Below are 72,089 nucleotides of genomic sequence, written 5' to 3' on the forward strand. Positions count from 1 at the left end.
GAGAAGAGGGAGTTTGTGTTCAGGTCAGCTGAATGAAAGTCGTGCATGTCTTTTCAGAGTGTTTATAAAACTATTTTTAGTCTTGTCCTACATTACCTATCAAGGATCAGTGTGAATGCTGATACACATGGTCCTATCATTAAGTTCCTAAGGAAAAACGTATTCAAGGAAGTTATCACGATTTTTTCAATTATTTCTTTAGTGACTCACTATTTGCTGTAGAAGAAGAAATACTGGATTAAAAGTGGAGGAGAGACACAGTATGAGATTGGTAGAAGAGCTATTCTGAATGGATCAGTAGCATTTAAATTATTTTTAATCTATTCAATTGCCTCACTATTCTCAGTGTTATATAGTTGGGGCATTTGCGATTCATTGAAATACTTTGTTGTTACTTTGTATTTAATTTGATTTTATTCTAAGCCTAATTTTAATAGCTATGACGGTGGTGAATTCGCTAGCCTATATAGAATTAATCACATTTAGTCATAGCTCTATTTTTAAAAAGTGTGCTACAGTAAATATTTAAATGCATCTTCACAACAGTTCTAAAATAATTCTGTTTATTCTAAGTATGTGCAAAAAGGTCACTAAAGACCAATCTAAAAGAATTACTCGACGAGATTATAATATAAGTCTCTAGATGTCACTGTTGTCCACGTTAAGCAAAAATGGTCTCTGTCCAAACTGAACAAGACGTCATAAAGAAGAACGTTCGCCCGCAGACAGATCAAGTGAGTGTTGATGGTGCAAACAAAATTATTTCACTTAACAACTAATAGAGACCTGTGATTTTAAACTATGTTGTTTTAACTGATTCGATTATCCTCTCGAGAAAAGAAGGAGAATACTATTATTTTTATTCAGAGCACGAGCAGCACTAATGCAGGAGAGACAAGACAAGATGTCTGAAGCAGGATGATTTTTTTGCTGTATATTTCGTGCTACTGATTGTGGTCAATCAAGTAGATCAATAGATACGCTATCTTTGCTGATGTTTTTTTGGTAGACACGTAAACATATTGTAAGTTGGTAGAGTGTGTATTGACGAGAACACGAAGATTATCGCTTGTTCTCATAATCATTGTATAGATGAAGCACTTGAATTTAGACGTCATTGACGTTTCGAATAAGAAGGTATAGGTCATCCAGCACAAATGTATTCTAAAATAAATGGTTAGGTTTAAGCTATTTTCAGAATGCATGTAGTTTTGTATAGACGCTTTTTAAAAATTATTGGTAATGCTGTAGTAAATGATGGCCCACTAATACCTTTGGGAGCACATCACATATCAGGAATAGAGAAAAAAAAGACCTGGATTTTCATAAATTCATTAGGAGCTGTAGCTTGCATCAATATCTAAGGAAGTCGTGTTCGCCTTATAAGTTCCACTCTTTCAAAGCAAACTACCAAAATTAGCAGATGGATGGATATACCGACTCCTAGAGAGAAAACTCAATTTCTGGCATTGAATGCACAATTTGGGAAGTACTATACTATCTTTTTCATCTCAGCTGTGTAAATGGTCACCCCTTCTAAAAAAAACAAAAACAAAAAACACGGCAGACACAGAAAAGCCGAAAAAGTGTAGGTGTAAGAAATGACATTTATATGAGCAAAGACTCAAAGAATGAAGGCTCTTCAGCTTGGAAAAGCGAAGACCAAGGCAAGGTATGATAGAATGGATTATGCAGAATCACTAAAGGCATGGATAAATTAAATAGTATTCATTACGGGGCAGATTTACAAAGGACCAATGCAACTGATAGGGGAAACCCAACATTCAATTAACTGGAAGAACAGAAAATTATCCTGAAAAAGCTCAGTACTTTGGTTATAATATTATGATGAAGGTGAGGACACTTAATTCTATGGATATTAATCTAAATGGGAAGTTTAGTTGTAAAATCTTGTATAATAGGGAAAATGTACTAAAGTGTCATAACTTTGGTAGTTACTGCAAGCAACTTAGCGCAATTGCATGAACAAAGACAAAAATTAACCTGATGTGATATGCCCTAAGTTAATGAGATGCAAAAATATCACCAGCTATTTTATTGCATTAACATGTAGTATCATAAGTACCAAACTAGAACATCTGCAGTAATTTGACCAAGTGCAGTAGCAACATCACCAGGGATAGGCCATCTCTGTATGACAAGAATAAAAGCTTGGTCATTAAAGAATCTTGCAAACAGTGTGACTAGAAGAAGATTGTAAAGGACTACTAGAACAAGGAGGATGTGAAGGAGATGTGGAAACAAAATAAAGGAGAGGTAAGGAAGCAGGAGGTGATAAAGGAAGGAAAGAAGCCCCCTCATCATCTTGAACTTCATGATATGGAAGTAGGATCATAGCTAGTAAGTGGCATTGATATCCAGATCCTGAATCTACAGTTTCTTTTTTCAGCATTGAGGAAAGTGAATTTCTTCTTTATCAAATCCTTAAGTACTACTTGCCACTCATCATGGAAAAGCCCAGCAACAGGTCCACACTGGTAAAGAACAAGTTGTGGAAGGTGATAGCTATAACTTTCAATAGTTTGGGTGTCCTTGCATACTACAGTTCAATGCAGAAGGAGGTGCAAAGACAACAAATGATTACTCTGACTGACCATTTCCTAATTTTAGTCCAGAAGACTGAAAGAGGAAGGCCATGTTCCACTCAGATCTGTGGCATGGAGGAAAGCTTGATGGATATCTTGATTGCTAAGGCATTCTAAAGTACTGTAGAGTGATTCATAAGAACATAAGTTAGCCATACTGGGTCAGACCAATGGTCTATGTAGCCCAGTATCCTGTTTTCCAAACAGTGGCCAAGCCAGGTCACAAATACCTGCCAGAAACCCAAATTGTGGCAACACTCCATACTACAAATCCAAGGGCAAGCAGTTGCTTCCCATGTCTGTCTCAATAGCAGACTATGGACTTTTCCTCCAGGAAGTTGGCAAACCTTTTTTGAACCCAGATATGCTAACCACTGTTACCACATCCTCTGGCAAAAAGTTCCAGAGCTTAACTATTCATTGAGTGAAAACATATTTCCTTCTATTTGTTTTAAAAGTATTTCCATGTAACTTCCTTGAGTGTCCCCTAGTCTTTGTACTTTTGGAACGAGTAAAAAATCAATTTACTTCTACTTGTTCTACACCACTAAGGATTTTGTAGACCTGAATCATATCTCCCCTCATCCATCTCTTTTCCAAGCTAAAGAGCCCTAACCTCTTTAGCCTTTCCTCATATGAGAGGAGTTCCATCCCCTTTATAATTTTGGTCACTCTTCTTTGAACGTTTTCTAATTCCGCTACATCTTTTCTGAAATATGGTGACCAGAACTGAATGCAATACTCAAGGCGTGGCTGCACCATGGAGAGATAAAAAGGCATCTAGATACAAAGGATCTAGAAAACATGGCTTTCAACTGCCTGTATGGTCTTCTGTTCTATGGTGTTTTCTAAGGATTCTCCTCTTGTTTCTCTTTCTTATCCTGGTCTTTCTTCTCTTATTTTACTTCCCCTTCTCTTACTGATTTCCTTCTTTCATGCCTTAAGTATCTTTCTCCTCTTTAACTCTTTTCTTCCTTCCTTCCTTTATTTGTGCAAATAGAGCACATATAGGAGCTCCATTTTGGAGAAACATATTTTGTGAGGTGTGGGTTTGTTGTCTTTATGCTATTTGTTCTTCACACTGACTTCCAGATGGCATGTTTTTCTGGTTTAAAATTTCTTATGTTCATTACTGCACAACTTATTGCACCATAGCACACCAAATGAAATAAAAATGAAATTAACCTGGGGAGTCATTGAAGGGCTGAAATCTGGTGCAGGACAGTTGTGTTGACATCAGCATGAGGTCTTCTTTCCATCCAGAAGTGATCTGCCCTACTGCAGAACACCCAGGAGTCATTGATGAGCTGAGATCTGGAGCAGAGTTGCAGGCACCTTTTAGGTGGCTCTGTTGATGTAATCTGAGGTCTTCTTTCTGTCTACATGCAGTCTACCTTACCATGGAAAGTGGCTATGGCTGCATAGCTGCAAGCAAATTCCCAAAGGGATGTGACCAAAGGGGCAGGTTTTGCTCCTTTGGAGCCCCTTAGAAACCACTGAGGAGTGATGAGTGATATGTTTATGTTTATTAAAACTTGATACACTGCCTTTATATTACAATAGGTCAAAGTGGGTTACTACTAAATGGTAAACATAAAATCAAAGAAAAGGAACTCCATATGATAAAGGAAAGAAACCATTCACTCAATACAATAAATTACAAAACAATTAAAATCAATACCAAATCAAAATCAAAACTGTACTTAAGAGCTAAAGTGTGTGCAGACCTGTCAGGTTCTGGCTGCGCTGTCAGTAGACAGTAAATGGAAAGGCCAGTTGAAATGATTGAGTTTTAAGTTGTTTTTAAAAATTTAGTAAGAGATAATTCTCCCTAATGGCTGCCAGCAGATTATTCCAAAGAAAGAGAGTCAGAAAATAGAATGCAGATTTTCGAGTTGGCTCGTAACGAGCTTGTTTAGGGGATGGAAACATCAGACAATTGGCATCAAGTGATCAAAGTGAACAGGATAGAGTATAAGAAGTGATTAAAGAAGAAATGTATGCAAGACTACCTGAATATAAAGTTTTAAAATTCAGTAGTAAAATTTTAAACTGGATGCGGTATGACATAGGTAGCCAGTGCAATGCATGGAATAACGGTATAACAGGATCAAAACCTTGTTTTGAACAGTAGACAAATTGTGGAATTTTTAAGAGTCTGAAGTCTTTGTAACTGAAATTGTGGAAGGCCTGCATATATAATATTACAAGAATCTAATCAAGAGATGACAAAAGCATGTAGTAATGTGTGTAGGTACACTCTGCCTCTCTACTCGGAAAATGTAAAGGAGGAAGAACTGGCAGCTTAAGAACAACTGTGATGAAGGATCCAATGGATCAACATGTTCAGCAACTTGGAGAGACTATTTCTTCAGAACCTGCAATTGCTATGTCCTCTTTTGAGGTCTTGCTATCACTGGGTGATCGTACACCACCCCCCTAACCTGTTGTATCCTGGAAGTTGACTGGCTCCTCAGTTAGAGAGGGTACTACAATCCTTATTGAAGGATAATCTTCTGGGGTTCCTCTCCCATATCTTTAGACTCTAATGTGGATACAGTTCCTCTGACTATGCTTGTTGAATTGACCAGATGTTTCTTTGACTCATGATTCTGTGACTGTTGCTTCTCCCTTCCATATTGAGGATGTTTCTTAAGTTGTGTAGGCTGTAGTATTGAGAATGAAAATATTTGTAGCAGTTGAGCAAATTTACTGAAGAGGTGTCTGCTAAATCGGCAGATCATGATAAAAGGATTATTAACATTGAACAGCACATAGATATGACTGAAACCCAGATTTCCAATTTGCAATCAGCAATTATGTCTTCTAATAGGGATAGTTTGTCTTTATATTTGCAGTTGGAAGCTATGGAAAATGTTGCCCCCTTTTAAAAGATATATTACAGGTTTCTTCAGAAACAGTGATTATTACTAATCTTTATTATTTGCTAAGAGACTCAAGGGCAATGAATCAAAAAGGAGCAATGGAGTCAACTAATTCACCAGATAGCCTGAACTTTTCTAAAAATTTAGAGTGATCACAAGATTAGAGGCCAACTGAATTTTAGTTTTGGTTTTGGCACCAAAAAATACACATTTTGGCATTTTCAGTTTTGGTCAAAGATGCCAGTGCATTTTTGGCTGAAACCAAAACTTTTTTTCTATGCCCCATGGTTCTTGTGACATGTTCAATCACACCCTAATATCTTCAGCACTGACTCTAATCCTTAGTCCATCTGACCCATCTTCTACAACTCCAGCGTGTTTTGGATCTTAATTCTTTGACAATCTTTAGATTAGATACACCATGTTCAGTTTCAACACAAATCATTTAGCAGGTTTGACATGCAAGCATGTGTTCAAATAGGCAGTCAGACAGATGGACCAAGTTCTCTGGTGCTCTGGTACTAATGTTAACAGATGTATTTCAAATCTCCCAGAAAGAAAATGAAAGATACTTTCCATGCAGAAAACCAAACAAGAGAAAAAAGGCCTCTGATAATTTTTGTCACAGTATACACAGGACAGGGATGGATGAATCCAACATAGTTGCTTTGATCAATCACTGTTGCTTCCATGTACTTCCTCTGTATCTTCTGCCCTTTCCTCTCCTTGCCGGCTTTCCTCTAAGTCCTTCTCAAGTTGAAGGATGGGTGAACAATAAATAGTACTTAAACTAGAAAGTAAAAGATTAGCCCCCCTGATATTCAAAATCATTTAACTGGCCAGAAACAGCAGTTGACCGGTTAAATGATACTTAGCCAGCTAAGCACAAATATTCAGCTGGTCAGCCTCAATATTCCTCCTTTAAAATGAACATCATCACAGCATGTATTAATAAGTAGAGATCGATTTATGTTGATGAATTGAATATCCAGGCTCAGCACCAGCTGCAGAAGGCAGCTTGGTTACCATCTGTGGTCCAAGTATCAGGCTCTATGTTTTCACTCTGACCTATTTTTCCCTCCCTCCATTTTTTCTCTGGTCCCTTTTTTCTTTTCCCACCTTCTCCCTCTGCCCATCTGGTCTTTATCATAAAATCATGAGGTATTAGGGTTTATAGTTATGGTTAATGGGGATGGGATTTGATATACTGCCTTTCTGTGGTTAGAATCAAAGTGGGCTACATATCATATACGAACACTTACTGTGTACCTGGGACAATGGCTACTGCTTCAGGGATCAGCGTTCCAATGCAGCGGTTGCATCTTTGAAATTCATCAAGCTCACCTGTTCTTTTCAAACTGATTTGTTTTCCTGCATGTTGGATTTAATATGGAAAGGGCATTTGATACTTAACTGTAGACATTTGGGAGATTTCACAGATTATTTTTCACACAGATTTATAGTTCATTTTTCGACTGAAGGACTGGGTTTCATGAGGATCCTTTGATTGACACAATGTGTTGTTCATTTGATGGTAACCAAGATCATGGATTTAGGCTCCAAGTCTGAGAATCCATCTTGTTTATTCATCCTTTAGTGGGAGAATTTAGCTAGTTTTAGATTTTAAAAATATGTTATGTTACATTTCTTTCTCAGCTGTCAGAACAGTACTAAGTGTGGTTACCTACTGCTTCACTATAGCCCCTTAAATATGCTTTCTAATATATCTGGAGTGTTTGCATTTGTACTAAACTATGGCCCTCATGCTTTTGTGTTGTACTAATAGAAATATATATTTTTTATAATGGTGTAAGCACTTTTATGTCTCACATCCATGGGAAATTTCCTTAAATTTGTGTTGATAATTTAGCAAAATGTGAGTAACCGATAACTTCATGAAAATCAGTTAATTATTATGATAGTAAAGAAAAGTTCCACACAGTGTCGCTGTTTATCCATCCACAAAACACAGTCCCTTATACCAGAGCCCTTCCCACATCAAAGGACAAAGAAACGTTGGCATTTTCCTTTTAGAAACCAGATCGCTGTAGTTTTATTTACTTTGTTTTTCTGTACGAAGCAAAATATACTAAAAAAAAGATTTATATATCGCCGCGTTTAGGGAAAAGATATATATGTATTTGCTATTTTTGAAGATTTGCTAGTAGGTCCCAATGGCGATTTCATATCGCTTGGAAACCTGGAAACACAAATTCGTCTGTTACTTGTATTTCTTTTCCTTATCGGGTACCATTTATGGACAAATACGCTATGCAGTACGAGAAGAACTGGATCGGGGATCTTTTATTGGGAACATTGCCAAAGATTTGAGAATGGATATCAACAAACTAAAATCTCGAGGACTGAGAATTGTCTCCGGGCCCAGGAAAAAGTACTTTGCGGTAAATATGGAAAATGGTTATTTATTTGTCAAAGAGAAAATCGACAGAGAGGAGCTTTGTATGCATAACTTGAAGTGCTCTTTGAATGTAGAAGCTGTAATAGATAATCCCTTAGAAATGCACAGGATTGAAGTGGAGATTTTAGATGTGAACGACCATTCTCCAGTCTTTCCAGTGAAAGACATGCTTTTTAATGTATCTGAAATGGCTTCGATCGGGACTCGCTTTCTACTGGAGAAGGCACAAGATCCCGATGTGGGTTCCAATTCCTTACAAACCTACCAACTCACTGCAAATGAATATTTTGAACTAGAGTTGCAAGTAAACAGTGATGGCAGTAAATCTGCGGAACTGGTGTTGAATAGGGCTTTAGACCGGGAGCTGCAGTGCTTACATCAGCTCCAATTAATAGCGTTTGATGGCGGAAACCCAAGGAAGTCAAGTGACCTTAACATTTTGATAAATGTATTGGATGCAAACGACAATGCTCCTGTGTTTGATCAGTCTGTCTATAGGGCTAAAATATTGGAAAATGCACCTAAAGGAAGTTTGGTAATAAAACTTAATGCAACTGATTTGGACGAGGGGCAAAATGGTGAAATAAGATATTACTTTGGTAGTATAGTTCCTCCTAACATACGGAAAAAATTTGGACTCGACATTATGAGCGGACAAATTATCACCCAGAAAATCCTAGATTTTGAAGACATTAATCTGTATGAATTTCAGGTTTCAGCCATTGACAAGGGACCACTTGGAGTGGAAGCTCATTGTAAGGTCCTAGTAGAAATCATTGATGTCAATGACAATGCTCCTGAAGTTACCATAACGTCACTGACCAGCCCTGTTCCAGAAGACACTAAGCCAGGAACTGTAATAGCTTTAATTGCAATATCAGATAAAGATTCTGGGGTGAATGGCAAAATATCGTCTAGTATACCCCAAATCCTTCCATTTACTCTTCAAAACATCAGCAATTACTACTCTTTGAGTTTGAAAGAACCATTGGATCGTGAAACTGTGGAAGAGTACAACATCTCCATCACGGCTACAGACCAAGGTTCTCCTTCACTGTCCACTACTACAGTCATCACAGTGAAAGTATCGGATGTGAACGATAACAAACCTCGATTTACTCAACCACATTACATAATATATGTGACCGAGAACAATATCCCTGGAACTTCCATATATGCAATTTCTGCTGTAGATTCTGATTTAAACGAAAATGGGTCTATAAAATATTCTACTTTGGGGAGCGAAACTCACGATAACTTTGTTTCTATAAATCCTAAGACTGGTGAAGTCTATGCTTTGAAATCTTTTGATTTTGAAGACAGAAACCATTTTCAGTTTCAAGTTCTGGCAGAGGATGGCGGTGTTCAGTCGCTGAAAAACAATGCATCTGTTGATATATTTATAGTAGATGCAAATGACAATCCTCCCGTCGTCCTACCTTCTCCTTCCAGAAAAGAGTTTGTCTATACAGAGTCAATCCCTCTTTCTGCACCAGCTGGTTATTTCGTGTCAAAAATAAGAGCGGTAGATATGGATAGTGGATACAACGCGTGGCTTTCTTATCATTTACTTCAAAATAAGAGTTCTCTGTTCCACGTGGGGCTGTATACAGGGGAGGTCAGGACAGTTCGCTCCTTTAGAGAGATTGAAGAAAAGCATCAAAAGCTGGTTATTCTTGTAAAGGATCATGGGAAGCCAGCACTGTCTTGTACATTGACTGTTAACATCATATTAAAAGAAAATAAAGAAAAGGAGTTACCCGATTTCATACAAGATTCCAACAATAAGAACAATATTTCTGATCTAAACCTTTATTTAGTTATTTCCATCGCTTTTATCTCCTTTTTGTTTCTGATAACGGTGATAATCTACACTATATTGAGAATAAGCAGAGCTAGGAGCAGTTTCACCGAGTTTACTCATCCTCCATGTCCAGGCACCGGTGGAAGCTGGTGCTACTCTCAAAACCAGCTTTGTAAGGTGAGGCTTAGTGCAGAGATGTGTAAAAGTGACTGCATGGTTTTTAATAGGCACTCTCTTAACTCTTCTGGAAATGAAGTAGAAATCAAACCTACTTCTATGGAAATAAATCAAGGAAACTTGTTAGTCTCCATCTGCACTAAGGTAAGGCATGCTTTAAAAGTTACCATTCAGTTTAAAAGTAGGACCAAATTCTTTTGTACATGCATTGTTTCTTTTCATATTTGGATATATAGAATTCTCATTACAAAAGGAAGAATACGTGGTGTAAAGTTAACTGGAAATAACCAGGGCATTGATTATATTATACGTTTATACTCATGCAGTAAAATAATCTAAAGAATACTTAATATTGTTTTGTTTGCATACAACCTCATTCACTGTGGATGGAAAATTCTTTAATTCAATACCATTTATACTAGTAGAATTTTGGTGTTTCATACATTTGATGTATATAAATTATGAAAATAAGCTCCACCTTGGGGAGTTTTCTCCACACAGACAATGACAGTATAATGTTAAAACTATTCTATGCATGCTTACAATTGCTAGAAGACTCTAGAACAGGACCAGAGAATGAGGAAGATAAAAGTGAATTCTGAATATTTTCTAAAACAAAAGTATTCCAATTTTACTCTATTGTAAATGGGGAAAATCAGTAGTTGAAAGGAGAATCCCCAAATTCTGTGGCAAGCCAGAGTGAGCAATGGGAGAACTGGTCATGGATCAATGGGTCAAATAGGTCTTAAAAATAATTGATGGGTTAGATGAGCCTTGAGCTGTCTATTTAACTAAGGCTTACCTATTCAAGTTCAGCTTCAAATTTTAGTTCAGAGTTTTCTATTACAGTGCTCATTCCCATGGTTAGTAAAGTAGCAGAATTCTTGCTAATGCATAGTCCTTGTTAAACAATTAAATAATTAGGCAGATGATGGATAGTGGATTACCTAACCAATGGGCCATGGTTCACAAGTCAGATGAGTGAAATGGGTCATGGATCAGCTTGGATGACCCACTGATTCCTCTGAGTTAGTATAAAATGCTCTGTGACAATAAAAATTCTCTACTTGAAAAGAGTCGAACCTTTAGAGACCATCAGTGGATCAGCAGATTGATAAAGAAATTGATTCTTTTGTGTTTCATCTAAAAGAATCATCCATTTAAGGGACTTTTCAGATTCTCCACTGGGCAATGATTAAACTCCAAAATAATTTTTTTGAAAATTAAAATAAAACTTTGACAGAAACAAGAGAATATAAGGTACTAAATTTGCTAAACTTTGCATATCTGAGAATTTTGAGCAATAGTAATGCATTTAGCAAAGGGATCAATACAAGTGACTTGATACTTCAAAGAGACAATCTGCGGTACTTGAATTAATCACAGTGTGAGATAGATCAATTTGGCTTTTCTTAGAAGACTTAGGGCCCTGTTTACTAAGGTGCACTAGCAATTTTAGCGTGTGCTAAAAATTAGCATGTGTTAACCATATAGATGCCCATAAGAATATTATGAGTGACTACACAGCGTATGTGCTAAAAATGTTAATGCGCCTCTAGCGTGGTTTAGTAAATGGGGCCCTAATTGAATTAGCAACATTCTTTGACATTTATAATCTATTTGGTAGAGAAAAGAAATATTCATTTATATGAGGTTTGAAAATGTCAGTTATACTTATAATGTTTTGCATGAGTGAGGTGTAGATACAGGTGATTTAATGTTTGTTGGCTGCAGGCTTTATGCAGACTGTAAGAAAGGATAAAACAATCTGAAAACACAACATGGGCAATTTTACTATCCCCTCCCTCTTTTCAACCACAAATGACTCAAAGATAAAATGTTCATGGAAACAACAATAGGGCTGCAGCTTTATTATTCACTACAAGTTTATCCAATTATAACATGTCAAATGCAGTTAATTGTCCATCCAGCCATACATAACAGAATAACTAACTTCTTTGACTATTTGACTAGATGGTGCTGTATTAGTCATTCATATATATGAAATATGACTTCAGGCCTTCCATAAACCCTTGTGATGATGCAAAGGGCCATTCAGATTATGGCTTCGAGGCTCCATCTATAATTTATCACATCACTTAAATCATTTTTAAGCGCTAATGCAAAAGAAGATGTATATTCATGCTCAACGATCATAAATTGTAGTCATTTGGCTGGAATATAGCAAAGCATACCTTCACCACCACACAGCTGCAACAACACTCAACCAACCCACTAACCCATAATTCCAGAGGGTAAGAGGGCTAACAAATGTCCCTCCCCACCACCACAAAATCTTCTGATTACTATTGGCTCAGCCCCAACCAATCACTGCTCCCTTCCTCCCCAACCTTTCCAACACACTAGGTTGAAGAGAAGGGAGACAGTGATGCTTATGCTCAGTTATTCCACCCCTGTTGACTCTGGAACTGTATTCTTACAGAAACAAGAAAAGTGGAAGGGTTTTGTTCCAGTAAATCAGTATAAAAGGTGAAGTCAATCTGGGTAAATGTGAATGCATTAATCATCAAAAGAAGAAGGATAAAGCTTAAAGAACATGAAATGAAATCTTACTTCAGAATGGAAATGGCAAAAAAGTTTGAAATGGGTATTCTAGTCCAGACATTTTTGGGGAAAAGATGCTTAAATGTGAAAATGAACATGACAGTCATAGGGGCCCTTTTATTACAGGTGTTAAGTCCTTAAGGTGGGCTTAATGCATACAAACAGGCTACCCAGTGACCGAGTTAAGGGGCTTTGTGGTAGTGTGCTTGCTCCTGCATGTTAAGCTGCAAATTACTGAATTTTTCAAAATTTTTCATTCAGGGGGTGTGGCATGGGCGAAGTGTCAGTCATGTACCTCATATATAGTTACTATGAACTAACTGGTTTACTTATTAAGGAGGTGGTAAATATTCCTGCCTGCTAAATAGCAGGCATTAATGCTCCTGTGTAAACTCAGAGCAGGTAGCATGTGGTAATCCAAATAATAATAACACACAACCTGCAATATAAAATTGTGGAAACCCCACTTGTTGATGCATCTTTGAATTTGTTGTAGGTTAACTTTCAGCATTATAGCAAGCAAACTGACTGTATATTATAAGAGACCCACTATAGTTATTGCTACCATGCTTCTCTTAGTGGGTGCATTGTCCTTTGTACTTAAAAAAAGGAAACAGAGAAACATGTACATTTATATAGTTCAAAACATTTGTGGTGTAAGTGTGGATGACAGAGGTGTATAAGCAATTATAATGATGCAGTAGGGACTGGAAAAAATTTAAACCAGGCACTGACTAAGAAAATGAAGGATAACCCATGTCTTTCTATCAAAATATAAATAAACACAACTAGAAGGAACTACATTCTGTCTAGCTTTTGTTCAATCCTCAATGCATTCTCCACTACAATTATCACAGCTTTGGGGCTCACACCCTCTCACTCTACCCCTTTGAAGCACTGGATTTAATAAGGATCTTATTACTGCCATTATGCACTATATTTGATGGTAGCCAAGATCATGGTTTTACTCTTCTCTATTTATCCTTATGTGGAAGAACTTTGCTAGTTTTAGATTATAATTTTTTTTATAATGTTACATTTATATAAGAACATAAGAGTAGCCATACTGGGTCAGACCAATGGTCCATCTAGCCCAGTATCTTGTTTTCCAAACAGTGGCCAAGCCAGGTCACAAGTAACTGGCAGAAACCCAATTAGCAGCAACATTCCATGCTACCATGTCTATCTCAATAGCAGACTCTGGACTTTTCCTCCAGGAATTTGTCCTTTTTTTTTTTTTTTAGCTGTCAGAATATTAGTAAATGTGGTCAGCTACTCATTCATTGTGGACACGCCATGTTTCATAATATATCTAGTGTTTGAAATTTGTAATAAACTATGGTACCCTTGCTTTTCTCCTGTACCAAGAGACAGATATTTTTATAACGATATAAGCATTATTATGTTTCACATCCATGGGGAAATTTGTTTAATTTTGTATTGATAATTCATGTAAAAAGTGTGTGATCTGTAACATCATGAAAAACAGTTAATAATGATAGTAAAACATAATTCCACACGGTGTCGCTGTCTATCCATCCACGAGAGAATATAGTACCTGATGCCAGAGCCCATCCCACAACTAAGGACAAAGAAACGTTGGCATTTTTCTCTTAGAAATCAGATCGCGGTAATTTGTTTTCCCCTGTTCGTGGTGCCATGTACTGAAAAGATTTAGCATATAGTCAACATTAAGGAAAGGATATATATCTATATCTATATATTTGCTATTGCTGAAGATATAGAAAATTGTTGGAAATCCCAATGGCGATTTCACACCGCTTGGAAGCCTGGAAACAGAAATTCGTCTGCTGCTTTTATTTCTTTTCGTTATCGGATACCATTAATGGACAAATCCGCTATACAATACTAGAAGAACTGGATCGGGGATCTTTTATTGGGAACATTGCCAAAGATTTGGGAATGGATAGCAGCAAACTAAAATCTCGAGGACTGAGAATTGTCTTCGGGCCCAGGAAAGAGTACTTTGCGGTAAATATGGAAAATGGCTATTTATTTGTTGATGAGAGAATCGATAGAGAGGAGCTTTGTGCTCAGAATTTGAAATGCTCATTGAATGTAGAAGCTATAATTGATAATCCCTTAGAAATACATAGCATAGAAGTGGAGATTTTAGATGTGAACGACCATTCTCCTGCCTTTCCAGTGAAAGACATGCTTTTCAATGTATCTGAAATGGCTTTTCTTAGGACTCGCTTTCCACTGGAGAAGGCACAAGATCCCGATGTGGGTTCCAATTCCTTGCAAACCTACCAACTCACTGCAAATGAATATTTTGAACTAGAGGTGCAAGTAAACAGTGATGGCAGTAAATCTGCAGAACTGGTGTTGAATAAGGCTTTAGACCGGGAGGTGCAGTGCTTACATCAGCTCCAATTAATAGCGTTTGATGGCGGAAACCCAAGGAAGTCAAGTGACCTTAACATTTTGATAAATGTATTGGATGCAAACGACAATGCTCCTGTGTTTGATCAGTCTGTCTATAGGGCTAAAATATTGGAAAATGCACCTAAAGGAAGTTTGGTAATAAAACTTAATGCAACTGATTTAGATGAAGGACAAAATGGTGAAATAAGGTATTACTTTGGTAGTATGGTTCCTCTTAAAATACAGAAAAATTTTGGAATAAACTCTGTGAGCGGAGAAATTATCACTCAAGAAATCCTAGATTTTGAAGACATTAATCTGTATGAAATTCAGGTTTCAGCCATTGACAAGGGACCAGTTGGAGTGGAAGCTCATTGTAAGGTCCTAGTAGAAATCATTGATGCCAATGACAATGCTCCTGAAGTAACCATAAGATCCTTGACCAGTCCTGTTCCAGAGGACACTAAGCCAGGAACTATTGTAGCTTTAATTGCAATATCAGATAAAGATTCTGGAGTGAATGGCAAAATATCGTCTAGTATACCACAAATCTTTCCATTTACTCTTCAAAAGTTCAGCAAGTACTACACTTTGAGTTTGAAAGAACCATTGGATCGTGAAACTGTGGAAGAGTACAACATCTCCATCACGGCTACAGACCAAGGTTCTCCTTCACTGTCCACTACTACAGTCATCACAGTGAAAGTATCGGATGTGAACGATAACAAACCTCGATTTACTCAACCACATTACATAATATATGTGACCGAGAACAATATCCCTGGAACTTCCATATATGCAATTTCTGCTGTTGATTCTGATTTAAACGAAAATGGGTCTATAAAATATTCTACTTTGGGGAGTGAAACTCACGATAACTTTGTTTCTATAAACCCTAAGACTGGTGAAGTCTATGCTTTGAAATCTTTTGATTTTGAAGACAGAAACCATTTTCAGTTTCAAGTTCTGGCAGAGGATGGCGGGATTCAATCGCTGAAAAACAATGCATCTGTTGATATATTTATAGTAGATGCAAATGACAATCCTCCCGTCGTCCTACCTTCTCCTTCTAGAAAAGAGTCTGTCTATACAGAGTCAATCCCTCTTTCTGCACCAGCTGGCTATTTCGTGTCAAAAATAAGAGCGGTAGATATGGATAGTGGATACAACGCGTGGCTATATTATCATTTACTTCAAAATAAGAGTTCTCTGTTCCACGTGGGGCTGTACACAGGGGAGGTCAGGACAGTTCGCTCCTTTAGAGAGATTGAAGAAAAGCATCAAACACTGGTTATTCTGGTAAAGGATCATGGGAAGCCAGCACTGTCTTGTACATTGACTGTTAACATTATATTAAAAGAACATATAGAAAAGGAGTTACCTGACTTCATGCAAGATTCCAACAATAAGAACAATATTTCTGATCTAAACCTTTATTTAGTTATTTCCATCGCTTTTATCTCCTTTTTGTTTTTGATAACGGTGATAATCTACACTATACTGAGAATAAGCAGAGCTAGGAGCAGTTTCACTGAGTTTACTCACCCTCCATGTCCAGGCACCGGTGGAAGCTGGTGCTACTCTCAAAACCAGCTTTGTAAGGTGAGACTTAGTGCAGAGATGTGTAAAAGTGACTGCATGGTTTTTAATAGGCACTCTCTTAACTCTTCTGGAAATGAAGTAGAAATCAAACCTACTTCTATGGAAATAAATCAAGTACTGGACAGAGGAAACTTGTTAGTCTCCATCTGCACTAAGGTAAGGCATGCTTTAAAAGTTACCATTCAGTTTAAAAGTAGGACCAAATTCTTTCGTACATGCATTGTTTCTTTCATTCATCTTTGGATATATACAATCTGCATTTTTAAAACAAGAATAAATCTGTAAAGTTAACTGAACAAAATAATCAATGCATGATTATGTCACTTTTAAATCCATGCAATGAAATAATCGAGGGAATAGTTAAGTGGTTTCGTTGCATAAAAATATTGGCCCAAAAATATGTACAACCTCATTTATCATGGATGGAAAATTCTCTAATCCAATAGAATTTTGGTGTTTCATAGATTTGCTATATATATATGTTATGAAAATAAGCTCTATTTTGGGGAGGGTTCTCCACACAATGGCAGAATAATGTTAAAACTTTTCTATGTGTGCTTACAAATGTTAAAAGATTCTAGATCAGGACCAGAGAAATGAGGATGATAAGAGTGAATTCTGAATATTTTCTAAAATCAAAGTGTTTGAATTTTACTTTATTGTAAATGGGGAAAATCAGTTCTTGAAAGGACAATCATCAAACTCTGGTAAGTCAGAGTAAGCAATAAGTGAATGGGTCATGAATCAATGGGTTAAATCAAGGAGAACCTCCTTTGGTGAAATAGATCCCAAAAAAGAATGGATGGGTTAGCCCTGGGTTCTATATATGGTGCCTTACTTTCCGCATGGAAAAGTAAGCGTATTCTGTAACAATGATTGTAACTTAATTGGTTAACTAGCTAATCAGTGCTGTTAATTGGATGCTAGCAAGCAATTATCAGCACTAATTTGTATTAAGATTTACACACAGAACTCACTAAGCGTATTCTCTATCATGGTAAATTCTAAGTTGCATAGTTGAAAAGTAGGTGTGGTTATGGGAGTAGAATGGGCAGGTCATGGGCATTTCTAAAATCTATGCGCATTGTTATAGAATGCACCCACTCTGCGCCTAATTTACACATTGGGGATTTATACCAGGCTTTAGTTGGTGTAATAGTGACTTAATTTAGTCATGTGCATATTTTATAACATATGCATAAATTAAAATGTACTTTTTAGAATACGCTTTGATTTCCACACAGAAATTGAGGCATAATATATAGGATCTAGCCCTATGTGTCTATACATTCAAAACTTGACCCATCTATTTAACTAGGGGTTACCTAATTATGTTCAGCTTCAAATATTACTTCAGAAGTTTCTATTACAGTGCTCATTTTGAGGGGGAATGCATTCTCATGGTTAGCAAGGTAGTAGAATTCTTGGGCATAGCATACTGCTTTAAAAAAAATAAAGAATTAATTGTTATTAATTATATTCAACTTATTTGAAGCAGGTGATGGATAATGGGCCACATAAACAATGGGACATGGGTCACTTATCATTTGAGTCAAATGGGTCATGGGTTAGCTTGGATGACCCATTTCTTCCTCTGACAATAAAAAAAATTCTCTACTTGAAAAGTGTCATACCTTTAAAGATCATAAATGGATCAGCAGATTGATATAGGAATTGTTTTGTGATTCAACTAGAAGACTCATCCATTTAAGGAACTTTTCAGATTCTCTGTTAGGCAATGATTAATTTCAAATTGATTTTTTTGAAGATTAAAACAAAATTTTATAAAAGAAACAAGACGCAACAATGATTTTGCTACTGAGAGAAAAACATGTGATTTATACTAAATTGAACCTGCCGATTCCAAATATGAACTCCAAATTTGCCTGACACGTCTAGATTTTTACATGCAAAGCCTATTCACTTATAATATTAATGCATTATATATTGGAAATATTCCAACGGAGATGCCCGGACATGCCCGGACCATTCCAGATGTGCTCAGACGGGTCTATTGGCTGATGTCAGCAGTAAGTGTATAAGGCAAGATGGCAAGATGTAAATGTGTTAACGATCCGACAATTTCTGTTACATATGTGGCAAATACACTACTTATGATCAGCGCAAGGATCTGACAAAGCAAGTGTGCCTTGTTTACAAGTATTACTTTGACTGTCAAATTGGAGATCAAGATAAACGCTGGGCACCTCATGTTTGTTGCACTGTGTGTTACTCTGGGCTAACGCAGTGGTTGAATGGTAAAAGGAAAGGAATGGCTTTTGCAGTGCAGATGGTTTGGCATGAGCAGAAAAATCACCATTCAGACTGTTACTTTTGCATGACTAAAATTGCCGGATATTCAAAGAGAAACAAGTCACAAACTGTACATCCTGTGAGTCTGCTCTTAAACCAGTACCACATAATGTAGAGAATCCAGTGCCTGCCCCTCCTGCAGCAGGAACGGCAACTGAAACTGACGCTTCTGATCCTGATGAAGAAGATGTTGATTGGCATGATGTATTTCCTGATCCAGAACAACTGGAGGGTCAGCCGCACTTGCTGAGCCAATCAGATTTAGATGATCTGGTAAGAAATCTGTCATTATCTAAAGAAAAGTCAGAACTGCTAGCTTCTAGACTTTGGGAATGGAATTTGCTACAACGAAGCAACACAACTTCACACTTTCGTCATTGACACATCAAGTTAGCTGCATACTATGCAATGGAAAGTGATGTCTGTTTCTGTACTGATGTAAATGGTCTTATGATGGAGTTAGATGGTACACATGTTCCCAATGAATGGAGGCTATTCATAGACTCTAGCAAAACGAGTTTGAAAGCTGTCTTGTTGCACAATGGTAACGAAAAACCATCTGTTCCATTGGCTCATGGGGTTGGAATGAAAGAGACCCATGCTTCTATGGAGTTAATTTTGAAAATGATCAAATACATTGAACATAAATGGAATATTTGTGCTGACCTGAAAGTGGTAGTACTGCTGCTTGGCCTACAGTTAGGGTACACAAAGCATATGTGTTTCTTGTGCCTATGGAACAGTCGTGATGACAAAAATCATTACAAAATGAGACAGTGGCCTCTCAGAGTCGAGCACACAGTTGGTCAGTACAATGTACAACTCAAATCACTGGTCGATCCACTTCAAGTTTATCTTCCACCACTTCACATTAAACTTGGTTTAATAAAAAATTTTGTAATTGCATTTGATCGTGATGGAAATGGTTTCCAGTATTTGAAGGAGATGTTTAGCACACTGAAAACTGAGGCTAAAATAAAGGCCAGAATTTTTATTGGCCCCTAAATCAACAAACTAATGCATTATGACACATTCAGATCAAAACTCAACCCTCTGGAACTTGCAGCTTGGGATGCATTTGTGCTAGTAGTTCAGAACTTCCTTGGGAACAGACGAGCTGAAAACTATGCTGAAGTAGTAGGCAACATGCTTAAAGCATATGAACAACTTGGCTGCCGAATGTCATTGAAAATGCATTTCTTACATTCCCATCTTGACTTTTTCCCACCCAATTTGGGACACGTAAGTGACGAACATGGAGAGAGGTTCCATAAAGACATTTCTACAATGAAGAACAGATTTCAAGGCCACTGGAATCCCAACATGATGGGGGACTACTGCTGGTTTTTGCAACGGGAAAATATGACCGGTCACAAATGCAAAAGCAGATGCCTGAAGCACTTTTAACAGTACTGGGCCTGGCTGAAGTAAGACTTTTAAACTGGAATACAAGACTGTTTTGAAATGTTGTTATTCGATTACATTTTCATATACTGTTTACTACGAAACCTTTGATGTAGATCAGGTAATTGTTGAAGTAAAACTCGTTCTGTAAAAAATTATTCAATGCTTTCCAAGTGCTTAATTCATTTGGGCAAACTTATGCATAACAAAATTTCCTGAGGTGTTACAACAATTCTGACTTCGGATTTGAATACGCACACTGAATTTAGTATAGGACAAATGTTTTTTGCCCAGTAGCACATGAACAATTTTTTTTTGTTTGCTGTGATCAATTTGTTAAACTTTTCGTATCTGAGAGTTATGAGCAATAGTAATACCAATGACTTGATACTTGAAAGAGACCATCAGTAGTACTTGAGGTAATCACTGTACACAGTGTGAGATAGATCAACATGGATTAGCAGCATTCTTTAGCATTTACAATCTATTTGGTAGAGAAAAGAAATATTCATTTATATGAGGTTTGAAATTCTCATTAAGTTTATAATGTTTTGGATGAGTGAGATGTAGATATAGGTGATTTTATGTTTGTTGGCTGCAGGCTTCAAGCAGTCTGTAAGAAAGGATAAAACAATCTGAAAACACAACATGGGGCAATTTCACAGTCTCCCTCTTTTCAACCACAAATGTCACAAAGACAAAATGCACTATACACACACATAAATGGATGCAGAGTCACTTAACTCTTTGCCAGAGACAAAGACAAAATGTTCATGGAAACAACAATACGGTTGCAACTTTATTAATCATTACAAGATTATCCAATTATAATAGGTCAAACACGGTTAATTGCCCATCCAGCTATACATAATATTATAACAAACTTCTTTGACCATTTGACTAGACGGAGCCGTCCTAGTCATACATATATCAAATAAGACTTTAGGCCTTCTGTGAAACCTTGTGGTGATGCAAAAGGCCATTTGGATCAAATGCCTCCATATATACTTTATCACAACACTCAAATTATTCTTAAGCGTTAATGCAAAAGAAGATGTATATTCATGGTAAAATATAAATTGTAGTAATTTGGCTAGAATATAGCAAGACATACCTTCACCATGTCTAGCTGCAACAACACTCAACCAATCCACTAATCCATACCTTGGGCGGGATCAAAAATCATCACTCCCTACCACTGCAACATCAAAAGAATGCTGCCAAAATCTTCTGCTATTGGCTCTGCCCCAACGTTTCGAACATGCTAGGTTGAAAAGGATGGAGGCAGTAATGCTCATGCCCAGATTACTGACTCTGGGGCTCTATCGTTACATCCAGAAGGAATTCTGCATTGACTTTCAAGGAGTAAGATTTGGATGCTGGCACTCAAACAGAGATATTGTCAGAATGGGGCAAAGAATTGGTAATATGTTAGGAGAAATGACCACCAGAATGAATGCAGGCCAGTGATCTTTTAAAGGTCAATTTAGTTCAATAAAAAGAAGTCATATGAATTGCATATATATAGATAACTTCAAGGAGGTCTTAGATAGGATGGAAATGTTCTTAGATTCAAAGACAAAAGGAATGTGAAGGTGTTTCAAGTAAAAGCAGCACATGAAGAAGTATAATAGAATTGAGCAGCACCAGAAACATTCAAGGTGAACTGCTAGAGACTGACATGATGGAGAGTCACAAATCTTTGTGTTTGTCTTTCTGTTTGCACTTCTCAAAGATGACAAAAGATTGAGTGCATATCAAGCAAACATTTTGATTTGATAGGATAACACCATCTTAGGAAAAGGAAGGAGAATCATCATTGGCAGTCACCTTCTAATAAATTCTTGCAGTACCTGGAGTTTGTAGGAAGGACATAGACAGGACCATATGATAACCCAAATTCAGCAAAAAGCAGACTAGTCTTAAGCAACCTAAAGAATATCAGTCTGTGCCAAATGATTGAAAAAACAATGAGAAAGGAGCCATTTTAACTCTCTTTTACTGAGTATGAAGGAACATGTTGGTAATCATCTGGGTAATTATGAATGCATTATGACTAGTTTTATCATGAACAGATAGAAAATAAAGAGTAAAGACATGAAACGAAGTCTTACTTCAGAACGGTAAATTTTGACAGACAAGAGATTGCAATGGGTATTCTAGTCCAGACATTTTTGGGGAAAAGATGCCTAGAGTAAATGTGAAAATTAACATGACAGTCATAGTGGCCCTTTTATTACATGGTGTTAAGCCCTTAAGGTGGGCTTAATGCACAGAAACAGGCTACCCAGTGACCGAGTTAAGGGGCTTTGTGATAGTGTGCTTGTTCCTGCATGTTAAGCTGTGCATTACTGAATTTTTGAACATTTTTCATTTGGGGGTGTGGCATGGGCAGAGAGTGGACAGGAAAGTATTAGCCATCTTCCTCTACTTACTATGTGCTAACTGGTTTACATGTGAAGGAGGTGGTAAATACTCATGCCTACTAAATAGCAGACAGTAAGTGCTCCTGTGATAACTCAGAGCAGGTAGTATGTGGTAATTGAAATATTAACACACAACCTGCTGTAGAAATGCCCCTTCTTGATGCAGCATTAATTTTGAACTTGCTTTAGGTGAAAATTCATCATTACAGCAAGTAAAGCCTATAACTGAATACATGTTAATACTACTACTACTACTACTACTACTATTTGACATTTCTAAGTGCTACTAGGGTTACCCAGCGCTGTACAATATAACATAGAAGGACAGTCCCTGCTCGAAGAGCTTACAATCTAATGGACAAATGTACAGACAATCAAGTAGTGGCAGTCAAATTGGGGCAGTCTAAGGTTAGGTGCAGAAGGCAACATTGAAGAGGTGGGCTTTGAGCAAGGATTTGAAGATGGGTAGGGAGGGGGCTTGGCGTAGGGCCACATAAAACACCCACTTACCCCCTCAGTTTATTAAGACATGCTAGTGGCTATGTTGTGCTAATTCTGACACAGCCCATTCACTTTGAACGGGCTGTGTAAGCATTGCCGGGTGACTTAGTAAACAAGGGATTTAGAGGCCGTTTTACAAAGGCATGGGAGGGCTAATGCATGGATAGCACATGCCCAATCATACCCTGAATCCTGCAGTAGAAAATAATTGTCTATTTTTTTACTGTGGGGGTGTTCCTAGTGATAACTGGCAGTATGCTGCATGGTTACCACTGGGTAGTGTGTGAGCCCTCAAAGAGATACTGACAAAGAAAATGAAGGATAACAGAATATAAATAAAAACAAGTAGAAGGAATTTCTGTATCGTTTTTGTTCAATTCTCAATGCATTCCCCTGACAATTATCACAACTTCGGGACCCACATCCTCCCATAGTACTCCATTTGAAGCACTGGGTTTTATAAGGATCCTATTATTATTGACATTATGCATGTAAGTTGATAGTAACCATGATCATGTTTCAGTCTTCTCTATCCATCCCTAAGTGAAAGAACTTTGCAAGTTTTAGATTACATTTTAAAAAAAATAATGTTTCATTTCTTTCTTAGCTGTCAGAATATTACTAAATGTGGTCACCTACTCATTCATCGTGGTCGTCCTAAATATATTTCCTAATATATCTAGTGTTTGAATTTGTATTAAACTACGACACTGATGCTTTTTGTCCTGTACTAAGAGAAATATATTTTTATAACGATGTAAGCATTATTATGTTTCACATCCCTGGGGAAATGTATTTAATTTTATATTGATAATTCTGTTAAAACGTATGTAATCTGTAACGTCATGAAAATCAGTTAATAATGATAGTAAAGAACAATTCCACACGGTGTCGCTGTCTATCCATCCACGAGAGAATATAGTACCTGATGCCAGAGCCCATCCCACTACAAAGGACAAAGAAACGTTGGCATTTTTCACTTAGAAATCAGATCGCTGCAATTATTTTTTTCCTGTTCCTGGTACAATGTACAGTAGTACTGAAAAGATTTAGCATACCGGCGAGTTTAAGGAAAGGGTATATATATATTTCCTATTGTAGAAGATATAGAAAATTGTTGGAAATCCCAATGGCGATTTCACACCGCTTGGAAGCCTGGAAACAGAAATTCGTCTGTTGCTTTTATTTCTTTTCGTTATCGGATACTATTAATGGACAAATCCGCTATACAATACTAGAAGAACTGGATCGGGGCTCTTTTATTGGGAACATTGCCAAAGATTTGGGAATGGAGAGCAGCAAACTAAAATCTCGAGGACTGAGAATTGTCTCCGGGCCCAGGAAAGAGTACTTTGCGGTAAATATGGAAAATGGCTATTTATTTGTTGATGAGAGAATCGATAGAGAGGAGCTTTGTGCGCAGAATTTGAAATGCTCTTTGAATGTAGAAGCTATAATAGACAATCCCTTAGAAATACATAATACAGAAGTTGAGATTTTAGATGTGAACGACCATTCTCCAGTTTTTCTTGTGAATAACATGCTTTTTAATGTATCTGAATTGGCTTTGATTGGGACTCGCTTTCCACTGGAGAAAGCACAAGATCTCGACGTGGGTTCCAATTCCTTGCAAACCTACCAACTCACTGCAAATGAATATTTTGAACTAGAGGTGCAAGTAAACAGTGATGGCAGTAAATCTGCAGAACTGGTGTTGAATAAAGCTTTAGACCGGGAGCTGCAGTGCTTACATCAGCTCCAATTAATAGCGTTTGATGGCGGAAACCCAAGGAAGTCAAGTGATCTTAACATTTTGATAAATGTATTGGATGCAAACGACAATGCTCCTGTGTTTGATCAATCTGTCTATAGGGCTAAAATATTGGAAAATGCATCTAAAGGAAGTTTGGTAATAAAACTTAATGCAACTGATTTAGATGAAGGACAAAATGGTGAAATAAGGTACTACTTTGGTAGCATGGTTTCTCTTAAAATACAGAAAAAATTTAAAATCGACTCTGTGAGCGGAGAAATTATCACTCAGGAAATCCTGGATTTTGAAGACATTAATCTGTATGAAATTCAGGTTTCAGCCATTGACAAGGGACCACTTGGAGTGGAAGCTCATTGTAAGGTCCTAGTAGAAATCATTGATGTCAATGACAATGCTCCTGAAGTTACCATAAAGTCCTTGACCAGTCCTGTTCCAGAAGATACTAAGCCAGGGACTGTAATAGCTTTAATTGCAATATCAGATAAAGATTCTGGAGTGAATGGCAAAATATCGTCTAGTATAGCCCAGATCCTTCCATTTACTCTTCAAAAGTTCAGCAATTACTACTCTTTGAGGTTGAAAGAACCCTTGGATCGCGAAACTGTGGAAGAGTACAACATCTCCATCACGGCTGTTGACCAAGGTTCTCCTTCACTGTCCACTACTACAGTCATCACAGTGAAAGTGTCGGATGTGAACGATAACAAACCTCAATTTACTCAACCACATTACATAATATATGTGACCGAGAACAATATACCTGGAACTTCCATATATGCAATTTCTGCTGTTGATTCTGATTTAAACGAAAATGGGTCTATAAAATATTCTACTTTGGGGAGTGAAACTCACGATAACTTTGTTTCCATAAACCCTAAGACTGGTGAAGTCTATGCTTTGAAATCTTTTGATTTTGAAGACAGAAGCCATTTTCAGTTTCAAGTTCTGGCAGAGGATGGCGGGGTTCAATCGCTGAAAAACAATGCATCTGTTGATATATTTATAGTAGATGCAAATGACAATCCTCCCGTCGTCCTACCTTCTCCTTCTAGAAAAGAGTTTGTCTATACAGAGTCAATCCCTCTTTCTGCACCAGCTGGCTATTTCGTGTCAAAAGTAAGAGCGGTAGATATGGATAGTGGATACAACGCGTGGCTATCTTATCATTTACTTCAAAATAAGAGTTCTCTGTTCCACGTGGGGCTGTATACAGGGGAGGTCAGGACAGTTCGCTCTTTTACAGAAATTGAAGAAAAGCATCAAAAGCTGGTTATTTTTGTAAAGGATCATGGGAAGCCAGCACTGTCTTGTACATTGACTGTTAACATCATATTAAAAGAAAATAAAGAAAAAGAGTTACCCGATTTCATACAAGATTCCAACAATAGGAACAATATTTCTGATCTAAACCTTTATTTAGTTATTTCCATCGCTTTTATCTCCTTTTTGTTTCTGATAACTGTGATAATCTACACTATACTGAGAATAAGCAGAGCTAGGAGCAGTTTCACTGAGTTTACTCACCCTCCATGTCCAGGCACCGGTGGAAGCTGGTGCTACTCTCAAAACCAGCTTTGTAAGGTGAGGCTTAGTGCAGAGATGTGTAAAAGTGACTGCATGGTTTTTAATAGGCACTCTCTTAACTCTTCTGGAAATGAAGTAGAAATCAAACCTACTTCTATGGAAATAAATCAAGTACTGGACAGAGGAAACCTGTTAGTCTCCATCTGCAGTAAGGTAAGCCATGCTTTAAAAGTTACATTTCAGTTTAAAAGTAGGACCATATTCTTTTGTGCATGCATTGTTTCTTTCATTCATCTTAGGATATGTGAATCCTTATTACAAAAGGAAGAATACATTGTGTAAAGTTAACTGGAAATAATCAGTGCATGATTATATTATACTTTTATACTCATGTAGTAAAATAATCTAAGGAATACCTTGGATGGAAAATTCTTTAATTCAATACCATTTATACCAGTAGAATTTTGGTGTTTCATACATTTGATGTATATAAATTATAAAAATAAGCTCTACTTTGGGGAGTTTGCTCCACACAGACAATGACAGTATAATGTTAAAACGATTCTATGCATGCTTACAATTGCTAGAAGACTCTAGAACAGGACCAGAGAAATGAGGAAGATAAAAGTGAATTCTGAATATTTTCTAAAACCAAAGTATTCCAATTTTACTCTATTGTAAATGGGGAAAATCAGTAGTTGAAAGGAGAATCCCCAAATTCTATGGCAAGCCAGAGTGAGCAATGGGAGAACTGGTCATGGATCAATGGGTTAAATAAGTCTTAAAAATAAATGATGGGTTAGATGAGCCTTGAGCTATATATTTAACTAAGGGCTTACCTATTCAAGTTCAGCTTCAAATTTTACTTCAGAGTTTTCTATTACAGTGCTCTTTCCCATGGTTAGTAAAGTAGCAGAATTATTGCTAATGCATAGTCCTTGTTAAACAATTAAATAATTAGGCAGATGATGGATAGTGGATTACCTAACCAATGGGCCATGGTTCACAAGTCAGATGAGTGAAATGGGTCATGGATCAGCTTGGATGACCCACTGATTCCTCTGAGTTAGTATAAAATGCTCTGTGACAATAAAAAAAATTTTCTACTTGAAAAGAGTCAAACCTTTAGAGACCATCAGTGGATCAGCAGATTGATATAGGAGTTGATTTTATTGTGTTTCATCTAAAAGAATCATACGTTAAAGGGACTTTTCAGATTCTCCACTAGGCAATGATTAAACTCCAAAATAATTTTTTTGAAGATTAAAATAAAACTTTATGACAGAAACAAGAGAATATAAGGTACTAAATTTGCTAAACTTTGCATATCTGAGAATTATGAGCAATAGTAATGCATTTAGCAAAGGGATCAATACAAGTGACTTGATACTTCAAAGAGACAATCAGTGGTACTTGAAGTAATCACAGTGTGAGATAGATCAACATGGCTTTTCTTAGAAGACTTAGGGCCCTGCTTACTAAGGTGCACTAGCAATTTTAGCATGTGCTAAAAATTAGCATGTGTTAACCATATAGATGCCCATAAGAATATTATGAGTGACTACACAGCATACGTGCTAAAAACGTTAATGTGCTTCTAGCATGTTTTAGTAAATGGGGCCCTAATTGAATTAGCAACATTCTTTGACATTTATAATCTATTTGATAGAGAAAAGAAATATTCATTTATATGAGGTTTGAAATTGTCAGTTATACTTATAATGTTTTGTATGAGTGAGGTGTAGATATAGGTGATTTAATGTTCGTTGACTGCAGGCTTTATGCAGACTGTAAGAAAGGATAAAACAATCTGAAAACACAACATGGGCAATTTTACTATTCCCTCCCTCTTTTCAACCACAAATGACTCAAAGATAAAATGTTCATGGCAACAACAATAGGGCTGCAGCTTTATTATTCACTACAAGTTTATCCAATTATAACTTCTTTGACTAGATGGTGCTGTATTAGTCATTCACATATCAAATATTACTTCAGGCCTTCCATAAACCCTTGTGATGATGCAAAGGGTAATTCAGATTATTCTGTCCAGGCTCCATCTATAATTTATCACAGCGCTAATGCAAAAGAAAATGTATATTCATGCTCAACGATCATAGATTGTAGTCATTTGGCTGGAATATAGCAAAGCATACCTTCACCACCACACAGCTGCAACAACACTCAACCAACCCACTAACCCATAATTCCAGAGGGTGGGAGTGGCTAAAAAATGTCCCTCCCCACCACCACAAAATCTTCTAATTACTATTGACTCAGCCCCAACCAATCACTGCTCCCTTCCTCCCCAACATTTCAGCACACTAGGTTGAAGAGAAGGGAGACAGTGATGCTTATGCTCAGTTATTCCACCCCTGTTGACTCTGGAACTGTATTCTTACAGAAACAAGAAAAGTGAAATGGTTGTGTTCCAGTAAATCAGTATAAAAGGTGAAGTCCAAAACTTCTTAAAATTCTTTATTCTCAAACAATTCTCCAATATGCAAACAATATTGACCCATCAAAAGCATATACACTGTTGACCCTACACAGGCCATGTTTCAGCATGAAAAGTCTTCCTCAGAGGTCTTCCATAGATGCTTGAATGGAAACAAATTGGAGAATTGTACTCCTATCACCAACTAGTAAACTCAGGTGCACTGAGAAAATCAAAACAAAACAAAACATGACGTATACAGGGGTTCAAGATTGTATGCATATTGGAGAATTGTTGGGGAATAAAGAATTTTAAGAAGCTTTGGACTTACATTTTAGAATGATTTCCTGGAACACAATCCTTCCACTTTTCTTGTTTCTGCTCGAGTACTGTGGGAGTTTGCTGTTCCTTCTGTATGTTGCTCTAGTCTTACATCCAGAAGGAATTCTGCATTGTCTTTTAAGGAGTAAGATTTGGATGCAGTTGCTCAAACAGATATATTGTCAGAATGGGGCCAAGAATTGGCAATATGTTAGGAGAAATGACCAAAATACAGAAGAACAAGAACTTCGCAGAACAAATCACACTTGGGAGGCAGCGAAGGTGACACAATGAGACGATGATGCTATGTGGTCTAGAAGATTTATTAAACAGCACTACACTTTGACTTGACACGGCCATGTTTCAATCTAGTGGCCTGCCTCAGGAGTCTTCTTGTGTTATATAGAAAAGTCTGTCTGTATCTCTGGTTATGATGAAATGCATCAAAGGTTATTGTGGTGATAACCAAAATAAAAAAGAGATGGGCACGAAGCGCTACTGACTGCACCACCCACTCACTGCACATAGGCTGGAAGAACATCTCAAGACTTGTGACGCTCAGTCTACAGTCCAAAGTATGGAAACGTTCTTAGATTCAAAGACAAAGGGAATGTGAAGGTGTTTCAAGTAAAAACAGCACATGAAGAAGTATAACAGAATTGAGCAGCACTGGAATCATTCAAGGTGGACTGCTAGAGATTGACAAGATGGTAGAATACAAATCTATGTGTTTGCATTATGTTTCCACTTCTCAAGGATGACTCAAGCAGACATTTTGATTTGATAGGATAACACCATCTAAGGAAAAGGCAGGAGAATCATCATTGGCAGTCACCTTCTGTTAAATTCTTCCAGTACCTGGAGTTTGTAGGAAGGACATGGACAGGACCATATGATAACCCAAAATTCAGCAGAAAGCAGACTAGTCTTAAATATCCTAAAGAGTATTAGTCTGTGTCTAAAGAAGCCAACTTTTCAAAATTATTGGGGGTGCTAAGCCCAATGGAAATAACCCCTCCCTGGACATGTACAAGGAATTTTCTCAATATTGGGGATGCTCAAGCTCCCACAGTACCCACAGCACCCACAAAGCTAGCTCGACTGTGCCAAATGATTGAAAAAACAATGAGAACAGAGTCATGTTAACTCATTTTTACTGTGTATGAAGGAACATGTTGGAAAGCATCTGGGTAATTGTGAATGCATTAATCATTAAAAGAAGGAGGATAAAGCTTAAAGAACATGAAATGAAATCTTACTTCAGAATGGCAATGGTAAAAAGTTTGAAACAGGTATTCTAGTCCAGACATTTTTGGGGAAAAGATGCTTAAATGTGAAAATGAACATGACAGTCATAGGGGCCCTTTTATTACAGGTGTTAAGTCCTTAGGGTGGGTTTAATGCATACAAACAGGCTACCCAGTGACCGAGTTAAGGGGCTTTGTGGTAGTGTGCTTGCCCCTGCATGTTAAGCTGCAAATTACTGAATTTTTCAAACTTTTTCATTCAGGGGGTGTGGCATGGGCGAAGTGTCAGTCATGTATCTCATATATACTTACTATGTACAAACTGGTTTACATGTTAAGGAGGTGGTAAATACTCCTGCCTGCTAAATAGCAGGCAGTAAAATGCTCCTGTGTTAACTCAGAGCAGGTAGCATGTGGTAATCCAAATATTAACACACAACCTGCAATATAAAATTGTGGAAACCCCACGTTTTGATGCAACTTTGAGTTTGTTGTAGGTTAACTTGCAGCATTATAGCAAGCAAACTGACTGGATATTATAAGAGACCCACTATAGTTATTGCTACTATGCTTCTCTCAGTGGGTGCATTGCCCTTTGTACTTAATAAAAAGGAAACAGAGAAACATGTACATTTATATAGTTCAAAAAAGAAATTTGTGGTGTAAGTGTGGATGACAGAGGTGTATAAGCAATTGTAATCATGCACTAGGGACTGGAAAAAATTTAAACCAGGCACTGACTAAGAAAATGAAGGATAACCCATGTCATAAGTACATAAGTAATGCCATACTGGGAAAAGACCAAGGGTCCATCAAGCCCAGCATCCTGTCCACGACAGCGGCCAATCCAGGCCAAGGGCACCTGGCAAGCTTCCCAAACGTACAAACATTCTATACATGTTATTCCTGGAATTGTGGATTTTTCCCAAGTCCATTTAGTAGTGGTTTATGGACTTGTCCTTTAGGAAACCATCTAATCCCTTTTTAAACTCTGTCAAGCTAAACGCCTTCACCATGTTCTCTGGCAACGAATTCCAGAGTTTAATTATGCATCGGGTGAAGAAAAAGTTTCTCAGATTTGTTTTAAGTTTACTACACTGTAGTTTCATCACATGCCCCCTAGTCCTAGTATTTTTGGAAAGTGTGAACAGACGCTTCACATCCACCTGTTCCACTCCACTCATTATTTTATATACCTCTATCATGTCTCCCCTCAGCCGTCTCTTCTCCAAGCTGAAAAGCCCTAGCCTCCTTAGTCTTTCTTCATAGGGAAGTCGTCCCATACCCACTATCATTTTAGTTGCCCTTTGCTGCACCTTTCCAATTCTGCTATATCTACTATGTCTTTCTATCAATTCTGCTATGTCTTTCTATGAAAATATAAATAAACACAACTAGAAGGAACTACATTCTGTCTAGCTTTTGTTCAATCCTCAATGCATTCTCCTTGACAATTATCACAGCTTTGGGGCTCACACCCTCTCACTCTACCCCTTTGAAGCACTGGATTTCATAAGGATCTTATTATTGCCATTATGCACTTTATTTGATGGTAGCCAAGATCATGGTTTTACTCTTCTCTATTCATCCTTATGTGGAACAAATTTGCTATTTTTAGATTTTTAATTTCTTTTATAATGTTACATTTATATAAGAACATAAGAGTAGCCATACTGGGTCAGACCAATGGTCCATCTAGCCCAGTATCTTGTTTTCCAAACAGTGGCCAAGCCAGGTCACAAGTAACTGGCAGAAACCCAATTAGGAGCAACATTCCATGCTACCAATCCTGGGGCAAGCAGTTGCTTCCCCATATCTATCTGAATAGCAGACTCTATACTTTTCCTCCAGGAATTTGTCCTTTCTTTTTTAGCTGTCAGAATATTAGTAAATGTGGTCAGCTACTCACTCATTGTGGACACCCTATGTTTCCTAATATATCTAGTGTTTGAAATTTATAATAAACTATGGTACCGATGCTTTTCTCCTGTACTAAGAGACAGATATTTTTATAACGATGTAAGAATTATTATGCTTCACATCCATGGGGAAATTTGCTTAATTTTGTATTGATAATTCTGTAAAAAGTGTGTAATCTGTAACATCATGAAAAACAGTTAATAATGATAGTAAAACATAATTCCACACGGTGTCGCTGTCTATCCATCCACGAGAGAATACAGTACCTGATGCCAGAGCCCATCCCACAACTAAGGACAAAGAAACGTTGGCATTTTTCTCTTAGAAATCAGATCGCGGTAATTTGTTTTCCCCTGTTCGTGGTGCCATGTACTGAAAAGATTTAGCATATAGTCAACATTAAGGAAAGGATATATATCTATATCTATATATTTGCTATTGCTGAAGATATAGAAAATTGTTGGAAATCCCAATGGCGATTTCACACCGCTTGGAAGCCTGGAAACAGAAATTCGTCTGCTGCTTTTATTTCTTTTCGTTATCGGATACCATTAATGGACAAATCCGCTATACAATACTAGAAGAACTGGATCGGGGATCTTTTATTGGGAACATTGCCAAAGATTTGGGAATGGATAGCAGCAAACTAAAATCTCGAGGACTGAGAATTGTCTTCGGGCCCAGGAAAGAGTACTTTGCGGTAAATATGGAAAATGGCTATTTATTTGTTGATGAGAGAATCGATAGAGAGGAGCTTTGTGCGCAGAATTTGAAATGCTCATTGAATGTAGAAGCTATAATTGATAATCCCTTAGAAATACATAGCATAGAAGTGGAGATTTTAGATGTGAACGACCATTCTCCTGCCTTTCCAGTGAAAGACATGCTTTTTAATGTATCTGAAATGGCTTTTCTTAGGACTCGCTTTCCACTGGAGAAGGCACAAGATCCCGATGTGGGTTCCAATTCCTTGCAAACCTACCAACTCACTGCAAATGAATATTTTGAACTAGAGGTGCAAGTAAACAGTGATGGCAGTAAATCTGCAGAACTGGTGTTGAATAAGGCTTTAGACCGGGAGGTGCAGTGCTTACATCAGCTCCAATTAATAGCGTTTGATGGCGGAAACCCAAGGAAGTCAAGTGACCTTAACATTTTGATAAATGTATTGGATGCAAACGACAATGCTCCTGTGTTTGATCAGTCTGTCTATAGGGCTAAAATATTGGAAAATGCACCTAAAGGAAGTTTGGTAATAAAACTTAATGCAACTGATTTAGATGAAGGACAAAATGGTCAAATAAGGTATTACTTTGGTAGTATGGTTCCTCTTAAAATACAGAAAAAATTTGGAATAAACTCTGTGAGCGGAGAAATTATCACTCAGGAAATCCTAGATTTTGAAGACATTAATTTGTATGAAATTCAGGTGTCAGCCATTGACAAGGGACCATTTGGAGTAGAAGCTCATTGTAAGGTCCTAGTAGAAATCATTGATGTCAACGACAATGCTCCTGAAGTTACCATAACGTCACTGACCAGTCCTGTTCCAGAGGACACTAAGCCAGGAACTATTGTAGCTTTAATTGCAATATTAGATAAAGATTCTGGAGTGAATGGCAAAATATCGTCTAGCATACCACAAATCTTTCCATTTACTCTTCAAAAGTTCAGCAATTACTACTCTTTGAGGTTGAAAGAACCATTGGACCGTGAAACTGTGGAAGAGTACAACATCTCCATCACGGCTGTTGACCAAGGTTCTCCTTCACTGTCCACTACTACAATCATCACAGTGAAAGTGTCGGATGTGAACGATAACAAACCTCAATTTACTCAACCACATTACATAATATATGTGACCGAGAACAATATACCTGGAAGTTCCATATATGCAATTTCTGCTGTAGATTCTGATTTAAACGAAAATGGGTCTATAAAATATTCTACTTTGGGGAGTGAAACTCACGATAACTTTGTTTCCATAAACCCTAAGACTGGTGAAGTCTATGCTTTGAAATCTTTTGATTTTGAAGAGAGAAACCATTTTCAGTTTCAAGTTCTGGCAGAGGATGGCGGTGTTCAACCGCTGAAAAACAATGCATCTGTTGATATATTTATAGTAGATGCAAATGACAATCCTCCCGTCGTCCTACCTTCTCCTTCTAGAAAAGAGTTTGTCTATACAGAGTCAATCCCTCTTTCTGTACCAGCTGGTTATTTCGTGTCAAAAATAAGAGCGGTAGATATGGATAGTGGATACAACGCGTGGCTTTCTTATAATTTACTTCAAAATAAGAGTTCTCTGTTCCACGTGGGGCTGTACACAGGGGAGGTCAGGACAGTTCGCTCCTTTAGAGAGATTGAAGAAAAGCATCAAAAGCTGGTTATTCTTGTAAAGGATCATGGGAAGCCAGCACTGTCTTGTACATTGACTGTTAACATCATATTAAAAGACCATATAGAAAAGGAGTTACCCGATTTCATACAGGATTCCAACAACAGGAGCAATATTTCTGATCTAAACCTTTATTTAATTATTTCCATCGCTTTTATCTCCTTTTTGTTTCTGATAACGGTGATAATCTACACTATACTGAGAATAAGCCGAGCTAGGAGCAGTTTCACCGAGTTTACTCACCCTCCATGTCCAGGCACCGGTGGAAGCTGGTGCTACTCTCAAAACCAGCTTTGTAAGGTGAGGCTTAGTGCAGATTTGTGTAAAAGTGACTGCATGGTTCTTAATAGGCACTCTCCAAACTCTTCTGGAAATGAAGTAGAAATCAAACCTACTTCTATGGAAATAAATCAAGTACTGGACAGAGGAAACTTGTTAGTCTCCATCTGCAGTAAGGTAAGGCATGCTTTAAAAGTTACCTTTCAGTTTAAAAGCAGCACCAAATTCTTTAGTACATGCATTGTTTCTCTCATTTATCTTTGGATATGTACAATCTGCATTTTTAAAACAGGAATAAATCTGTAAAGTTAACTGAACAAAATAACCAATGCATGATTACGTCACACTTTTAAATCCATGCAATGAAATAATCGAAGGAATAGTTAAGTGGTTTCGTTGCATAACAAATATTGGTCCAAAAATATATACAACCTCGTTCATCATGGATGGAAAATTCTCTAATCCAATAGAAGTTTGGTGTTTCATAGATTCGCTATATATATATGTTATGAAAATAAGCTTAATTTTGGGGAGTTTTCTCCACACAATGGCAGAATAATGTTAAATCTTTTCTATGTGTGCTTACAAATGTTAAAAGATTCTAGATCAGGACCAGAGAAATGAGGATGATAAGAGTGAATTCTGAATATTTTCGAAAATCAATGTGTTTGAATTTTACTTTATTGTAAATGGGGAAAATCAGTTCTTGAAAGGAGAATCCTCAAACTCTGTGGTAAGTCAGAGTAAGCAATGAGTGAATGGGTCATGGATCAATGGGTTAAATGAAGTAGAACCTCCTTTGGTGAAATAGATCTCAAAAAATAATGGATGGGTTAGATGGGCTAGCCCTGGGTTTTGTATATGGTGCCTTACTTACCGCATGGAAAATGAAATGTATTCTCTATCATGGTAAATTCTAAGTTGCATAGTTAAAAGTGGGTGTGGTTATGGGAGTAGAATGGGCAGGTCATGGGCATTTCTAAAATCTATGCGCATTGCTATAGAATGCACCCACTCTGTGCCTAATTTACACATTGGGGATTTACACCAGGCTTTAGTTGGCGTAATTGTGACTTAATTTAGTCATGTGGTGTTCACTCAGCATATTTTATGACATATTCCTAAATTAAAATGTACTTTTTAGAATACGCTTTGATTTCCATACAGAAATAGAGGCATAATATATAGGATCTAGCCCTATGTGTCTATACATTCAAAACTTGACCCATCTATTTAACTAGGGGTTACCTAATTATGTTCAGCTTCAAATATTACTTCAGAAGTTTCTATTACAGTGCTCATTTTGAGGGGGAATGCATTCTCATGGTTAGCAAGGTAGTAGAATTCTTGGGCATAGCATACTGCTTTAAAAAAATAAAGAATTAATTCTTATTAATTATATTCAACATATTTTAAGCAGGTGATAGATAATGGGCCACATAAACAATGGAACATAGGTCACTTGCCATGTGAATCAAATGGGTCATGGGTTAGCTTGGATGACCCATTGCTTCCTCTGACAATAAAAAAAATTCTCTACCTTTAAAGACCATAAATGGATCAGCAGATTGATATAGGAATTGATTTTTTTTTGTGATTCAACTAGAAGAATCATCTATTTAAGAAACTTTTCAGATTCTCTATTAGGCAATGATTAAATTCAAATTGATTTTTTTGAAGATTAAAACAAAATTTTATAAAAGAAACAAGAGGATATAATATAATCAATTTGTTAAACTTTTCATATCTGAGTGTTATGAGTAATAGTAATACCAATGGGATTAATACCAGTGATACTTCAAAGAGACCATCGGTAGTACTTGAGGTAATCACTGTACATAGTGTGAGATAACTCAACATGGATTAGCAGCATTCTTTAGCATTTACAATCTATTTGGTAGAGAAAATAAATATTCATTTGTATGAGGTTTGAAATTCTCATTGAGTTTATAATGTTTTGGATGAGTGAGATGTAGATATAGGTGATTTTATGTTTGTTGGCTGCAGGCTTCAAGCAGTCTGTAAGAAAGGATAAAACAATCTGAAAACACAACATGGGGCAATTTCACAGTCTCCTCCCTCTTTTCAACCACAAATGTCACAAAGACAAAATGCACTATACACACACATAAATGGATGCGGAGTCACTTAACTCTTTACCAGAGACAACGACAAAATGTTCATGGAAACAACAATAGGGCTGCAACTTAATTATTCATTACAAGATTATCCAATTATAATAGGTCAAACATGGTTAATTGCCCATCCAGCCAAACATAATATAACAAACTTCTTTGACTATTTGACTAGATGGAGCTGTCCTAGCATACATATATCAAATATGACTTTAGGCCTTCTGTAAAACCTTGTGGTGATGCAAAAGGCCATTTGGATCAAATGCCTCCATACATACTTTATCACAACACTCTTCTTAAGCGTTAATGCAAAAGAAGGTGTATATTTATGGTAAAATATAAATTGTAGTAATTTGGCTAGAATATAGTAAGACACACCTTCACCATGTCCAGCTGCGACAACACTCAACCAATCTACTAATCCATACCTTAGGAGGGGCCAAATATCATCCCTCCCCACCACCGGAACATCAAAAGGATGCTGCCAAAATCCTCTGCTATTGGATCTGCCCCAACATTTCCAACATAATAGTTGAAAAGGATGGGGGCAGTAATGCTCATGCCCAGATTGTTGACTCTGGGGCTCTATTGTTACATCCAGAAGGAATTCTGCATTGACTTTCAAGGAGTAAGATTTGGATGCTGTTGCTCAAACACAGATATTGTCAGAATGGGGCAAAGAATTGGTAATATGTTAGGAGAAATGACCACCAGAATGAATGCATGCCAGTGATCTTTTAAAGATCAATTTAGTTCAATAAAAAGAAAAGTCATATGAATTACATATATATAGTTAACTTCAAGGAGGTCTTAGATAGGATGGAAATGTTCTTAGATTCAAAGACAAAAGGAATGTGAAGGTGTTTCAAGTAAAAGCAGCACATGAAGAATTATAATAGAATTGAGCAGCACCAGAAACATTCAAGGTGAACTGCTAGAGATTGACATGATGGAGAGTCACAAATCTTTGTGTTTGTCTTTCTGTTTGCACTTCTCAAAGATGACAAAAGATTGAGTGCATATCAAGCAGATGTTTTGATTTGATAGGATAACACCATCTTAGGAAAAGGAAGGAGAATCATCATTGGCAGTCACCTTCTAATAAATTCTTGCAGTACCTGGAGTTTGTAGGAAGGACATAGACAGGACCATATGATAACCCAAATTCAGGAAAAAGCAGACGAGTCTTAAGCAACCTAAAGAATATCAGTCTGTGCCAAATGATTGAAAAAACAATGAGAAAGGAGTCATTTTAACTCTCTTTTACTGAGTATGAAGGAACATGTTGGTAATCATCTGGGTAATTATGAATGCATTATGACTAGTTTTATCATGAACAGATAGAAAATAAAGAGTAAAGACATGAAACGAAGTCTTACTTCAGAACGGTAAATTTTGACAGACAAGAGATTGCAATGGGTATTCTAGTCCAGACATTTTTGGGGAAAAGATGCCTAGAGTAAATGTGAAAATTAACATGACAGTCATAGGGGACTTTTCATTACATGGTGTTAAGTCCTTAAGGTGGGCTTAATGCACAGAAACAGGCTACCCAGTGACCGAGTTAAGGGGCCTTGTGATAGTGTGCTTGTTCTTGCATGTGAAGCTGTGCCTTACTGAATTTTTCAAAAATTTTCATTTGGGGGTGTGGCATGGGCAGAGAGTGGACAGGAAAGTATTAGCCATCTTCCTCTACTTACTATGTGCTAACTGGTTTACATGTGAAGGAGGTGGTAAATACTCCTGCCTACTAAATAGCAGGCAGTAAGTGCTCCTGTGTTAACTCAGAGCAGGTAGTATGTGGTAATTTAAATATTAACACACAACCTGCTGTAGAAATGCCCCAATTTGATGCGGCTTTAATTTTGAACTTGCTGTAGGTGAAAATTCATCATTACAGCAACTGAATGCATGTTAATAAAACACCCACTTACCCCTGGGTTCATTAAGCCATGCTAGCAGCTGTGTTGTGCTACTTCAGACACAGGCCATTCACTTTGAACGGGCTGTGTCAGCATTGCCGGTGGCTTAGTAAACAAGGGGCTTAGCAGTTCACTGCATGGTTACCACTGGGTAGCGTGTGAGCCCTTACCACACTGATGCTAATGCACACTCCCTTTTACCACAGCTTAGTAAAATTACCCCTCAAGGAGATACTGACAAAGAAAATGAAGGATAACAGAATATAAATAAAAACATGTAGAAGGAACAACATTCTGTATAGTTTTTGTTCAATTCTCAATGCGTTCCCCTGACAATTATCCCAACTTCGGGACCCACATCCTCCCACAGTACTCCATTTGAAGCACTGGGTTTTATAAGGATCCTATTATTGACATTATGTATTTAAGTTGATAGTAACCATGATCATGCTTCAGTCTTCTCTATCCATCCCTAAGTGAAAGAACTTTGCAAGTTTTAGATTAATTTTTTAAAATAATGTTTCATTTCTTTCTTAGCTGTCAGAATGTTACTAAATGTGGTCACCTACTCATTCATCGTGGTCGTCCTAAATAGATTTCCTAATATATCTAGTGTTTGACCACTGATGCTTTTGTCCTGTACTAAGAGAAAGATATTTTTATAACGATGTAAGCATTATTATGTTTCATATCCGTGGGAAATTATTTAATTTTGTATTGATAATTCTGTTAAAACGTATGTAATCTGTAACGTCATGAAAATCAGTTAATAATGATAGTAAAATAGAATTCCACACGGTGTCGCTGTCTATCCATCCAAGAGAGAATATAGTACCTGATGCCAGAGCCCATCCCACTACAAAGGACAAAGAAACGTTGGCATTTTTCACTTAGAAATCAGATCGCTGTAATTATTTTTTTCCTGTTCCTGGTACAATATACAGTAGTACTGAAAAGATTTAGCATATCGGTGAGTTTAAGGAAAGGGTATATATATATTTCCTATTGTAGAAGATATAGAAAATTGTTGGAAATCCCAATGGCGATTTCAAACCGCTTGGAAGCCTGGAAACAGAAATTCGTCTGTTGCTTTTATTTCTTTTCGTTATCGGATACTATTAATGGACAAATCCGCTATACAATACTAGAAGAACTGGATCGGGGCTCTTTTATTGGGAACATTGCCAAAGATTTGGGAATGGATAGCAGCAAACTAAAATCTCGAGGACTGAGAATTGTCTCCGGGCCCAGGAAAGAGTACTTTGCGGTAAATATGGAAATGGCTATTTATTTGTCAATGAGAAAATCGATAGAGAGGAGCTTTGTGCGCAGACTTTGAAATGCTCTTTGAATGTAGAAGCTATAATTGATAATCCCTTAGAAATACATAATACAGAAGTTGAGATTTTAGATGTGAACGACCATTCTCCAGTCTTTCCAGTGAAAGACATGCTTTTTAATGTATCTGAAATGGCTTCGATCGGGACTCGCTTTTTACTGGAGAAGGCAAAAGATCCCGACGTGGGTATCAATTCCTTGCAAACCTACCAACTCACTGCAAATGAATATTTTGAACTAGAGGTTCAAGTAAGCAGTGATGGCAGTAAATCTGCAGAACTGGTGTTGAATAAGGCTTTAGACCGGGAGCTGCAGTGCTTACATCAGCTCCAATTAATAGCGTTTGATGGCGGAAACCCAAGGAAGTCAAGTGACCTTAACATTTTGATAAATGTATTGGATGCAAACGACAATGCTCCTGTGTTTGATCAGTCTGTCTATAGGGCTAAAATATTGGAAAATGCACCTAAAGGAAGTTTGGTAATAAAACTTAATGCAACTGATTTGGACGAGGGGCAAAATGGTGAAATAAGGTATTACTTTGGTAGTATAGTTCCTCCTAACATACAGAAAAAATTTGGACTCGACTTTATGAGCGGAGAAATTATCACCCAGGAAATCCTAGATTTTGAAGACATTAATCTGTATGAATTTCAGGTTTCAGTTATTGACAAGGGACCATTTGGAGTAGAAGCTCATTGTAAGGTCCTAGTAGAAATCATTGATGTCAATGACAATGCTCCTGAAGTTACCATAAAGTCCTTGACCAGTCCTGTTCCAGAGGACACTAAGTCAGGAACTGTAATAGCTTTAATTGCAATATCAGATAAAGATTCTGGAGTGAATGGCAAAATATCGTCTAGTATACCCCAGATCCTTCCATTTACTCTTCAAAAGTTCAGCAATTACTACTCTTTGAGGTTGAAAGAACCATTGGATCGCGAAACTGTGGAAGAGTACAACATCTCCATCACGGCTGTTGACCAAGGTTCTCCTTCACTGTCCACTACTACAGTCATCACAGTGAAAGTATCGGATGTGAACGATAACAAACCTCAATTTACTCAACCACATTACATAATATATGTGACCGAGAACAATATACCTGGAACTTCCATATATGCAATTTCTGCTGTTGATTCTGATTTAAACGAAAATGGGTCTATAAAATATTCTACTTTGGGGAGTGAAACTCACGATAACTTTGTTTTCCATAAAACCTAAGACTGGTGAAGTCTATGCTTTAAAATCTTTTGATTTTGAAGAGAGAAACCATTTTCAGTTTCAAGTTCTGGCAGAGGATGGCGGGATTCAATCGCTGAAAAACAATGCATCTGTTGATATATTTATAGTAGATGCAAATGACAATCCTCCCGTCGTCCTACCTTCTTCTTCTAAAAAAGAGTTTGTCTATACAGAGTCAATCCCTCTTTCTGCACCAGCTGGTTATTTCGTGTCAAAAATAAGAGCGGTAGATATGGATAGTGGATACAACGCGTGGCTTTCTTATCATTTACTTCAAAATAAGAGTTCTCTGTTCCACGTGGGGCTGTATACAGGGGAGGTCAGGACAGTTCGCTCCTTTAGAGAGATTGAAGAAAAGCATCAAACACTGGTTATTCTCGTAAAGGATCATGGGAAGCCAGCACTGTCTTGTACATTGACTGTTAACATCATATTAAAAGAAAATAAAGACAAGGAGTTACCCGATTTTATACAAGATTCCAACAATAAGAACAATATTTCTGATCTAAACCTTTATTTAGTTATTTCCATCGCTTTTATCTCCTTTTTGTTTCTGATAACTGTGATAATCTACACTATACTGAGAATAAGCAGAGCTAGGAGCAGTTTCACCGAGTTTACTCACCCTCCATGTCCAGGCACCGGTGGAAGCTGGTGCTACTCTCAAAACCAGCTTTGTAAGGTGAGACTTAGTGCAGAGATGTGTAAAAGTGACTGCATGGTTTTTAATAGGCACTCTCCAAACTCTTCTGGAAATGAAGTAGAAATCAAACCTACTTCTATGGAAATAAGTCAAGTACTGGACAGAGGAAACTTGTTAGTCTCCATCTGCAGTAAGGTAAGACATGCTTTTAAAGTTACCTTTCAATTTAAAAGTATTACCAAACTTTTTTTGTGCATGTATCTCTTTCAGTCAACTTTGGATATGTACAATCTGCATTGCAAAATGAAGAATAAATCGTGTTAACTGAAAAAAAATGCATGATTATCCAGCTTATAATTGAAAGTGATCGCCGGCCATCTTTCAACACAAATCGGGAGATGGCCGGCGATTTCTTAAAAGCGGCGAAATCGGTATAATCGAAAGCGGCATTTTTGACAGCATCGCCGCTTTCCCTTCGCTTCACCGGCAAAAGTTCGTGTCGGTAGATTAGCAAAGGCGGGACATGGGCGGGCATGGGCGTGGCTACCAGATGGCCGGCTTTCGCTGATAATGAAAAAAAAAAGCAGCGTTAAGCAGTATTTCACTGGGTTTACTTGGTCTTTTTATTTTCACGACCAAGCCTCAAAAAGGTGCCCCAACTGACCAGATGACCACTGGAGGGAATGGGGGATGACCTCCCCATACTCCCCCAGTGGTCACCAACCCCCTTCCATACTAAAAAAATAAAACTAAAAACCTTTTTTGCCAGCCTGTATGCCAGCCTCAAATGCCGTACCCACCTCCATGACAGCAGAATGTGTTGTATCCTCCGACAGCCTTTCCCTGGTTGCGATGTGGCTCTCGGGTGAGTGTGACACCTTTTCTGTTAGGTGCCCTGCAGAGTCACATTAGCAATGCATTGTGGTGGGTGTAGGGTACTGGGCTCTACTCCCATGGTGCTTTTCCAAGGCATTTGGCCTGGCTAAACCGTATTATCGGCCATCTTTTTCGATAATACGGTTCCGGCCAGCTGTAGCGCCGCCACCAACATAGATTGCTGGCGATCTATTTGGCCGGCGACATTCGATTATGCCCCTCCATATTATACTTTCAAACCCATGCAATGAAATAATCGAAGGAATTGTTAATAGTGCTTTCTTTTGCATAAAATATATACAATCACTCATAAAAAAATATTGGCTTCCAAAAATATATACAACATTCACCATGGATGGAAAATTCTCTAATCCAATAAAATTTTGGTGTTTCATAGATTTGCTGTATATATGTTATGAAAATAGGCTCTATTTTGGGGAGTTTTCTCCACAAAATGGCAAAATAATGTTAGAAGTATTCAATGTATGCTTACAAATGTTAAAAGATTCTAGATCAGGACCACAGAAATGAGGATGATAAAAGTGAATTCTGAATATTTTCTAACATCAAAGTGTTTGAATTTTACTTTAATGTAAATGGGAAAAATTTGTTCTTGAAAGGAGAATCCCCAAATGCTGTGGCAAGCCAGAGTAATCAATGAGTGAATGGGACATGGGTCAATGGGTCAAATCAAGCAGAACCTCCTTAGGTCAAATAGATCCCAAAAAAACAATGGATGGATTAGATGGGTTACCCCCGGGATGGTTTGTATGGTGCCTTAGTTTCCACATGGAAAATTAAGTGTATTCTATAACAATGATTGTAACTTAATTGGTTAACTAGTTAATCAGTGCTGTTAATTGGATGCTAACAAGCACTAATTTGTATTAATTAAGATTTACACACAGAACTCGCTAAGCGTATTCTGTAACATGGTACATTCTAAGTCACATAGTTAAAAAGTAGTTGTGGTTATGGGAGTAGAATGGGCAGGTCATGGGCATTTCTAAAATCTAAGTGCATTGCTATAAAATACACCCATTCTGTGCCTAATTTACACATTGGGGATTTACACCAGGCTTTAGTTGGTGTAATAGTGACTTAATTTAGTCATGTGCAGTTCACTCAGCATATTTTATAAAATATGCATAAATTAAAACGTACTTTATAGAATATGCCTTGATTTCCACATAGAAATCCAATGGTGGACTCGCGAGACTTCTGCTGAAGTCTTGGAGGCTGCCCTTGTAAGTATTGACGGCCATTTTGAACAGTGATCTGGCAGCGGGGGAGCGTTAGCACCAGCACCAGTGTCAGCATCGGGCAGGCAGGATCTTTCCGGGGATCTTTCCTGCCTGTCGCGAAGAATTGTTTACACAACCTGGGTGGATGAAGGAGGAGCAGGTGGGAGAGCAGGGTCGTTGGACATGGGTGGCTGGAGGGGGGGGCGGGGGAAAGTAGTGTCGCTGGACATGGTTGGCTGCAGGGGGGCAGGGGGCAGGGGGAGAGGAGGGTTGTTGTTTGATGTGCCACTCCCTGCCACTTGATCCGCGTGTTTCCCTACTCCTCCCCCTGCCTGGGAATCAGCTGTGAGTGACGTCAGCCTGGCTATGGAGCCTAGCTCAGCAACTCTGAAGGCGCCACAGACACAGGCAGACACATTAGAATGTTGGTGGTGAGAATTATTATATAAGATTACAAGATTATCAAATTATAACATGTCAAACACAGTTAATTGCCCATCCAGCCATACATAATAACAAGCTTCTTTGACTATTTGGCTAGATGGTGCCATCCTAGTCATACATATATCAAATATGACTTTAGGCCTTCTGAAAACCCTTGCGGTGATACAAAGGGCCATTTGGATCAAATGCCTCCGTAATACTTTATCAAAACACTCAAATCATTCCTAAATGCTAATGCAAAAGAAGATGTATATTCATGGTAAAATATAAATTGTAGTAATTTGGCTAGAATATAGCAAGACATACCTTCCCCATGCCCAACTGCAACAATACTCAACCAACCCACTAATCCATACCTTGGGAGGGGCCAAAAATCTTCCCTCCCCACCACTGCAAAATCAAAAGAATGCTGTCAAAATCTTCTAACTGCTACTGGCTCAGCCCCAACCAATCACTGTCCATTCCTCCCCAACCTTTCCAACATGCTTGGGTTGAAAAGGATGGAGGCAGTAATGCTCATGTCCAGGTTACTCCACCCCTGTGGACTCTGTTACATCTAGAAGGAATTCTGCATTGACTTCCAAGGAGTAAGATTTGGATGCAATTGCTCAAACAGCGATATTGTCAGAATGGGGCAAAGTCCAAAGAGAATCCACGTACATGGAGAACTCAAGAGATCCCATGGAGAAACTCAAACAAAGAGGAAAGTGGGAATAAAAACCAGGATTTCCAAAGACAGGACCACAGTAGTACTGAAGTGAAGCAGTATTTATTGAAAATCAAAATGACTCAACACAACGCTATGTTTCGTCTAGAAGGCCTGCATCAAACAAAAACTAAAACAAAAACATGTAACTTATAGACATATAAAATTGAACAAAGATATACAGTGTAAATGTATGTATTAAATGTTTTATAATAAAAATATATGTACAACAAAGATATTGATAGATTTACAATAAAACATTCAAACTGCTGAATATGTTTAAAAGGTATCAGAAACATAAGGCAATATGTGAAAGGACAGGGTAATGATGCGTTGAACAAATTTCATATTAAAACTATCAAAAAATATAACCTGATTGATCATGTTATAGAAAAAAAAGGTTTATGTGTGATTAGACCGAGAAAGATCTAAAAAAGACTAGTGCTGACCTGTATACTTGTTTCAACAAATGAGAATCCAAGAATAGCGGCGATAGGTAATGATGGTCTGAAAAAATAAAAAACAAATTGCTGATAGGTGTGCTAAAATATATAATAAAATAGAACACTAAGAAATGAAAAACAAAGCATAATTGCTAATAGGTGTGCTGAAATGTATGAGATATCTGAGAAGGGCAAATCAAAAATCCTCGATGTGAAGGACACAATGAGGGAAAAATAAATAAATAAATGGGAGCAAGAGCATACAAAAAAAATAAACCGATGCAAAAAGAAATAGAAATAAAAATAAAAATGAAGAGCATAAAAACAATATAAAAAGAATAACAGGAATAAGAGCAGAATGAGACAATCCCGACGATCCCGTGTGCAGGCAGACAAAAATGCTAAACATACTAGAAAGAGGTGGTGATTTAAAGGAAATAGAGGACCATTGTCTAGAGATACAGCAATGTGCTGGGAAAAAGGAATACAGCATGATTCACACAATGTTGCAGCTGAAATCAGAGTGTATAATGTGAACAAATCAATCGCTGAAAGTGACTAGAGGTAGAATAAATGAAGCTGTGATTGTTTAAACCAAGAAAACATCTTACCTTTAGAAAGACTGTTGGTGTAGAATTACAGCTGAATCGTGAGATAAGCAATCTAGTGAATGATGTTGAAAACAGCTGATGGACAGTGAATGTCTTTTAAAACAAAAAATGAATGAAAAGACGAGGGATGTGACAGATGAATGACGTGCATAGAAAACACTTAAACTGTAACGAATCGTGAATAAAACAAAAAAGTATATAGAAAAATATATTCTAAAAATCTGTGGAAACCTAAAAAAGGGGAGGGGAACAATAAAAGCAAACAAAATATAAAACGAAATAAAATGGTACGTTGGAGTCTATGATGTATTGCTTATTTGCATGTTTGACGTGTAACTAAAAAGAACTGTGAATGAATGGGCGATTGTGTTAATGTACTCATGACGTGAACTGGAGGATGACACTACAATCCAACATAAAATATTTATGTGGCGTGAAGCTAAAAATGAACGATGAATGAATGAGCGATTATTTGTGTTAATATACGCATGACGTGACTGGAAGATAATTGTGCAATACCACATCAAATATTTTAAATCATTTTTAATCAGTGATGTGGAGTTGTGTGAAAGAAAGGTCCAATAACAACATGGATGATGTTTAAAATAGAATATGTGAGTGAGTGAGTGAGTGAGCGGTGAAACCATATGATTAAAAATCCAGCACAAATGTTTATGGATCTGAACGTGAACATAGTCTTCAAAATGAAATAAATGTTTTGGTTGTTATAATCTCCTAACGAATTACCTAAGAAAAAGACTTTTTACACAGAGAAACCAAGCAAATAAAATTGTTGATGAAAAAAATGATGGAAGATGAAACATGTATAAATCTATATATAAATAAAAGATTATATATGAACATATAAAAATATACCTAGAAACATATTTAAACATACAGTTAGAATAAAATACATTAAATTAAAACATATTTTTGTGTGCAAATGAACATTCAGTGTTACTAAACAATGTATAGTAACGACATATAATTAAAGTTACAGTACATATAATGAATGAACACTTAGAGGGGCATAATCGAACGCGAACGCCTATTTCCATGGGCGTCTATGTCCGAAAATGGGTACGTGAAGAGGAGGGACAGACCGTATTTTCGAAAAAAATGGACGTCTTTGTTTTGTTTCGAAAATACGGTTTGTACAGACCAAGTGCCATGGATTTGTTCGTTTCTGAGCTGGGCGTTTTTTTTTAGCGATAATGGAAACTAAAACCGGCCAGCTCAAAAACGTCCTAATCCGAGCCATTTGGTCGTGGGAGGGGCCAGGATTTGCAGTACACTGGCCCCCCTGACATGCCAGGACACCAACTGGGCACCCTAGAGGTCAGTGCAGTGGACTTCAGAAACAGCTCCCACATGCATAGCTCCCTTACCACGGGTGCTGAGCCCCCAACCCTCTCCCCCAAAACCCACTACCCACAAATGTACAACACTACCATAGCTCTTAGGGGTGAAGGGGGCACCTACATGTGGATACAGTGGGTTTTGGAGGCCTCCTATTGATATTTATTTATTTATTTATTTATTTATTTATTGCATTTGTACCCCACATTATCCCACCTTTTTGCAGGCTCAATGTGGCTTACAGGGTGTTAATATGGTATAGTCATTACATAATCTTAGATACAGTCGGTAATAAACTGGAGAGGAATTAGTTAGAAGGTATTAGGTAAGGTCGTGTTAGAGGTGTTTTAAATCGTTTGGGTGGTATACGGAGTAATTTGTTTCATCAAGGATTATTTTTGTAGGCCTTGTTGAAGAGATATGTCTTCAAAGATTTGCGAAAGCTGGTTAAGTTGTCCGTGGTTTTCAGGGTCATGGGTAATGCGTTCCATAACTGTGTGCTTTTGTATGTAAAGGTAGTAGCGTATGCCTGTTTGTATTTAATTCCTTTACAGCTGGGGAAGTTCAAATTGAGGAACTTGCGAGCTGATCTTCTGGCATTTCTGGGTGGTAAGTCTATTAGGTTCAGCATGTAGAGTGGGGCCTCTGCGTGAATGATTTTGTCTACGGTCGTGCAGATCTTGAACTCAATTCGTTCCTTGAGCGGGAGCCAGTGTAGTTTCTCTCTTAGGTGCTTTGCGTTTTCGTATTTGGTTTTTCCAAAAATGAGACAGGCTGCGGTGTTCTGGGCTGTTTGGAGTTTTTTAATGGTCTGTTATTTGCATCCTACGAACAGAGCGTTGCAATAGTCCAGGTGACTTATCACTAGTGACTGTACTAGGGTGCGGAAGACGTATCTTGGGAAAAAGGTTTTATTCTTTTGAGTTTCCACATCGAGTAGAACATTTTTTTTGTTGTGTTCTTCACATGGGTATCAAGTGTGAGGTTTCGATCAATAGTGACTCCCAGAATTTTCAGATTTTCTGAGATGGGGAGTGTGCAGTAAGGTGTGGTTATGGTAGGGTAGTTGTTTGTGTTGTATTGGGAAGTGAGAACCAGACATCGAGTTTTTTCCGCGTTCAGTTTTAACTTGAATGAGTCCGCCCAAGAGTGCATGATTTGGAGGCTCTGATTGATCTCGTTGATTATTTCGTTTAGGGGTTAAGGTTCTGATTGGCTAGTAGTTTGGCTAGTGGTATCATCATCAGGTTGAAAATAGTTGGTGAGAGGGGGGATCCTTAAGGAACTCCACATTCCGGTGTCCAGGGCGGTGATCTGTCATTGTTCGTTGGTAGGATCTGGTGGTGAGGAAGCCTTTGATCCAGTTGAGAACTGGGCCTCCGATTCCAAAATATTCTAACAGGTGTAGTAATATTCCATGGTCTATCATGTTGAAAGCACTAGACATGTCAAATTGTAGTACAAGTATGTTTTTACTGGTTGCAATTGTTTTTTTGAATGAATTCATTGCAGACACAAGTACAGTTTAAGTACTATGATTTGATCTAAATCCTGATTGAGACTCATGTAGAATTGAGTGTTTGGTTAGGTATTCCGTGAGTTGTTTCGTCACTATACCCTCCATCAGTTTTGTTATGAGCGTGATAGAAGCAACTGGTTGGTAGTTTGTTAGGTCCATTGTGTTTTCTTGGCATCTTTTGGCAGTGGTGTGAGAAGGATATTTCCTTTGTCCATAGGGAAGAGACCATTTAGGAGTCTGTAATTTACTTGGTTCGTGAGGTCTTTTTTGAATTGTTTGGGGGCAGCTTTTAATAGGCTAATCGGGCAGATGTCAAGTTTGCATTGAGATTTGGCATATTTTCCGAGCCAGTGTGTGAGTTCGTCCACTGAAATCAAGTCAAAGTTGGTCCATGATCTGTCTGCTGGATATTCCCCAGGTTTCGGGTCTAAGCATTCAAGGATGCTTGCATACTCAGTGGTAGTGATTGGTATCATGCGTCGGAGCTTTATGATTTTTTCCTTGAAATAGTTCGCTAGGTTAGTTACCGATGGAGTTTCTGTACTATTTGAGGTGACCAGTGTGGTGTCTAGGAGATTGTTTACAAGTGAAAAGAGTTTATGCGTGTCCTTGTAATTTGGTCCTATTATAGTTCTGTAGTGCGTTCTTTTGGTTTGTCTGATTTTGTATTTGTAGTTTCTTTGCATCTGTTTCCATTCTTTGAATGTGTGTTCGTCTTGTTTGTGTGATACAACTTCTGTGTTCTATGATGCGCGTCTTAATGGCTCTAATGTTTTTTCCCACATATAAAAGAGAACATGGGCACAAAATGATGTAAATAACCGAGGCAGTGTTACAGTCAGACGTGTGCTTCAAAACGTAGGTTTTACTCGTGATTGGATGGGTAAAAACAGCAGTCTCAAGACAGATTACATACGCTACAGTGTCCGCACTTCCTGTGGCCTAAATGTGGGATACCCGAAGTAGTTCCATTCAATGTGGAAACTTAAAAGAGTTAAACCTTTCTTCCCAAGAGTTATTTTTCGCAACCTGGTACAATCAATGGTGCTGAGTCATCTAGATTATTGCAATGCACTTTATGCTGGCTGTAAAGAGCAAATCATCAAGAAACTTCAAACAGCCCAAAACACTGCAGCCAGACTCATATTTGGAAAAACAAAATACAAAAGTGCCAAACCTCTAAGAGAAAGACTACACTGGCTTCCACTTAAAGAGCGTGTTGTGTTCAAGGTCTGCACTCTGGTTCATAAAATCATTCACGGAGATGCCCCGGCCTACATATTAGACCTTATTGACTTGCCACCCAGGAATGCTAAAAGATCAGCACACACATTCCTGAATCTTCACTTCCCCAGCTGTAAAGGACTAAAATACAGATTAATACTTCCCCAGCTGTAAAGGACTAAAATACAGATTAATACATGCGTCCAGCTTTTCCTACATGAGCACGCAGTTGTGGAATGCATTGCCACGACCTGAAAACAATCTACGACCCAATCAACTTTCGCAAGTCACTGAAGACTCTCTTCATCTCTTCAACAAGGCATACCACAACGATCCATAATAGGAACTGCAGTGCATCACCATTTACCTGATATTCTGAATGTTATCTCTCTATACCTGATTGCTTAATTCTATTATGTCATCCATGTTCTTTATGTAATACCAAATGTATCTTTTACTCTGGTATGGCGAATGCCATAACAGAACATTGTAAGCCACATTGAGCCTGCAAATAGGTGGGAAAATGTGGGATACAAATGCAACAAATAAATAAATAAATAAATAGTTCAAATTTCTGGCAAAGTGGAAGGTACCAAATATTCTCTCAGATTTTTGTTTCTAGAATATGCAATGACCAATTCTTTATTCTTGAAACACTCAAGTCCTTCTAATATGTGCCAATGTCTTCGACTAGAGCGTGAAATATGTTTAGCCAGAAAAGAATACTTAAGTGTGCAGACTCAGGAGCCCTCTTTTCATGACTGAATTTTAGTAGGCTTTCACGGTCTTGGGTCAATGCTTTAGTATATCCGCTAGTGATGTGTCTTTTAGGATATCCTCTTGATGCAAATCTATCACCCATGGACTTGTCCTGTAGATTGAATTCTTCAAAGTCTGTACAAATCCATCACTGGTGAAGAAACTGGCACAATGGAAGGTTACTTTTGAGTTTTGGATTATGATAGCTGGAATAGTGTAAAAAGGTGTTCCTATCTGTCGGCTTTTTGTAAATAGTGGTCCTAAAAAAGTATTCATTCTTGGTAATTGTTAAATCCAAAAAGTGAATCTTTTTCATGTCATACTCAATCTTGAAAATGAGGTTTAAGTCTCTAGTGTTGAGCCACTGAAAAAATGACATTAAAGTCTCTTCAGTCCCTTGCCATAGCATAAAGATATCATCTATATAACGACGATAAATCCTGACATGTTGAGAAAAAGGGTGAACTGTAAGATGTTGATTTTCAAAATTACCGACATATAGGTTTGCCAAATTGGGAGCCATGCTTGAACCCATGGCGATACCTTTGATTTGTTGATAATATGTTTCGTCACATCCAAAATAATTTTTAGTAAGTGCAATAGTGGCACACGTCAAAATTAGGTGGTTAGGTATCCTCTTATGTGTAGATCTACCTTGTAGGGTTTTTTCAATAATCTGTATGGCCTCTAACTGTGGGATATTGGTATATAACGACTTGATATCCATGGTAACCATGATAGTATCTGACAAAGGTCCATCGTACTCTTGCAAAATATTAATCATATGTGTTGTATCTTGTATATATGAAGGTATTAGTGGAACGAATGGTCTCAGAAAGAAATCCACAAAAATAGATAAGGGTTCCAGAATGGAGCCGTTACCAGAGATGATTGGTCTACCTGGTGGATTAATTAGTGATTTGTGTATTTTAGGCAAGATGTAAATGGTTGGAGTAGTAGGATGTGTGACCTGTAAAAAATTCTTCTCTTTCAGTGTAAGGAAACCCATTTTGGAAGCAATATCTACCAATTCTGTAATATCCTTTTGGATATCTTCTGTGGGATCCTTTTCCAAAGGAATGTAAAATTCACGGTCATCTAGTTGTCTTCTTATTTCTTTGATGTAATCAGTCCGGTCCATAACGACAATGCCACTGCCTTTGTCTGCGGGTTTGATGATGATATCATGATTATTGGACAAAACCTTGATTGCATCTCATTCTGAAGTAGTGATATTGTAGTATTGAGGTTTCTTCTTTTTTTTTCAAGTTTCTTGATATCCCTTTCAACACATGAATTTAAGGCTGTTATGAAGGGATGAGCCTGACCTGGAGTGATCCATGTGGAAGGTTTTTAACGATGGATACATCTTGGTACGGAGTATCTGATTTGGAAAAAGTATGTATAATTTGAAGCTTGCGATGGAATTTGAAGAGATCAACTCGAGTGTGAAAGGCACTGTATCCTGTCATGGGGACAAAGGATAAACCCTTCTTTAGGATGCCTAATTCAGTGGAGTTTAAGTTATGATGTGATAAATTGAAGATGGGCGTAGAGTCTTCTAATACTGGTTGTAGAATGGACCTCTGTTGTAAACATGGTGGTGGTCTTGTCCTTCCTCTCCCCCTTCCTCTTCCTCTGCCTCTCATGAACGATCTGTCATGGGGAAATTGCTGTCGTCATAAAGATGTGTCTCTGGTGTCCTTCCTCCATAGTTCCTCTAAAAAAGTATCAGTTTGGAGAGCTTATTGTGCAACTGGTGAAGTATCCCTTTCTGTTGAATGTCTAGAAGTACTAGGAAAATTGGGGCGTGTGATAGGACTACCTAGAGGAGATGTGTAGAGATTTCCCAAATCACTCCTAATACGCTTACTTCTGTGTTCGGTGGGGAGATGTTCACTGATTTCTTTAGAGGGGATGTGTCTGGTATTAATGTTGGAGTGATAACCATTGGTTTTATTATTATTATTATTTGTGAAGTATGGTCTTGCTTTAGAGAATGGATAGATCGATCCCTTACGATAATCAGCCTCGTCTCTTCTAAATTTGCCATTTTTGATTTCCTTAGTGTCCCTTCTAAATGTAACTATTTTAGTATCAATGTCTTTAAGTACTGTGTCATAATGGGGGTCTTAGTTATGTAAAGGTATAAGATTAGAATCTAACGTTTCTTGCAGTGCTTCACTTTTTGATTGAGATGTTTCTACTATCAGAATCATAAGGTCAAGAGTACATTTGTTAAGAATGGCACACCATTTATCAAAGAATGTCTGATTGTCCAGAAACATGGTGGGTACCTTAGAAATTCTAAGGCCCCTAGGAATAAGCTGAGATCTGCAATAATTTAACATTGTAAAAAAATGCAAATCATTCCTGTTGATATTCTTTTTAATGTTAATGATGACTAACCATTGTTGCATGAGAGACATCTCGGGTGGTGAATGGTGCTCTTCTTCTTGGTCTAAGTGTTGCAGAAGTTGATTCAAGTGTTCAATAAAAAGAAAAATATGAATTATTGTCTCTAATCTTACAAGATGGCCGCTGACTAGAAGGTCATGGGAGCAGCTAGCTCCAAGGACCCTGCGGGTGACCAGCTAAGGTCGGGACCGTTCGACGGGACCACTGGACCCAGGCGCAGACGCGGAGGTCGGCAGGCTGTCTGGACTGGCGGTCTTGCCTGGAAGGTGAAGTGGGAGGCGCTGCTGACTCAGGCTATCTCTCGGACATCTTGTCCAGGACAGGGCTGGGAGTCAACAGCAGCTTCCCCCTGTCTCCGGGCTGTGACGCTACCCCGGTCTGAGCTTCAGCACCCGTCCACACTCCGGCCTCCGCTACGTGCGAGGAGGAACACCCGCTGGCGCCCATCCGTGCCTCTGGCATTGCCGGCCAGACAGCGGCACCCCCAACCTCAGTGCACGCCGGGATGAGTGTCAACCAGCCGGCCGCCAGTCCAGGGCTGCAGTAGAGGAGAAGGGCAAGTGCGTCGCACATGCGGCCGCAGGACTGACGGAGGGCTGACGAGAGAGCAGCTGTCGGCGGTGGCCTTGGAGACTCGACACCGGGGATCGGAGCAGCGTGTGGCCAGTCAACTGCTCTGCATCGCACACACCGGCAGCTGTGGTGGGAGCAGCCCCATCCACTGGCGAAGGAGAAATACTTCTAGGTTACGTATTGCTTCTCTTCTCATTATTGCTGTTTGATTCACGACAACAATAAGATACACATTTGTTCCAGTGCACTGCCTCTAGAAGTTCCTCCTCCTATGCTTGCAGAGTGCCACAATTGGAACTTTAAAAGCAGCAGCTTCCCACAGAGAGTCTCACAGCTGCAGAATTGAGATAGAACACAACTGACAATTCCTGCAAATGGTGTAACTCCAACATTTACTCACAAAAGGGAAGGAACTGAGATCTTGAGCTGCTTCTACTAGATTGCTGGAAAGGACTGTTCAACTGCTAGTTTTGAAGCAACTGCTAGTTTTTGAAGCAAATTCCAAAGAAGTTGTTCCCTGCAGGTCACTGGACCTCAATAGCTAGAAAGGCAAGTGGAATTAACACACAACATCAGAATACCAAACTCACACCAAAGAACAAATACTATTCCCAAGCATCCAGTAATCAGAAACAGCCCCACTACTAACCCACAGTAAATAGAAACCAAAATGAATACACTCAAACTACTCCTAATAATCCACTCCTTATCACTGATCCACCTTACATTAACCACCCCCCTTGCAGATAGCAACATAATACACATACTGCACAATCATCAAAGATTGATCAGACACACCTCACTTCACCCAACAAAGAAACGACAACTAATAAAAATCCACACAACACGAAACATAGAAGACCCATACCAAACGATCCAAGTGGGCTACATCAATGCCAGATCCGCAGTAAACAAAACAGCAATTCTAACAGACTGGATTATGGCAGAAGACCTTGACCTACTCTTCATCAATGAAACCTGGATCCACAACCAAAAAGACCCCATAATCCTAGACCTGTGCCCCCAGGATAAAAAATCACACACTGGACCGGAAAGGAAAAAAGAGGTGGAGGCATAGCACTAATTTACCAATCTCAATTTACCACCAAAACCACTGCCGAGTCCATGACACCCCAACTTGAAATTGCCTCAATCAGAATCCACAACAAAACCCTGCACGATTACTTGAATTGTGTCTTGTTCTACAGACCCCAATGACAAGCTGAACTTACTTAAATACCCAATAAATCTAAAGTGTGGTATCAATTCTTTTATTCTTTTTTTCTTATTCTCTTTTCTTTTCAAACTGGAGAAAAAGACCTCAGCAGTCTCTGCATGGCTATACTGTGCTCAATGTGCTCAAACGCCAGCCTTCCTAAGACTCCATTGTAATCATAGGTCTCAAAAAACTCCACAGATATATAATAAAATATCATATATGTAAAGTGCTGAAATACTAAATCGTGATCTTTTGATTCTTATGACAATAATGTTATTAATGTTACTTAGCTTTCAATCTTGCCCAACAGGGCTCTCCGTTTCGCTATGAAATATATGCTTCTTCAGGGGGCCAAGCAACTAGGCAAATCACGATATCTATAATCAAAAGTGATAATACCACACAAGATTTTTTATATAAATAAACTAAATATTATTCATAAAAACAAAAACATACAAGACATCCAACCACTAACCTTACAAAATGGCGTCTCCTGCTCATATGACACCGGCAGTGAAAGCAACAACCAGAAGAAGTCTTATATTATTTATAATCCTAGTAGGGCCAATCATACTTAATTAGCCACTCATTAAAAAGGATATATTTGAAAATATATTTTACATCAAGTATTCAAAAAAATCAATTCAAAAAAATGCAGACCATTCTATTTGTGAATTTAATGGCTCAAGAGACTGTAATATATAAATCCACTTCTGTTCTTTTCTAATTAAGATCTTATCTCTGTCCCCTCCTTGGATGTTATGTGGGATATGATCAATCGCAAAACATCTCAGAGATTCAAAAGTGTGTCCTTTTTCCTGACAGTGCGCTACTATCGGAGCACCTTTTTAAATCAATTTAATACATGAACGATGCTCTGTGATACGCTGATGTAACCGGCGTTTAGTCTTACCCACGTAGATTTTTTGACAGGGGCAAACAAGAATATATATAACATATGTTGATTGACAATTAGTATGAAAGCGCAATTTATACACTTTACCATCTATAGGATTTCTAAATTCAGTCATTTCTTGTGTAATGTTACATGTTTTATAATGTTGACAACTCTTATGTCCCCCCGATTCACTATACTGAATTACAGAAGGTAAATTAGCGGGACTCACAATCTCTTTCAAATTACGTGTTCTTGAAAAGGCAATCCTAACTTCTTGATCATGCAAAATCGGGTGTGATTGCATAATAGACCAATTTCGTTTGATAATATTTCTCATCACATCTCCTCCTTTGAAAAATTGTATTACAAAAGTAGGGATATTATTACAATCTACCTGTGATCTTAAAGAACTTTGCAGTAACAATTCTCTATTATTGTGTTTTGCCCTTTTGTACGTTGTTTTAATCACTCTATCAGGATAACCTCGTCTGTTTAGATCTTTCCGAAAGTTCTTAGAACATATTTTGAAATCTTCCTGATTTTTACAGATTCTTTTAAATCTTAAAAACTGCGAAAAGGGCAAATTGTTCTTTAATTTTGTAGGATGACAACTTTGATATTGAAGGAAGGTATTTCTATCAGTAGAGTTTTTGTAAATCTTGGTGTTAAATTTATCATTTACTATAGTAACATCAATATCCAAAAAGTGCACATTTTCAACAGAAAATTCATGTGTAAATTTAATATTTAGAAGACGGGAATTGAGCCACAGCATAAATTGGGTTAACATGGTCTGATCCCCATACCAAAGTAGAAAAACATCATCAATATAACATTTCCACATGGCTATGTGTTGATTAAAGGGAGAATTCTTAAGCCATGTCTTCTCATACCTTGCCATAAACAAATTGGCTATTGACGGGCAAATGTTGCTCCCATAGCAATGCCCCAGATTTGTAAAAACAATTCCCCATTAAACAAGAAGTAATTTTTGGTAAGTGCAATTTCCGCTAATTGTAGCAAAAATTCTGTAGGAATTCTGTGTGGTCTTGTCCTCATTTCCAAAATCTCAGAGAGAGTCTCTAATGCCTCTGTTTGGGGAATTGACGTATATAATGCTGTTATGTCCAACGTTGATAAAAGCAAATCTTCTTTAATCAAGTGACTATGATCTTCTAGTACATTCAAAAAATGAGTACTATCTTTTACATATGATGGACACTCACAAAAGGTTTCAAGATTACATCTATGAATGAAGATAGTGCTTCTAAAACTGATCCTCTAGAAGAAATAATTGGACAACCAGGTGGAGTTTGTAAATTTTTATGTGTTTTAGGTAATGCATAAAAAACGGGTATCGTCAGATGTTCTCTATTCAAAAATTTAAACTCCTTCTTTGTAAGGAAACCTTGCTGTACCCCCGACTCTGTCAATTGTCTAATATTATTCTGAAGATCTTCCATGGGGTCAATATTTAATTTACGGTAGGTAGTTTCATCTGTTCTACAGACCTCCAGGTAATTGGAACGAAGGCCAGAACAACTTCATGGACTTCATCTCAAACACATGTGTAACCAACTCCAATGTACTAGTACTAGGAGACATCAACCTTCACTTAGAAGACCCAAACTCATCAACGCACGAGAATGCAGGAATTCCTCCACCTATGGGATCTCAAATGGCCACGAATGCAAGCAACCCACAGTAAAGGAAACACACTTGATCTCATCTCACACAAACTTTCAACAGACCTGAACTTAATAATAATAGATATTAAATGGACAGAAACACCCTGGACTGATCATTACAAACTAAACCTATCCTACACTGGCGGCGAAGAGGAGTACACCAAATTCGAGAACACACATCATACATAACAAGAGGTCATGTAGACATGAAAACGTCTGGCAACTGGATATACAACAATGAATGGACAGCACAAACAGAATCCATATACTACTTCATGGAATGGGATAAAAGATGCAAACACATATTAGATGAACTAGCACCCTTACGAATAAGAACTACACGCAAGCATAGCTCGATACCATGGTTCAACGATGAACTGAAAAGACTAAAACACAAGTCAGGAAACTAGAACGAGCATGGAAAAAAACAAAAAATGAACACACACTCAACACATGGAAACAATCACAAAGAAAATACAAATACGCAATAAGACAGACCAAAAGATCATACTATAAAACTAAAATAGGGACAGATTACAAAGAAATTATATCAACTCATGAACAAACTCCTAGATACCAACCTGGTCACCGCATCGAATACAGACATCCCATCTGCAGACAAACTTGCTAAGTGCTTCAACGAAAAAGTTGTAAACCTATGCAACACACTACCTCAAGACAACACGACATCAAAACTTCCTTAACGAGCTGGACCCAACCATTGGAGAATACCCGGCTGACCGCATTTGGCTAAACTTCGCCCTCCTTACCGTCGATACAGTTGCACGGGCGTTCAGTAGGTTCGCCAACACTCACTGTAAACTTGATACCTGCCCCAACTACCTATTGAAATCCGCCCCTGACCGCTTCATAGCAGATCTTACATCCCACCTAAACTACATGCTTCAGCAAGGTCTCTTCCTGAAGGACAATGGCAATATTCTACTCACCCCGATACCAAAAGACACCATGAAATAAGCAAATGAAATCACCAACTACCGACCAGTAGCATCCATCCCCCTGTCAATCAAACTGATGGAAAGCATGGTGGCCAAACAATTTACAGACTACATAAACAAATTCTCATTATTACGTGAATCACAGTCAGGTTTTTGCTTTTTACACAGCACAGAAACAGTACTACTCACTCTCCTATTAAACCATAATATATTTATTTATTTGTTGCATTTATATTAATAAGATTACTCAACAAGTTCGGGATTGGATCAAGGGTTTCCTAACCACAAGATCATATAAAGTAAAATCAAAATCAAGCATATCACCACCGTGGAAAGCAGACTGTGGAGTACCACAAGGATCACCGCTATCGCCAATTCTCTTCAACCTAATGATGACCCCACTAGCCAAGACCATTTCCAACCAAGGCCTCAACCCTTTCGTCTATGCATACAATGTCACTATTACATTCCTTACAGATCTACACTGACAGATATCACTAACGAAATCAAGATCGGCTTGAACACCATGGATTCTTGGGCAAATGCATTTCAACTAAAACTCAACAAAGAAAAAACACACTGTCTCATCCTTTCATCACAACACAGCATGGACAACCCCACAACCATCAACACCCCAGATCACACACTCCCTGTCTCAGTCAGCCTGAAAATCCTCGGAGTTACAATGGACCGCAACTTAACACTAGAGAGCCAAGTAAAATCCACAACAAAGAAAATGTTCTTCTCAATGTGAAAACTCAAACGTGTGAAACAATTCTTCCTGAGGGAAACATTTCCCAACCTAATCCAATCAATGGTACTAAGCCATGTAGACTACTGCAATGGAATTTATGTGGGATGCAAAGAACAAACTTTAAGGAAACTCCAGACCACTCAAAACACGGCAGCAAGACTCATCTTCGCAAAAACGTGATTTGAAAGCGCTATACCCCTACATGAAAAACTACACTGGCTCCCAATCAAAGAACGCATCGCCTTCAAAATCTGCACTATGGTTCACAAAATCATCTACGGAGAAGCACCGGGATACATGACAGACTTGATTGACCTACCAACCAGAAACACATCTGAATCAACACGATCATACCTAAACCTGCACTACCCATGCTGCAAAGGAGTAAAATACCAAATCACTTACGCATCCAGTTTTTCCTACGTCAGCACACAAACTATGAAGCACTACCAAAAGCCTTGAAAACTACTTATAACCACTTACACCTCAGAAAAACACTAAAACCTCACCTGTTTAAAAAGGCATACCCTTCCAATCCAACATAAATGCCTGATCTCTGCAACACATCAACACTAAAGTTTGTAATGGCCATTAAACAACTATTCCATTGTATGATTCATTTATGTGGTCCTACCACACGAACCTTATCTTACACAACAAACCTTGTATTTGTTTACTTCGGAGTCTGCAAACAACTCTCCGGCACTATGTGAGCCACATTGAGCCTGCAAATAGGTGGGAAAATGTGGGGTACAAATGTAACAAATAAATAAAAAAATATAGTTAACTTCAAGGAGGTCTAAGATTGGATGGAAAAGGAAGGAGAATCATCATTGATAGTCACTTTCTATTAAATTCTTCCAGTACCTGGAGTTTGTAGGAAGGACATAGACAAGACCATATGATAACCCAAAATTCAGCAAAAAGCAGACTAGTCTTAAATATCCTAAAGAATATCAGTCTGTGCCAAATGATTGAAAAAACAGTGAGAAAGGAGTCATGTTAACTCTTTTTTACTGAGTATGAAGGAACATGTTGGAAAGCATCTGGGTAATGAATGCATTATGACTAGTTTTATCATGAACAGGTAGAGAATAAAGATTAAAGACATGAAATGAAGTCTTACTTCAGAATGGTAAATTTTGACAGACAAGAGATTGCAATGGATTTTCTAGTCCAGAGTAAATGTGAAAATTAACATGACAGTCTTAGGGGCCCTTTTATTACATGGTGTTGTCCTTAAGGTGGGCTTAATGCACAGAAACAGGCTACCCAGTGACCGAGTTCAGGGGCTTTGTGATAATGTGCTTGTTCCTGCATGTTAAGTTGTACATTACTGAATTTTTCAACATTTATTATTCAGGGGGTGTGGCATGGGCGAAGTGTTAGCCATCTACCTCATTATACTTACTATGTGCTAACTGGTTTACATGTGAAGGAGGTGGTAAATACTTCTGCCTACTAAATAGCAGGCAGTAAGTGCTCCTGTGTTAACTCAGAACAGGTAGTATGTGGTAATTCAAACATTAACACACAACCTGATGTAGAAATGCCCCTTCTTGATGCGGCTTTAATTTTTAATTTGCTGTAGGTGAAAATTCATCATTACAGCAAGTAAAGCCTATAACTGAATGCATGTTAATTAAAGACCCACTTACCCCTGTGTTTACTAAGCCATGCTAGCGGCTGTGTTGTGCTAATTCCCACATAGCCCATTCACTTTGAACGGGCTGTGTCAGCATTGCTGCCTGGCTTAGTAAACAAGGGGCTTAGAGGCCATTTTACAAAGGCATGGGAGGGCTAATGCACGGATAGCACAAGCCCAATCATACCCTGAATCCTGCAGTAGAAAATAATTTTCTTTTTTCTACTGTTGGGGCCTTCCCAGTGATAAATGGCAGTTCACTGCATGGTTACCACTGGGTAGCGTGTGAGCCCTTACCACACTGATGCTAATGCACACTCCCTTTTACCACAGCTTAGTAAAATTACCCCTCAAAGAGATACTGACAAAAAAAATGAAGGATAACAGAATATAAATAAAAACAAATAGAAGGAACATTCTGTATAGTTTTTGTTCAATTCTCAATGCGTTCCCCTGATAATTATTACAACTTCGGACCCACATCCTCCCACAGTACAACATTTGAAGCACTGGGTTTTATAAGGATCCTATTATTGACATTATGCATTTAAGTTGATAGTAACCATGATCATGCTTCAGCCTTCTCTATCCATCCCTAAGTGAAAGAACTTTGCAAGTTTTAGATTAATTTTTTTTATAATGTTTTATTTATTTCTTAGCTGTCAGAATGTTACTAAATGTGGTCACCTACTCATTCATCGTGGTCGTCCTAAATATATTTCCTAATATATCTATTGTTTGAATTTGTATTAAACTACGACACTGATGCTTTTTGCCCTGTACTAATTATTATGTTTCACATCCATGGAGAAATTTATTTAATTTTGTATTGATAATTCTGATAAAACGTATGTAATCTGCAACATCATGAAAATCACTTAATAATGATAGTAAAGAAAAATTCCACACGGTGTCGCTGTCTATCCATCCACGAGAGAATACAATACCTGATGCCAGAGCCCATCCCACAACTAAGGACAAAGAAACGTTGGCATTTTTTTCTTAGAAATCAGATCGCTGTAATTATTTTTTTCCTGTTCGTGGTACAATGTACAGTAGTACTGAACAGATTTAGCATATCATCGAGTTTAAGGAAAGAGTATATATATACATGTATATATTTGCTATTGTAGAAGATATAGAAAATTGTTGGAAATCCCAATGGCGATTTCACACCGCTTGGAAGCCTGGAAACAGAAATTCGTCTGTTGCTTTTATTTTTTTTCGTTATCGGATACCATTAATGGACAAATCCGCTATACAATACTAGAAGAACTGGATCTGGGCTCTTCTATTGGGAACATTGCCAAAGATTTGGGAATGGATATCAGCAAGCTAAAATCTCGAGGACTGAGAATTGTCTCCGGGCCCAGGAAAGAGTACTTCGCGGTAAATATGGAAAATGGCTATTTATTTGTCAATGAGAAAATCGATAGAGAGGAGCTTTGTGCGCAGAATTTGAAATGCTCTTTGAATGTAGAAGCTATAATAGATAATCCCTTAGAAATGCACAGGATTGAAATGGAGATTTTAGATGTGAACGACCATTCTCCTTCCTTTCCAGTGAAAGACATGATTTTAATGTATCTGAAGTTGCTTTGATTGGGACTCGCTTTCCACTGGAGAAAGCACAAGATCCCGACGTGGGTACCAATTCCTTACAAACCTACCAACTTACTGCAAATGAATATTTTGAACTAGAGGTTCAAGTAAGCAGTGATGGCAGTAAATCTGCAGAACTGGTGTTGAATAAGGCTTTAGACCGGGAGCTGCAGTGCTTACATCAGCTCCAATTAATAGCGTTTGATGGCGGAAACCCAAGGAAGTCAAGTGACCTTAACATTTTGATAAATGTATTGGATGCAAACGACAATGCTCCTGTGTTTGATCAGTCTGTCTATAGCGCTAAAATATTGGAAAATGCACCTAAAGGAAGTTTGGTAATAAAACTTAATGCAACTGATTTAGATGAAGGACAAAACAGTCAAATAAGGTATTACTTTGGTAGTATGGTTCCTCTTAAAATACAGAAAAAATTTGGAATAAACTCTGTGAGCGGAGAGATTATCACTCAGGAAATCCTAGATTTTGAAGACATTAATCTGTATGAAATTCAGGTGTCAGCCATTGACAAGGGACCAGTTGGAGTAGAAGCTCACTGTAAGGTCCTAGTAGAAATCATTGATGTCAACGACAATGTTCCTGAAGTAACCATAAGATCCTTGACCAGTCCTGTTCCAGAGGACACTAAGCCAGGAACTCTTATAGCTTTAATTGCAATATCAGATAAAGATTCTGGAGTGAATGGCAAAATATCGTCTAGTATACCCCGAATTCTTCCATTTACTCTTCAAAACTCCTTCAACAATTACTACTCTTTGATTTTGAACGAACCATTGGACCGTGAATGTGTGGAAGAGTACACCATCTCCATCACAGCTATTGACCAAGGTTCTCCTTCACTGTCCACTACTACAATCATCACAGTGAAGGTATCGGATGTGAACGATAACAAGCCTCAATTTACTCAACCACATTACATAATATATGTGACCGAGAACAATATACCTGGAACTTCCATATATGCAATTTCTGCTGTTGATTCTGATTTAAACGAAAATGGGTCTATAAAATATTCTACTTTGGGGAGTGAAACTCACGATAACTTTGTTTCTATAAACCCCAAGACTGGTGAAGTTTATGCTTTGAAATCTTTTGATTTTGAAGACAGAAACCATTTTCAGTTTCAAGTTCTGGCAGAGGATGGCGGTGTTCAATCGCTGAAAAACAATGCATCTGTTGATATATTTATAGTAGATGCAAATGACAATCTTCCCGTCGTCCTACCTTCTCCTTCTAGAAAAGAGTTTGTCTATACAGAGTCAATCCCTATTTCTGCACCAGCTGGTTATTTCGTGTCAAAAGTAAGAGCAGTAGATATGGATAGTGGATACAACGCATGGCTTTCTTATCATTTACTTCAAAATAAGAGTTCTCTGTTCCACGTGGGGCTGTATACAGGGGAAATCAGAACAGTTCGCGCCTTTAAACAGATTGAAGAAAAGCAACAAAAGCTAGTTATTCTGGTAAAGGATCATGGGAAGCCAGCACTGTCTTGTACAGTGACTGTTAACATTATATTAAAAGAAAATATAGAAAAGGAGTTACCCGATTTCATACAGGATTCCAACAATAAGAACAATATTTCTGATCTAAATCTTTATTTAGTTATTTCCATCGCTTTTATCTCCTTTTTTTTTCTGATAACGGTGATAATCTACACTATACTGAGAATAAGCCGAGCTAGGAGCAGTTTCACCGAGTTTACTCACCCTCCATGTCCAGGCACCGGTGGAAGCTGGTGCTACTCTCAAAACCAGCTTTGTAAGGTGAGACTTAGTGCAGAGATGTGTAAAAGTGACTGCATGGTTTTTAATAGGCACTCTCTTAACTCTTCTGGAAATGAAGTAGAAATCAAACCTACTTCTATGGAAATAAATCAAGTACTGGACAGAGGAAACCTGTTAGTCTCTATCTGCAGTAAGGTAAGACATTCTTTAATAGTTACCTTTCAGTTTAAAAGTAGTACTAAATTCCCACTGTCTCTTTCAGCCAACTTTGGATATATAGAATCTACATTGTAAAGGGAATAATAAGCATCAATGTCTGATTATATTATACTTTTAAAACGATGCCATGAATTAGCAGACGGAATACTTAATGCTATTTGGTGTGCATAAAAATATTTACAACCTCATTCTCCATGGATGTAAAATTCCATAACCAATACCATTTATGGTAGTAGAGTTTTGGTATTTATTTAATTAGCTGTATATATGTTAAGAAAATAAACTCAACATTTGGGAGTTCTCTCTACACAGATAGAATAATGTTAAAACTATTTTATGCATGCTTACAAATGTTAGAATATTCTAGGACAGGTCCAGAGAAAAGTTGAAGTTAAGAGTGTATTTTGAATATTTCATAAAATCAAGTGTGCCATTTTACTGTATTGCAAATGGGAAACTTAGTCCTTGAAAGGTGAATCCTGAAGCTCAGAGCAAGGAATTGGTGAACAGGCCATGGGTCAGAAGGTCATTCGGGCAAGCTGCGTGAGTCAGATGTGTCAGAGGTCCATTAATTGAAAACATGACCCATCTTTTTTTTAAGTAGGGGCCTACATATTCAAGCTTAAGTTCAAATATTACTTTACAGTTATACCCATGTCCAGGAGTATTCTAGCGAGCATGACCGCAGATAACATGATAGCTGCCTCACTCAGGACCATGGAGGTTTAATAAGACTGACGATGGCAGGAGCATGCTTGGCCTGTTCTGTGGGCTGAAACCAATAGATAGAGCTTGCTGCTACATTGAGTCACCCAAAACAGTAGCAAATGCTTATTAAAACAGTAGGAAATGCTTAGAAGAAATAAGGGACTGCCTATGTGTGGTCCATCTGTAAAAAGTCTAAAGCTGTTCCAGTTGGATAGGCAGTAACTTAAAAGGTGAAGGATAAAGGATTTGAAAAGAAATTTGACAGCTTTTTACAAATTTGACAGTTTTATATTTATCTGAAAGCTTCCCATGTGTAGATATATGTATCCTGAAATAACATTAAAAATCACTGAAATAGCATAAACATTATTGTAGCTGGTAGAAACAGCATTAATAAACTCTCTGTATGTTTTGCTCATTTGTCTGCACCGTTTTATAGAATACAGTAATATATGGCAAAATTTTAGTGAGGATATCCTGTTTCCTGATGGGTTCATCTTAACTGTTGTAATCTGCCTTGGAAAGCCTGGTGTTAATAAATATGGAATATATTGAAATTAAATGGAAGTTAAATTAAACTTTCCGTTCATTGGGGCACATGGAATCATCTTCAGTTCATCTCTTTTCTAGAAGTTTACATTTTAGACACACAAATGGATTCTTCTGTTTTTGAGTATTTTCATGTATTATAAGTCAAAATAATAACAATAAATATTTTGTTTCATGCAGATCTCTCATTTGTTTAAATATAACAAAATGGGCTTTAAGCCCCTAATGTAGTCCATTGATTTTTTATGTTTTTTTTTCTTGTAATGACTTTCACTGTGCCAAAACTGAAAACTCTTATCTCTTCTTTCTGGTGGATAATAACATGAGCTTGTTGTGAACGCAATCCACCCTAAAAAGTTGTTTTGTGGCTGTACATGGGGAATTATGATATTACATAAATATGTGTGTGTTTGTTTTCCTAGTCATGCATCCACAGACAGCTAGTTAATTGTTTAACTTATTAGTGGAACTTAACTACAAAGGAATGGTATGGTCGCATTACCAATATGGCAATATTAGAACCCAGCTAAGGAATAGGTTATTTTGAGTTAGTCTTCAACGGACCAAACTTGCTTTCCTTGTGCCATCACCATCCAGTTGGATAGGCAGTGATTTAAATGGTGGAGGATAATGGATTATTTTTTTTACATATCCCACATTATCCTAAGCAAACGGGTTTAATGTGGCTTACATTTGAAAATACAGTGAGATAGAATAATAGAATTCAGTAATATCATGGAAGCAAGTAGATGGATTTGTCTGAAACATTTAATAAAGTTGAGTTTAGCATACCCAACTGGGCATTTAAAAGTCTGTCCTTTAGTAATGCTGCACATTCAGAAATCATAGTCATAAGTACAGACAGTTATTCAAACATTATCACATGCACACAGCAGAACAGGCATCCATACACACAATAGAAAAGTAAAGCAGAACAGGCATCCATGCACACATTACAAAAGTAATCAACAACTTCTAAAGTGCATATCCAAAACTTAATTTTTATTTCCTCATTTCCATCTTCCAAAATTCTAGACTGCAGATGTACATATCAGTAGGACTCAAAGCAGTCCAAAACAAGTAAAATCAGAAACAATACAGTTTATACCTAATTATTCAACCAGCCTTAGGTATCACCCTTGGGTTTAAAAAGCAATACCATGTGCATGTAAGGTCTGGATAAAGGAATTAAAACCATCAAAGCTTTAAGCTAATGCCCCTAATAAGTAATACTTGGTAGCAATAGTGAAACAGTGATGGAATATTCACATAGCAGGCACTAACAGATTTATTTCCACTGAAAATATTAACTTTGTATGAACTTGGCGGCTAATAGTGTGCTGTGCTATTTTGTATTTGTGGTGTATTGTTGGCTGGCGTACTTAAAGGCACACAGGAATCTCATTTGATGTTCAGGGTTACCAATCAGGAAGTCATAGAGCATCAACAACTGTCATGCAAACTATAAACCCCTGAAATCCAGTTTTACAAACTGAGTAACATAGACTTGCCATGTTTAGACCCCTTCAAAGATGTTATATAAAACTATACAGTTTGTAAAATGGACTTCCTATCAGCTATGTTTGCTGCTTGCAATGGAGCCTTGGAACCTCAACATTTCAAATTTCATGTCAGCACATCAAAAGGCAATTAAACATACAAATACATTTAACATGACTCATCTATATACAAACACTCAGGCAGGAGACAAAGATAAAATAAAAAAGCAAACCCCCCCCCCCAAACAAACATGACATTTACATCCAAACAGACTTTAAGAAGAATAAATATATACAAAGAACTGGAAATGTTTGCACATGTAGACTGACTCTGGATAGAACTTCTGCATGAAGGTAGCTCTTCCTCATTATTCAATCCTCTCTTGTAAATAGTAACAATAATAAAAAAAAATAAAGTGCATTTTTATAATGTATCACTGCAATCCACAAAACAAAAGGAGCAAGTTCCCACATACCATCTTTTCGATCTATGCAAGGAAAAAAAGATTTTAAATGCTCCCAAGGTTACAACGTAATTAAAGTTCACAAAAACCTTTGTACTTAAAAATACAACTCTGAATGTTGAGAACCTGATTCTCATAACATGATGTCTGTTTTGGTGGCCTTTTAGTAGGTGAAAAAAAAACTCAGCCCCAATACAATGCCTGCTAGGGTGCTAGGATGTCCCTATAACTAGCCCCTCCAAATGACACAATGATTATAATTTAGAACTGTTTACTACTCTAACCAATGAAAGGTTATTCTGTTGTGATAGTTCTTCTGTGTACATCCTATGCTGCACAAGGCAGCATGTTTCTAAATATAACTGAGATAGAATAACAATGAACGACAATGTGAATGCAGCAGCTGATAGTTTCTTTTGGGTGTATGAATATGGCAGATGCACAGGGGAGATGGCTTCAGCCATTTGACATCTGGCTGTCTCCTGTCTTATTAAACCTCCTTGCTCGGGATCCTCAGCTCATTCTGTACCCACCATTGCTGCCACATGTCTAAGAGTGACATTGCTGCATCTGTTGAAATGTCATTAGAATTCCTTCCCTTTGATTGGTGGGTCAGCGAGGGAGGGATGGAGGTCCCTCTTTCCCAGCAAAAGATTGGCTCAAATAGGCCTTGCTGCTGAAACTACACAAACTACACAATGGTTTATCCCAGTGTGATTCAGCGACATTCCAAATTGCCTCAACATTCCTTGCTAAAGTTGTACCCAAAGCATGCTTTCCCAGTGTTTCTCAGTCTTCTCTGATGGTGCCTTTGGTTCAGAACATCCAAGACACAACCGGTATCCCTAAGATTTCCACACCTGTCTATTAGTCCTCAAGGAGACAGTGTTGCCCACCCAAACACTACATTGATTCTGTGGACCTTCCTCTTACTCACTTAGTGATGTTTCCTAGTGTAGCATCTCAACATCTCTAAAAGCCCATCTTCCTATATACTGCTCTCTTGGTGTCTCACACATGATTGGAAACTATGGATATTATGCTTGACATGTCCGGGAGATGGTGGACACCCTGCAGGGCTTGAAGTGCAAGGTCCTCAAGAAGAACACAACAATGCAGATGATAGCCAGACAGCCATGTCACCTCCTATCCTTATGTGAGAGCTACTATCTCCATGAGTTGAGAGTGTTTGCACAGAGGGTAGTGATGTTGCAGACACACCTCTACCCTTGATCCACAACTCGTCCCATGACCACAGATCAAGATCAAGTATTCATATATATTATCACATCATACCTTATGCTATATGTTTATCTTGTTGGAAAGACTGGATGGACCGTACAGGTCTTTATCTGCCATAATCTACTATGTTACTATGTAGAGATGAGGGACCGCAGGTGGCATTGCAGCCACAGGCAAACACCATCATGACACTGTTCTCCTTGAGATGGGGAAGATACTACCAACGAAGTTCCCATGAGAGATATTCCTGCTGATCACACTCCAAATCTGCAGAGTGATGTTACATCTTCACAGATGCAGGTCGCTCACTAGATTCTGGTCATAGTCCCGCTCCATAGGAATAATCAGAGGAGGCATTCATATGATTCCAGTTCAAATAAACCTAATACAAGCAACAGGAGCCCTAAAGACAATATTGGGGGCATCACTATGAAGATCTGTGGGCATCTGGTCCTGTTTCAGTGGACCCTCTTCCAACACATATGGCCACCACTCCTGAATTCCCTATTCCCATTGATTCTGTGGACAGCATAGTCACCATGTCATGTGATGACAATGCTGCAGGAGTTTTTACCACCAGAACCATTAAGGCATCTACTTCTTCATTGTGTACTGTCTCACCTGCACCCCTATGATCTGCTGGTCCTCCCATTCCAAGGTCAGGTGAATCAATCATCACAGGAGAAGAAGAAGGATAAGAAGCATAAGTGCCCTAAAGGTGCTAGATCATTGTCTTCTAGTTCTTCATTTTTCTCTTCTTCTTCCTCTACCTCCTCTTCACTTTTCCCTACCTCGGAGTATTATTCACAATCTATATTACCTGCTTTAACAAGCATTTATGGTGTCCTGACTTCATGGATTTAGCAGAGGGCTCCTAAACCCCTCTGAGAAAAAGTAATGCACTGAGAGTACTTTGGCATCTTTAAATTGATGGAGGGCAGGCACCGATGGAACTCCAAAAAGCGAGCGATGAAGGTTGATATGTACATTGGGCGGGGGGAAATATTCCATGTGACCTCACCTGCTGAGTATTGTCATATGCACGCATCATAAATATTATGTGCAGGAAGAGACCAGATCAGCATGACCCAATGCTCTGCTATTTGGGACACTGTCATCGGCATTTACTGAGAACATGAAGGCAACTCCTAGCCCACCTATGATCACTTTTGTGATAAAAAAAGATAAACTAATCCAAACTTGGTCCAGGATATGCATGATGGATGGCTATAGATCCAGAATATTTTGACATGAAGTGTGACTACCCATCCTGACACTCCTTTCTGAAGACCTCATTGCACTGCCCCAAGATATCTGTTGGAAATACAACAAAGGCACCTATATCATTTACAACTCCAAGTTTAAACATCAGTGTGCCATCTGTGGATCCCCTCATCCTGTCTCTCTGTGCCCCATGCTTTGTCATTCTGTTTTCTGGATCTCTTCCCCCAGCTTCCAAGTTCAGTGATCCTTCTTAGTGACCTTGCTTAGCTAATGTGATTGTGGAGAAGCTTTTAGATGAATTGTCACTGAGCTGTATTGCAGAGCTGTTCATTGAGCTCTCCCTTTCCAAAGATGTACTTGTCCCCTCTTACAGTGGTGTCAAAGAAATAACCTGGAAAGTTTTGACTAAGACACAAGCTGTTGCACCCTGTTGGCCAATCGGTTAATGATTTCATCCAGGTAAAGCCACTACTGTACAATACATGTCATTTGATACCACTTTGGTATGTCTAGGCCAGTATTTCCCAAGTCCAGTCCTGGAGTACTCCTTGCCAGTCAGGTTTTCAGGATATCCACAATGAATATGCATGGAAGAAATTTGCATATAATGGAGGCAATGCATGCAAATCAAGCTCATACATATTCATTGTGGATATCTAGAAAATCCGACAGGCAAGGGGTACTTTAGGACTGGACTTGGGAAACACTGGTCTAGACCACAGGCATAAGGTAAACAATGAGTTCACATTTCACCGGCTACCTATTCACCTGAAATGCTTCCCATTGCTGGATTTTTGCTATAGTGGTATGTCTGTGAGATGTGCAGTGTCCTGTAATCTTTTTGAGGTTTTCTGCTCCTTCCTGCACTGGGTAATTTCAATATGTGTGCCTGCAAAAACTATTGTGCAGTACCTCATGACTTTCTTATGGGACCGAGCAACTCTGAAGTCTGCAAGGAGCTCATGATGTGTTCAGCACTGTGGTACAGGAGTTCAGGGTTCCTACTGCATGCAAAAAAGTGCTGTACCTAGGTGTGTAATTGCTTTCCTTGGCACTGAAATTTATTCAGCAACTATGTCCATCAGACTACTGCAGGACAATTTGTCAGAGATGAGGTGCAAAATTGTCTCCACTCATAGCATTCAAGCTCACCCTTCACCACATGCAGTTCTTCTATGGCTCTCTGAATCTTGCCAGTTGTATTATTGCTATGCAGTGGCAT

The 72,089-nt window shown here is 38.0% G+C and overlaps 2 protein-coding genes and 1 pseudogene across 2 annotated transcripts in view; all 3 read left to right on the forward strand.

The window, feature by feature from the left end:
* Positions 1-7,665: 7,665 nt before the first annotated feature.
* On the forward strand, positions 7,666-23,715 carry LOC115476828 (annotated as a pseudogene).
* Positions 23,716-24,219: 504 nt separating this feature from the next.
* LOC115476829 (protocadherin Fat 2-like) lies at positions 24,220-45,598 on the forward strand. The gene is given in 7 exon segments (XM_030213403.1): positions 24,220-26,601; positions 29,164-29,291; positions 32,761-35,145; positions 40,059-40,321; positions 40,324-41,584; positions 41,586-42,468; positions 45,398-45,598. Coding segments are annotated over 7 exon segments (7,503 nt in total).
* Positions 45,599-62,773: 17,175 nt separating this feature from the next.
* Positions 62,774-72,089, forward strand: part of LOC115476830 (protocadherin alpha-2-like) — an 11,636-nt gene continuing 2,320 nt past the window's right edge. The window contains 2 exon segments of the mRNA XM_030213405.1: positions 62,774-63,173; positions 63,176-65,157. Coding sequence (XP_030069265.1) covers positions 62,774-63,173; positions 63,176-65,157 — 2,382 coding nt within the window.

Source organism: Microcaecilia unicolor, chromosome 8 (assembly GCF_901765095.1).
Source record: "Microcaecilia unicolor chromosome 8, aMicUni1.1, whole genome shotgun sequence".
In the NCBI taxonomy this organism is placed as follows: domain Eukaryota; kingdom Metazoa; phylum Chordata; class Amphibia; order Gymnophiona; family Siphonopidae; genus Microcaecilia; species Microcaecilia unicolor.